Consider the following 50518-nt stretch of genomic DNA (forward strand, 5'->3'; position numbering starts at 1 on the left):
CCACGCTGATCCGCCTGCACCAGATGGGAGTGACTTACCCCTCCGCCCCTGTCTCCAGGCTCTGTCGCCCTCAGCCGCAGGGGCAAAGCAACAAAGGGCTGGTGGTGGTGGTGGTGGTGGGGGGGGGCATTTGAATGTGTAGGTACCGGTCCTCCTCGGGCTCCACGGGCCTTCTACCGCTCGCCAAGGTCACGGAGGTCACGCTCGCACCCTTGGAGGCCTTTTTGTCCCGTTTGTGGTTCCTCCACGCATCACAGTCACACACGTGCAGCGGCAGCAGGGGATAAGGTTGAACCGGAGTTTAGAGCTCGGTCTGCGCCCTGGAACGGCAGCAGAAGTCGTTTCAGCTCCAAGCTTAATAACATTTCAGCTCCTAGAAATCATTTTTCATACGCTCCCTCTATTCTGATAAATATTAACAAATGAATCAGCGTTAATGCTTTAAATTATGCGCGTGAGCCGTCATCATTAATAAGTTCTATGGGGTTCCTCTCTTACAGCTCATTACCGTATTGTTCATAATTTATCACTGTTGACTCCCTAATGGGTTTTTAAAGGACTATTACAGAAAGCCCCAATATTTTTTTTCTGTAATAGCCACAAGTCAATCTGCTTAAGAGGCCGGAGTGTCAGATATAAAATATATCTACAGGTCTACTTGGAATTTAGAGTAAAAAAGATGAAGCACCAGCAGAATTAGCAAACAATGCACAGGCTGTGTATCATGAGGGGAACGTTACTGTTCAGTTGTAAATAAAAGGCGAACGATGTTGTCTGATGCGCCTCCAACCTAAAACAGCGCGTCTTTCGTGTTCTACATTTAGGCTCCACATCTTCGTTGTGTCTTGAGTATAAATTGCAGCGCGGGTTTCACAGGCAGGAGTCAAACAACTGGATGAATATGCAATGAAGTCACTCAATTCAAAGTACGAATGAAACAAAAAACCAGCCGGGGTCGTGTTTTGAAAGAGGAGTCCGACTCATCACGTCGGACGCTTCAAAGAGGGATTAAAAAGAAAGGCCACAACCAGAGCCCAGCATGTCTCGCCTCAGTAAACTCTGTCAACCTGAAAGAAAGCGCCGATCCAGCGGCGAAGGGAAGGTGAATGTTTGTCCTTGCTTTTCCTGCCAGTCAAAGAGGATGCTTCAGATGATGAGAGGGGACAAATGGCTGCGTGGAGCCAACCGCAAATTGAACCAGTGACTGTTCAGTTTGTCTGCAGAGGCTTTTTACCTAATAAAGCCCTGGCTCCATTTGGGGATTGGACACAATCTATTTGAACTACTCGTTCTAGTGACATCTTCACCAGAACTACCACAACTCCTTATTTACAGCGTGTAAAACCCGGTTTCAGTGAACCAGGCTCATCACGAGAACTTTCTAAGCTATTTATTACCTCTGTTACTTGGTTTAGTGGAGAAACAGTGTCATACTCACTGATCCTCCATTTGCTGAATGATCAGATAATGCATCAGCATCTTGAATGTTGTTGAACTACAAACTGAACTATTTTAATATCTTTCAGATGTCCAACCAACACCAATAGTAATCAAATAAACATCAGTAGCATGTTACATTATCTGGTGAGGTCCCAGTTTAGAATCCTTTCAGCAGAAACATGAAATGCTGTTTCACTTTCACGTTTCACATCGTTACTGCAACAAACTGCAACTGCAGTGTTCTACGCGGCCGCAGCGTTACCGCGGCAACGGCGGGAAGCTGCTGCAGCTCCCGGAGCCGGCTGAGCCTGACAGTAACGGATGTTTGTGCAAACGCGCTAGTTTGTCATGAGTGACGTCTTCATTTCGCCGCCAGGTACCTTGAAGAACAGCGGCGCCGTCTTTAAGTGAAGCCTTTCGAGCGCTTCCTGAGGACGCGCTCCCCTGCGACCTCCGTCCTCTTCAGGCCCCGAATTAGAAAACGCCTCCACGAGGCTTCCTCGTGGGAGGGGCACACGCGCAGGCCTGTCTTTGTCTAGAGACTTCCTATCCACGTAATGACTTTACATTATTATTTTCATCCTTCTCGCAGCCAGGAGAGGGACCGTGATTGAATCCAAATCAGTCTGTCAGATGGCAACGCTAGAAAAGCCAATTGCATTTTAGCAACACACAAAGGAGAGCGGCATTCACTCACCAGGCAAATGAGAGCCTTGAGGAGATTATAAATTGGAGAGAGAGCAATCGAGTCTGGAGCAAGATTTCCATTCAATTCCGGTTTAATTAGATCTAGCCTCTAATTGACTTTCTAATTTTTCAATTAGCAATCAACATTAGATTTTTCTTTTTTTTTTCCGGAGACCTCATCACATTCAGACTTACTTATCTGCTTGAATGAGAGAGGAGACAGCAGCGACTGTAATGAGTGGAAGAGGAAAACATTTGAGAGTCCCAGAAATGTTTCAGTGTGTGATCTTTGGGGTAATTACCAGTCACACCAACAGGGCGACATGATTTATTTAATGTACTTTGTGGAGAGCGATGGGCCGTGCAGCGCCAACCAGTCATCCATCCGTCATGGACTCTCCACTGCTGCCTAATGCTTATTGTGCTGTAAACACTGGCTCTCAATTAGCATCTTATACTGTAAGTCATTAACACTTGTTAATTGACTTGTGATTGTGGAACTGAAAAATTTCAATCAACACTGGCTCCGCAAGTACGACTATAAGCGAAGGCATGTTGAAAGCGTGTGCACAGAATCTGTTGGACTTTCCAGCATAAAGTCGCTTTAAGCTGCAGCTCAGGTAAAAAGTTACACCTCAGCTGTAGCAGAGCCTCCACAAGAGCCAGAGGAGCGCCCTCCAGTTAGACCAGCTGAAGCAGGGCACCTCCTATGGGACTGGAGGGCCAATTACAGCGCATAGTAATTCATAGCAAGCCGGTAATGAAGTCCCTGTCCTCATCAGTCCCAATTAGAAAGAATGGATCTGCTGAGGAGCGGAAAAATGAACCGGGGGGTGAAGTGAAACAGAGGGAATGGAAGTGGATAAAGAGTGCAAAGATATTTAGGATGATTGTGGAGAGAATTCGTCTTCCTCTCTCTGGATGCTCATGTGGATTTTCCATTATGGCTCGTAATTGACGATTTCTTTTACAATTAACTGCAAGCGCAGTCGCGACAGCGGTAATACCTAATTTTCCCAGATGATGACAAAAACGGAGCAGGAAACAACAGGAAGGACGACTCACCGCCAGTGATTTTACGCCTGGCTCCCAACAAAAACATTATCTGTGTCAAAACAAAAGTATTTCTCTTATTAGCTGTGGGAAACGCTAGTAGACCAGAGGGTATTGGAGGCGCAGCGTAATATTTCTTCTGATGGGCTTTTGCTGTCTTTTCCCTGGCAAACCACCCACGGTGAGTAATACACGCTCAACAACCCCCTGCATGGCTGATCCGCAGCTTCAGGAGCTCCGAGGGAAGGGCTCTCATGAGCAGAGCTGAGGAATCATTTTAATTGGATTACTCAATAGTGGGACGGGCTCGGTGCTGGAAAAAAAAACACATTTTTTTTACATTTTCCTCGCGTTACATCCAAAGACATTTGAATGCCTCCTGATCTTGCCGTGGACCCAAACTATGCTAATACGGGGCATAAGTGAAGCTGGGACGTGAGAGTCTGAAGGAGGGAAGTAGGTAAATCCCTCATTAGTCTGTTTGCGTTCGGCCGGCCTGTGTTTGGAGAAGGCTTCAGTCCACTGGGGATTAAGACCACGAACAGCATACACAGGTGCTGGGATCTCCTGTGGGAGCAGCCAGCTCTAAAATATCATTTTATATTCTGGTTGGAACCAACGCTTCTCCCAAAGTCGCCACTGGCCAGTCTGAAGAGTCCTCGGGGACAATTTCCATACGCTTACAATAATTAAAAGCAGTTTTATGTACTTAGGCGCATCTTCAGAGGTCAGACATGCGGAATAAGAGCTAATTGTTCAAGAGTGGAACTCAGTCGTGCAAACATTTGGCTGATTTTCTTTTCCGGCTCATCTAACTTATATTTAATTTCTTTGTCCTCCATCCTCCACTTGACCTGGAAATTGATCGTGACCACCAGCGTTAAGGACGTCTCACTTCTCCTAATGCAGTCTGTAAGAGATGCAACTACAACGCACACACACACACACAAGCACGCACGCACGCACGCACGCACGCACGCACGCACACACACACACACACACACACACACACACACACACACACACACACACACACACACACGCTGAGCACAGTGAGGAGAGATGAGGCTGCGGCGTCAAAGCCTAATTTCAATTTAATTTCATTTTTATCTGATTTCAGCGGCGCACTGTGATTTCTGTCAGCCGCACACGCAACACAACACCGTGGCCGGAGCTGGATTGTTGTCACGAAGAACACACGCCGAGCAACTGAATTTACGGGGAGGAAAAATAAAATATAAAAACTCGACCAGTTCATCAAATACTTTCTCAATTTTAAAAGAGTTAGATTTCCTTTAGGGGCCAATTTAGGGCCTGCTTCATTTAGAGAGAGATATTGCGCAGCATTATTCATATACAGTAATTATATTGGAGCGCCATAACATGACAGTAATACGGGAAGGAGTGATGGTGATGTGTCCCAGTCATATCATTCTCTACAAACATATTCCCAGCAGGTCTAGTTAGATGCAGGGAAATTGCCTTGAAATTGTTACCTCATTGCATATAACAGTAATAAGGTGGTGCAGATGAATAACTGCAGTGGCACTAAGAGTTTCAACTGTAAACAAAACCCTATATTATACTAATGTTAATATGTGTGGCCGCCACACAGGCACTGAGGATGCACACGGCGAGGGGATCGAAGGGGGAATTCTGCGCTTGCAGCTCCGCCATTCAACATGTTTTACATTTAGTTCGAGTGAATAAATGCAGTTCAACTATTATTTGCTTCCGAAAGCGTAGGAACAACAGGAGGTGGGTCTGGAAACGCACGAGAGAATGGCGACAGCGTGGATTTGGATGTTAGATGTTAGAGTAAATAGAAGCGCGATGGCGGCCATCTTGGAGGGAAGCCGCACGGTCCGTTTGCTGAATTCACGCTTTCGCTGACTTTCCCTTCTGCTGCCACACGCGTCCCTAATGCCGGTGGGAGCTGAGGTGGTGCGATGTGCGCCTTCACAATGTCAGGCCGCACCTCCTCTAATCTGCCGCTTAATTCCTCTGTCGCCGGTGGAAAGTGCTGACGCGGCGCCTCCCCGTGTGGCGAACCGCAAAATGCCAAAGTGACCAAGAGCTGAAAGCAGGAAAATAATGAAAAATAACCTCTTTTACACAAATGTCACTCCAGTGACTGGACAAAGACGAAGTTATAGTGAGGAGGAAAACAGCAGAAGTCGTAGAAAGACAGTGTCACTGAGGATCGTGGGTCTAAATAAAGAACTGAATAAACGTGTGTACCGATATCGTCCATGTTTCGTCCGCTGACCCATAATCAACCTGCGTCTCGCTCCGCGCTTGAGGCGCGAGTGAATAGGACAGCGGCTGAAGAGAGTCGATTCTCCCCTCAGCAGGAGCCCAGCTGCTCGGCTGGGTTTTATCGCATCTGACATGATTAAAATGTTAGTGTTGGCGTGTTCGCGGCGCCAACGCACCGCGTCCAAACACTTCCCACAGTCCGTCACGACCGCAGGTGACAAGCGAAGCCAGCGAGGACCTCATAGTGGTTAAAGGTTACAGGGGGATGCTGCACTTCCCGCTCACATCTCTGAATAGATCACACCTCGCTCTCAGCTATCTGACCTTTAAATACTCGGGGAAGATTCGGGCGTGCGACAGAGGCGCCAAATTGTCCTTTGTGATCTTTAGAAATATTTGGCGCTTTTTTTTTTTCCCCTTTTCCTTTTCAATCTGCGTGCCGTTGCGAGGGCGTGCCTCTTGTTTGGATGCTAAACAGGAAACATGTGCCCGGAGTCAGGAAGATTCATCTCGCCGTCATTTTCCATCGCGCTCAGCATCCACTCCGGCCCTCCTCCACGCAAAGTGGGAGGGAGGTGGAGAGAGAAAAATTAAAAAACAACAAATATTAATGAGGTGTTACGCCGAGATATAACGATGTGTGCGCTCCCTGATAGCATCTGTACTTCCTTAATGGCATGTGCAATTATGTAGGCCCCCATTAATATCCAGGCTGGAAGTGTCAGCACCGAGGGCCTCGCTTCAATCACTGCTGTGCTGCTACTATAAACACAGGAGAGACGCACGCGTGAACTACATCTATGGTTCCTGCCTGTAAGCGCACGATATTTGCAACGGATCAAACAATGAAATTGTGATTTCAATCAAATATAATGTTCCGACGCAGCATTCGCTAATTTCTGCAAAGATAAAAACACTGCATCTATAAAAACAATCCCACAGCAATGAAGGAAATAAGAGGAAATAAGGAACCATAACTTTTTTTATCACACACTTGTTATTACATATACTGTAAATCTATAGTTAGAATTACTTTGAGTTAATGAGAATGATAGAATCAAGTTAATTTGATGTCTTAATTTATTGCATGTCACTAATTATAGTATTTTGTGACGTAAATTTAATTTTAACCTCAGATATTTTGTTCCATTTGTTCCCTAAACAGCATAATTACACGAACATCTAGTCCATAAAACTGCAAACTGCACATCCTATTAACTGCGAACTGAAGATTAAGAACGCTACTGTCTGTATTAATCACAATTTATTACAGCGCACTTGGATATAAATGATGTTTAAATGTTTCAAAGGAACAAGTGTGACCCGGGAGCAGTGCAGTGTTTGCTAATGGGATTGGGATAAGCTGAGTGAATGAGCTGGAGGGTGTGATAATGCTTGTGATTTATTCAGGTGTCAGCTCCCCGGAGTGACTGTCAGACAGGTTTGAGTCTTTTTTACTTTCACTCGGAGGGAGGAAGCGCTGAGGCAGAGCAGGTTCAGAGACAGAAGCTAATACAGCGGATGCGGGTGGAGGGGCGGCTACAGTGGCATGCACACCTCACTGCGTCTGCAACTGTTTTCTATTAAACAGCTGCTGCTCCGGGTCGGGACTGGGCCACAGAACCGGAACACTGGTGCCACTGGTCATTTAAATTTTAATACTATCTGAATATTTCTCGGGTAGCAATCGGCCCTCTCTACATGTCACTGTGTCATCTAATGAGACCTACAGGAACAGAACAGGCAACATCAGTCCATTATCCCATTTACCCCCCATGTTAAGTGTGTTATTTAAGGCCTGTTTACCTGTGACTCTGATGTCTGAACCCATGACCTCTCTGCCTCCACAGCCTGTTGCCCTACTGCAGCTAGCTTGTGTGACTATCACAGCCCCCCCCACAGAGTCGCTCTGTGGTCCACACTTCACACAACCCATAAAGGGGATGTCTGTCTTCTAAAGGACATCAGTGAAAGCCTCCACGTGCTTTGTTGGCCATGTTGACTTAACTGTTGCAGCCTTCACAGGGAACTGTGCCCCTGGGTTTTCTGGGGCAGCTGTCGCTTCCTGGAGCTGGTTAAAAGCGCAGAGACTCTTTTGTATTTAATTGTGGCTGGATGTATGAAATTCCCCCCGAAGGCTTCAGGAAACACCTCAGGAGGAGCAACCACTCTGCTGTGTAATATTATAATAAGGTTTGTCTCCAGTAAATAAATAAGTATAGCAAATGTATGTGACCAAGCTCGGTAGAAATCAATCAGAGGAATGATATTTATTTTTGCCCTTTAAATAATTCAAAACATGATTTATCCGTAGCGCAGGCGCTCTAAAACACAGGTCCTCACACCAGAGCGAAAATATTTTCCATTCTGTTAAATAATTAATAAAGTTCTAACAGTATCCTGTTTGAATTTGAGTTATTTTGCTCTCACACTGGGGAAGTCATTTTCTGAAGCAGAACAAATATTAACACAGAAATTAATACAATTATTAGCAGAACAAAAACACTTTAAAAGACGGGGATGTTTTTCAATTTCCTACAGTAAGTGTGGTTTTGATGATATCAAACAAAAGCCTCCATCTGTCAAAGACGCTGGAACTAAATTCTGAAAATTGGGAAAGACAGGGTTTCATTGACCACATGAGTGAGATGTGTATCTACCTCAGGGGTGGAGAGTGTCATCAAATGAGCAGAAGACTGAGATCGGTGTGAAAAGACGCGAATCCTCTGTTGGTGTAAAGCAGAATCAGCTGTTAGCTTTGACACTTTATTCAAGCCTATGAATCTGATTGATCTGAAGATGTGGGTGTTTTATTTGAGAAATTGTAACAATGTAATGATTTTCTAAAGCATTCGACAATTATTGGGACTATTTGGCTGCTGTGAGAGTCAACGCCTCGAAGTCTGAGGCTGTGGTTCTCTGCCAGGAAACAGTGGATCGCTCTTTCTGGGCTGGAAATGAGTCCTTGCCTCAAATCAGGCATCTTAGTTGTCTTGGGATGTTGTTGCACAAGTGAGAAGAGATTGACAGACTGATCGGTGCTCAGAACGTTCTGAGCTGAAGTGGTTCACATTCCGAGGATCTGGTTCCGGCGGTTCTGGCATCTTGGCCGGATGCTGGGCAGAACCAGAACACTGATCTGTGTAAACCACAGTCAGTCCAGACTTCAGCGCCATCTCTCTTATGAGGAGCTTGACCGACCCTCCCTCATGATGCTCTTCATTAACTTCTCACCAGATGAATGAGTCTCAGTGACAATGAACAGGACTGATTCTTTTATTTAGCTCATGAAGTTCCAATACAACTCCTTCACGTAAACGGGCCTTTACTCCAACCTCGGCGCCACCGTCTCTGCTTGACCCCCCGCAAATCGAGCCGCTGTTTCGGGCTCGACACACAGCCACATGAGCAGCGTGCGGTGGAGAGGAGGTCCCGTGAAAGCCCTTCTTCACCGGAGCAAACGCCGGAGATGAATCTCGCTGCTACTCAATAAAAGCGCAAATTGCGTGGGCATTTTCTGCTCGGCGAGAGTCGCTCTGCTCGTTTTCCAGTTTGAAACCTGCCTGAAAACGCCACAAACTAACGTCTCCGCTGCCTCCGCCGTGCCGCTGGTCCTGTGTACACAGAACACACCACTGTGCACTAATCAAACCAGCAGTTAGAATGCTTATCAAGGACAACCACAAAGTTTTATATGAACAAATAACTCAGGATATATGAATATGCTAATAAGCCAATCCAAGGATTTTCTGCGGCTGTGATTACACACCCCAGGGGTGTAAACCAAATAGAGAGCTTTTAAAAAATGTCAGCCTCCTCAGTAATTTAATACTCCCCCGATCTGTTCTAGCCTCTCTGTAAGATACGGCAGAAGTAGAGTCGCTGCTGCTCTGTGCGCAGGGACATCAGAGAAATGTGTTATTTTCCTCTACATGGGAAATAGACATGGGCATGATGGAAATTGCCTCCTTCACAGACCCCTGTGAAGAGCATTTTCATATTTTCATGCCTTCATCGTCTCCTTTGAAAAGCGTGGAGAGTGGGTGGGGGTTGCTGGGTGTTCCTGCGTGGCACGCGGCTTTTGATGCATTCACTGCCGCGTGTTAAAACGGATCAATGGAACAAGACAAGAAAGCTGTTGGCAGAGTTGCGCTGTGAACCGGGGGACGACGGTGGGGTCGGCCGGTGGGACGGCAGGCGGGTGGGGGTTAACGGAGAGAAGAGGCCTCCGGTGGGCCTCTTTATCCCCCCCCCCCTTTTTCTTCTTCTGTCTCTTTGATTTCTGTTGACCAAAATCGACTTGGGGACATTTGCTCGCTGATGGATCTTTTTATTCCCACTTTGCTGTAAAGTAACATGTGAGACGTGGCCCCACAGCTATGGATTAGCTTTGATTATGTGACAGAAGCTATCGGTGCACACAGCTGTCTCCAGGCCGGCATATAGGATCCAGACTGTATGTACAGAAAGCGGCTGCGCCTGGCGTGGAATACTAATGTTTTCCAACCCGGGGGAATAAAAGAAGAAAAATCACACGAAGTCATTTGTCAAGGTGCAATATTTGTCTCATCTATGAACGCTTCCTGAGAAAAAGCACTTCCTGGCACCTGCAGGAGGCGCCGAGTGACGAGCGTGGTGTCGGGGCTTCACCCATGACTTCACCAAGTCATGGAAGCTGCAGTGTGATGATGGTTTTCTACATGTATGATGCACGGAAGAATCGACCGCGTTATCGACGCAGAGAGTCGCCCAAGGAATTACCGCGACCTGCACAGCACTGTGTTTGTCCCAATCACAGTGATTTTTGCCTCCACATTGGGTCATTAAATTAAATCAGGAGAGAAATGCGGAAAACAAAGCCACGCGTGGTGATGTCACTTCGCATTACCTCAGGCATGGCCACATGTTATTGCAGGTTTCCATCAAATTTAGTCAAGGATGAACACCTACCCAGACACAATATGCTGTTAAAATTGGATTTGCAGGGTGAAATAAGGGGATTATTGCTACTTCAGCGCTCTGTTTCTGTACACTGCCTCCTGTCACTCTTGTATTTGATCACATAATCAGGCGAGGAACGATGGAGTCACTCACGGACTTAATAACGTGGAGATGCTTCCGCTGGTGGAGGCAGGAGGACAAGTGGAAAGCTCCTTCCTCAGACATGGAAACCCACAGGTTTCCTACGTGAACCTCCTGTAGGTCTTCACTTCCACCTTCAACCTACATGTATTATATCATTGACTATGTTGTGGAGCTGCTGTTTATTGTACACAGCGTGATGAGATTTGCATTGCATTCCACTGAGAAGCACAAAAAACAATGCTGTTATTAAGGGAATGACACTTAACTCTCTACAGTAAAATGCAATAAAATCTATATTTCTCATAGAAGGAGAGGAATACACTTTATAAAATGTTGACTTGGAGCAGTGGAGCAACACCAGTATGAACTTTTGACCCGTGGAATGGGATTGGATTATGTCTAATTGATTTTACAGCTCAGAGGATAATCAAGACAAGATAAGCAATAATGGCTATTGGCATCCTGATAACGTTAACAACCAGTCAATACAGAGATGCTTAATGTTTAAACAATGAGGCCCACCTGCCACACACTGCATGCAAAGCTCATTATTATTATTTTCAATATACAGTAAGTACAGTATGTACAAAGGTTTATCACTGAAGCATGAAAACCCGCTGAAATGCAAATACTTAGATCTTAAACTAATGTTAAATCGTACTAGTAACATAAAGTGACGCACAACTGTGAACTAACAATTCAAACTGCAACAAATTACAAAAGGAGGAAAAGAGACCAACTGCAGAAACAGGAAGCACCGATAAAAGCAGCAAAGTACTTACAGAGCAGGAGGAGGTGGAGGAAAAGGGGAGCAAACAGGAGAAGTAATGAGGGTCAAGGATGACTCACCAGCCAAGCACACGAGGCAGCAGGCGAATGGAGGGATGACAAGAGAGCACCAGAAACACAGGACAAGTCTAGCATTTTCCTTAGAACATCAATTTCAACAACTAAAATTAAAATTGTTTATATATTTTGGGAAACTGGCACTTATTTCATGGGAGAGTTTTGTCTGCAGCTACAGCAGATCGTGTGCAAATAACAACTTCCCTCATGTGATGCTGGAAACTCAAAAACTGCTGATGGTTTTGTTCTTTTCCAAGGCAAAAATCCAGTTTAATGATGTTTAATTAGGCGATAAAGCATCATTAAAAGTATTCAAACAAAATCCCAATAGCTGTAGTTTTGTCACCACTGTTCGAGCGAAGGATCGTCTCTACTGAATGTGACAATTACAAAGCGCATGCCACTAGTTTCACTAGATTCCGTATTCGCTATATCAGCTGCGGCTGCAGGTTGGTGGCGGTGGAGGTGATCAGTCTTCGGCAGGGCGGGTGCGATTGGAGCACAGGAGGCCTAACAAAGACGGATTGGGACCTGCAGGGCATCAGATCCTCACACAATCCAGCTCACGGCTCCTAAACGCCGCCGAGGCCCCATGGGAGGACGCGCACACGGCCAAACAGCCAAACGAGCAGGTACAAGGTTGAAGCGGACGCCGGCGAACGCGCCACGAGGCGGCCGTGTCTGCGTCTGCCGTCGCTTCATCCCTTTTTAAGCCTCAAAATCTCTGTTACACTGCGACAGGGCGATCGCACTCGAAGTTTGTGATTTCAGCAAACGGATCCACGAACGTCTGTCGGCGCTCCCCTTCGCTGGAGGTGAGCTTTGCTTTACGATTCGGAGCGTGTCCTCCTGAAGCAGCCTTTGGACAAGCGCACACATCCCTCCATGAGCTTCTCTTTACCCTATTGACTGAGGATGAGCCTGTCACTGGGCCCGGATTAAAGTCTTAAGACTATCTATAAGAAGGGGGACGGGCCGTGAGGAGGCCCTGTTTGCTGTGGGGGGCTTGTTAGTGCCGGGAGGAGGCATGGCTGCAGAATAGCAAAATCCTTGATTTCTCTTGCTGCTCCAAAGTCACTTCAAGATCAAACCGCTCTAATAATGAGACTCAGCCTCTTAATTAATCATTAGCACCCTGTCATTATATTAATAAGTAAGGAACCTAGAGCCACCAGAGGCTCCGTATCAAATCCATGAATCCCAAGTGTTCGGATGCAGCAGTCCCACAGACGCTCCCTTCATAAAAGTCACCACCAACGTTTGAAAGGGGCGCGGCGGCGCTGTCTGGCAAACACAGCGCGGCCGCAGCAATTTGCTGTGTACACGCGTCCCTCTGATAACGTGTCGGTGTCACATTTGGGCTGATTCAGGCCCCCGAAAAACTTGAAATGTTGAACGGAGTCTCATCAAAAAGGCCGGGACGCCCAGACGTCGCCCGCCGCTCCCTCTAATCTCCTCGCCGAGCAATTAGAAATGACATCTACTCTGTTTGCCCTGATAGGAGATCAAATGCTAGCGCGCGAGCGGAATGCTAATGGACGGCCGCCCCGACGGCTCAACGCCGGGCCCCCGGAACCCACATGCAGATTACCTGCCCATCGACCTGCTCCTAATTATTATTCATGTTTACAAACTTTCATCTCTCGGGACGAGCCGCGCGGCCGGCTGCATGCGAGATGAGCAAACAGAGGCCGCGGCCGCGGCGCACGCGAGTGGACATGAATTTATTCATGCTTTAAAAAATAAATAAATAAAATAAACAAAGCCTCATCCTCCCCAGAGAGCAGACATTTATGAAGACATTCCCTCCAAATCATTATAATAGCGTTGTCATTCCAGGCACCCGCTACCTGCATCACGACAGCATGTGCTGCCGCCTCCACCCGGCCGGACCAGACACCCACCCACCCACGCAGAGCGATCTGGGGGGGGGGGGGCAGAGTCCCGGCGGGCCGCGCAATCTCCCCCTCACACACATTAGCTACACCCATGGGTACAAAGGCAAATGATGCCCGGACACAAACCCGCGCGGTCTAAACCTGCGAAGAGACGAATCTCTTCGCTGCTTTCATGTCGTATTTGGCGTATTTGAATGTGTGTAGCAGACGAACCTGCATAAATGTGAGCTGAATGTAGAACCTAATGCTGGAGAAGAGGAATAGAATTAAAGTACAGTAAAAGACTCGGACGGTCACAGGTGGAGCTTGTCAATAGAAAATCTGGGTCTTGTAGAAAGTGCTGGAGCTCAAACGGAGATTTCTGACCAGCGTACAGTAGGAAATGAGTTTTTGAAACACATGAAAGGGTCAAAAAATGAAGTTCTATTTCTACATTACACTCCACCATTTGACTGCCAGGCAGAAGGTGTTCGTTCAACACGGTTTCCCAATTTACTTACATTCCTAGCAAATCACACAAGAGCAGGCGCCTGCAAAAAGAAAGCCAATCTTTTCTCAAGGAGAGAGGAGAACACTGAACAAGCAGTGTGTGTGTGTGTGTGTGTGTGTGTGTGTGTGTATGTGTGTGTGTGTGTGTGTGTGTGTGTGTGTGTGTGGCCAAGACAACAGCCTCGAAGCCTCAGGACTCGAACCACCAGTGGTGAAGCAGGAGAGATGTCACATGAAGTTATTTACATTATCCTAACTGGTCTTCTTCACTGGTTTCCAGTGCCTTTATTGTCCTCTGCCGCGGTTTTGTTCCATCCATGGAGGTGTCTCGGAATCGGCTCACCAATCATCGACATGTGGACGCCGTCAGAGGCTCCATCACGGCCGACGGCGGCTGAATGTGCTGTCAGCTCCGTGTCAGTCAGCTCGATCAAAACACGGCGTTCGGCCCGCAATTACGGCCCGCTGTCAGCGCGTGATGAGCCATTAAGACAACAGGACAAGTTGTCAGGCGGAAGCTGGCGCCGCGCAGATATTGTATACATGACATGAAATACAGCACGCGACGCCCACCTTTTGTTCCCCGGCGCCGGCCGCACACGACGACGGAGGAGGAGGAGGCATCGGAGAGGACGCGTCTGATTGACAGGCCAATCAAGAAGTAAAGCTTCCCCTGTAAAACAGACGTGGCAAGAATACGGATAAAAAAATAGAAATGATCATTTTCATTCCAAGTAATGAGGTACTGGACATTAGACTTCAACAATCTCTATGATCTGTTTATAAAAACCTACAATGATGTCATGATGTTTCATGTGTTTACTTAAAATCAACAAATCTACCTTCAATCATCTTTCTTTGTTGCTTGCTAAAAAGTCAAATGTCTCTTCTTTCTTGTGTTTCAGCGTCGTTTGTGGCCATTTCACATGCATGGTGTTGTGTCGTTTTGTCTCTGTAGTCTGCTGGTAATCCTTCACCGCGAGTCCAACCTGTGCGGAGCCTCTCCAGGTGCCCTTCACTGAAGGATGGAGGAAAATAGCTTCTCTCCTCCTCTTGCTGATAAGCACAGCCAGGCGCGGGAAGGCCTCCTGAGACAACGCTGCTTTTCTGCACAACACATGAGCGGCACTCTGCCCTGCAGAAGGTCAATGAGGGAGAGAGCGAGCGAGAGCGGGCGAGAGAGAGAGAGAGAGAGAGAGAGCGCTGCCTGGGGATCAGGATGTGGAGAGGACTCAATGACCCGACGCCACAGTCCGCTGCGCTGCACCAGTCCAGCGACTTAAAGAAGTAAATTATGTATGAGTCAGTTTGCAGACGGCAAATTTATCCTTGTTTGGCTTCACACACTCGAGAACATGAGGTGCGTAGCGAAAGGACAGTGGTCTTGTTAAGTCAAACATATGGCGAGAGAAATTGAAGTAAAACTGCACATTGCCCCAGGAGCGTGCGGCGACCACGACTTGCCGCCACATTTCGCGAGTCAATATTTGCCCGATGTATTGGCTCCAGTAAACAGTGCAGTGGCTGCAGCATGCACCGGTCCCTCCAGCAGAGCCTGGGAATCCAGATCCCAACCAGCTGTACAGTATGAAAGGCGTCCCGGCAATGACACCACACAAAGCCAGGTAGGTGGTAATAAAGATGCTGGAAGGATGCCTCACACCCTCACTCTCCCTCAACCTTAATTTATTCCCTGAGGTGCGATGAGTGATTTTGTCTGTTCTTTCCCTTATATTAAACATCGCGCACTATTAGCTCTCAATAATCATTTGCTGCAGCCCAGGACACAGTGATTTCCCATGACACATAAAACTGCAATAACGTCAACTCGGTTTCAGAAATAATATTGCCGGCGTTCTTTTTTATGTGTCTCCCCCGGCTGCAGAAGATTCCTCTGCATGCGCTCGAACAGAGAAGAACACCACCGCACAAACAAGAATCTACTTTCTGTACATTTCGTCACACACACACACATCTGAGTTCTAAAAGCAAAAAAAAAAAAAGAGAAAAAGCGGTCACACACGCTGATGTAAATGAGTCTCCTCCATGATGTGGTGTCACTTTACAGACTTTATTTTGGTTTGAAGACTGTGCTCCACATGCTCTCGCCTGCTCTGCTTCAGCCTTTAGTTATTTTCTTGCTTTGGTGTGGACCTTGTCGTTTCTGCACAATTATGCATGAACTCCATGAAATAAGCTGTTATATTCTGACCTGTCATATTATCTATGACTATTTAAAATAAATACATTTGCATGAAACATAAGTGTGAAGGAATGGGGGAAATGCTAGTAAAAAAGGTATTTTAATACGTACTGTAGAAAATATGTGGACAAATTCAGATTTTCTGGGTTTAAGTGTAGGTGAACACAGCTTTTGAAATATTTATTCCTCATATTCTCACTTGTATGGACATGACGTGATGCGTTCTGTGGCTTACGCAGTCATCATTACCTGAAGCAGGTTTTCCCAACTTTACTTCAGACCTCTCACACACATTCTGCCTTTGGTTCAGTAGATGGCGCACACGTGCACTTACACTTACAGCTCAACAAGGCAGCAGCAAAACCAAATGATCCTCCTGCAAGTCATCAGTTCACCGCCGTTATCCGTTTCCAGGAGGACACACTGCGAAACTCCCGGACGTGAGTTCACTAAATATTCTTCGCATTAAAAAACGATGTCTAATTCACAGATCAGTCTTTATCTTCCACCATCCAAGCAGGTAATGGTCAAGCACTGCTGCCATTAAAGCTTAACTACTTCACCAAAATGAGGTTTCAAATTGTAACCCATTATCAGCAAGGAAGATCCCATTAGCTGAGATGTGTTGCACTGATGCATTCTGATGCGACTCCCACCTAATAGTGAGCGTGAAGAACGGCTGCCTTCCACTGAGGTGTTACCTTCCCATTTCAAACAAAGTCCCCCCACTGGATCAGGTTTCTCCGACGGGCAGGGGGCGAAAATGAAGGAATTCTCCCCTCAAATTCCTGCAGCAGCCTCACTGAGTGAAGGATGGAGGTGGAGGAGGAGGCGAACATTTCTGAGTCATCCTGAAGCTACGTCTCGGTGAGATCTGGGTGCTACATCTTGTCTCATTGTTTGACGTTGGCATGACGTGAAGCATGTGTCAGCCGGAGGAAGGGCTCTCCCGCCTGCACTTCAATAGAAATTGCAACGATCAAGGCTCTCAGGCAAATTGGTTCCCAGAAATTCCAAAAGGAATCAATTCCAGGACGTTCCGAGCTCGTGCCCGCGGCCCGTTGCTCTGCGCTACTGTGTGCGTGGGCTGGTTTGTGCAGACACTCTGACTTATGGAGCAGGCAGTGGGAGAACCAGAGGCGTGCTCCGTCCTGTCAGCATTCCAACGTCGTGCAGAGACACTTTTGGAAAATTCCCGCCTGAAAAATGACGACAGAATATGAGGGGGAGGAGCCACCGTGTTCCTCGTGTGCCAGTCTGAGCGGACGTACAGTATGAGTCAACAGCAGGTTCATCAGAACGGCTCACGCTGACCTGGTGAAGCTTCCACACACAGTGAAGAGCCATTCAAAATGAGCCAATGTGCAGCAGATCTTGGAGCCGACCACCTCCAGTCACTTTCATCATGACTCCCACAACAATTGGATATAAATGGCCACGGGATGAATATTTATCAAAGATTAGAGAGCAGAGCTTTGAGTCGAAGCCCAAACTCAGACCACCGCTCTGATCCTCATGTAAAGTAGGAAGTATTTATTCTAGCTTCACACACTTCAGCAGGATAAATACGCACTTATTGAGCTGCACCGCCGCCATCCCCGCTGCTCTCTCCACTAGTTGCTGTGAAGAGGAATCAACATTAGATGTTGGTACATAATTTACTTTTCCAGCCGCGTTATCCAACCTTTGCTACCAAATAAATATGTAAAGCCGGCGGCTGTGGCTGTTATTTTCGCAAGTCAGACGCTCATTCTGCCCCTCGTGTTCCATTCAGATAAGCAGCGGCCAGAAAATAACCACTGCCAGATTACGAACTCTCCATTTGGAGCCGACGACTTCTAGAAACTGAATGATGTAGGAATTGTCTGTGGGCCAAATATCAGCCACCCACTGTGGGTTTGTAACGCAGGACAGCGCCGGTGCAACAAGCTGAATTGCGCAGTTGTTGTTTTGTTTCATCTTGTTAGATGGAAAAAGTCAAAGTTGACCGGGATCTTTATCCATTGGATTCATGAACCTTGCGTAAAAATGCTACTCTAATAAAAATCTCACCTTCTTTAATTAAGTTGGCTGATACAGTTCAAAATGTGAAACATACCGTGCACATACCCACGCCCCCGCCCCCCCCGCTCCTCCCACGCGCCCACGAACGGGAAGTGATTTTGAATGCAGCCCTCCCGTCACACGCCTCACCACAGCTCGCGCCTCGTGGGAACCGAACGTTAGGCCTGTTAGTCACGGGAACAAACGTGTTATTATCACCTGATCGGTTCCCATCGCTTTTACCTCACTTTTGTGGTGCGGCGGCGGGCGAGTGGCAGAATGACGAAGAAGTCGCTCTCACTTTCCGTCCAACGTGAAAAGGTGTCGGCGTTTGACCTCTGGATCCCAAACCAACGCCATCTCATCACTTTCTCCTCAAATCTAAGCGTTTGCACATTTTCCTTCTATGAGTTTTCATTCATAAGAACCCAAAGCTCCACCTTCCAAAGCCATAATAGAGCATTTAGTCAACATTCCATTCAAACAGTTTGACAGACTGAAGCTGATGTGGCGACAATGTTACTGTAGCAGACACACAGTATTATCATTACACACAGTCATTGTCATGTTAGCCTTGTTTTGGTCTCCACACACGTCTGAAGGACGGAGGAACAGTGGCTGCTTTGAAATGCATTCAAATGTAAAGATGTCATAGTCAACCCTTTTACTGAGCTCTACTGCACTGTAACGATATAAAAGCAAGCATTGCCGGTCTTCAGTGCATTCTCATCGTCTGTCTACTTGGTGAAAATTATCGCAAGCCGAGCGAACGCTGCTGTAGCGTCTGACGCACCCGTGCCTGCACAATCAGCCCACGGTCACACTTCGCTTTAAATACCTCCAGGTGAGATCGTACCACGAGCCTGAGAAGCGCCGGGCGCGTGTCACTGCCTCTGCTTCGGCTTCACTCAGTTGTGAGCTCAGCTAAATGGTTGTTTTGTATCATTTTACAATCACACCTCCCACCCGTTTCACGGAAACAGTGTGTGTTGATTTAATTAAGAAATTAATGGCTACCGCTGCATCTAGGATTTCTCCCGTTGTTACTTTAAACCTAATGACGACTGGTGCGACGTTGTTCCTGTTGCAGAATTCAACCAAATAAGATGGAAGATGAGAGGAAGCCTGTCACACCTTGCTCACTTTTTCCACAGCTTGTCTGGATTAACTCTGGATTTCAGAGGCTGTATTGGCTCTCAGTGACCCCTCTTAGGCCCCTGAGACAACGCTCCAACACCCAAAGGTTAGCAAGAAGATGAATCCATCAGCCTCAAAAGAAGGGTGAAGGTGAATTTTAGATATGTTATTTATATTAGCCTGACACCTAATCAAAGGATGTTGGTCATGTTTGTCTCACCTTTGTCGACAGATAGGTGACCTTTCAACTCCACCTGCCTGTCCCCTGACTGTCACTGAAAACAAACCGGGGCTAATCAGCACCTCCAGGCAGCTGGAATGTCCCCAGTTTCTATAGAAGAAGAGACTTAGTGAAAAACCAGACCGGTCTTTTGAACCGAAAACAAGCCCAGACTCATTCAGACGAGGCTGCGCTGCAACATTACGAAAACAAGGAGTGTTTTACAAGCTTTTGTATTGAAGGAAAACGCATTTATCTGACATGAAGTTGGAAGTTTTCTTCTCAAATCTCCACGACAACGCAGGCGACTGCCCGTCTGATCGGTGTGGACGTCAGAATGAGCAGATGTGATGTCTGCGGCGTGCGCTGCGCTGCGCGGAGCGGCCCTTTACGCGCCGCTAATATTCAAATACAGCACAGCTTTTCCAGCTTTTCCAGCGTGTCCCGCTGCGATGCCATCCCTCCACCGTTATTACCGTACATTCCATTACAGCATGTCAGCGAGAGAAGTACATAAACACAGGGTACCGACAGAACCCCTGTCTCACACGTGAATGGGGAAATTATTCAGCGCGAACACGTTGCTCTATTTAAACCACGCTAGGTTTAGCTCGGGTCACTTTGTTTCCACCCCCAAAACTGCTCAGTCAGTCCTTCTCGGCTGAGGTTACCTGGAATGTGTGTGTGTGTGTGTGTGTGTGTGTGTGTGTGTGTGTGTGTGTGTGTGTGTGTGTGTGTGTGTGTGTGTGTGTGTGTGTGTGTGTGTGTGTGCGTGCGCGCACACCGTACAGAGAAACGTGATGTCACTCGTCGGTTTCCTTTTGCAGCTGCCTGCAGCCGAGGACAGATTAATGAGACGCATACGTCAGGCTCAAAGATAAAACTGCTGCAATGACAAATGGGCAGAAACGCTTTCTGGCTCCCAGGTTTGCCTCTGCACACACGCAACAGGGCGTCGCGTGCTGACCCGACCCATCTGCTTCACCTCGGCCCAGGAAATTGTTATTTGTCAGCATTTTTTCCCACTTGGTAAAATAATAGTGACCTCGTTAAATGACGAGGAGCGTTCCCAGGCATATTTAAAGGTAATACTGTTTCCTGTGAGTTCATTTGATATCGTTAAATATATAAATATTAGCACAATGACTAACTTACCCCCCCTGGACACAATTCCTTAATGCAAAGCTAACAACCAAACCCAAACACTCTCATTCACCAAAGCACACGCAGCAGAAACACAAAACCCAGAGTACAAAACATCTATGAACTGAGACAGGACAACACAAACACGCCTCAGCACCACTCGACTACACTGAACGTGTCCCGACCTGACCTTTCATACTCCACTTGCATGGACTTCAGCTTAACTTCATAGCTATGCTTAATATGCTACAAGAGCAAATGGCTGCATGAACACAAGGCTAACGCAGGTGTGCAGCCCTGCACGGTGACATTTTGAGACTAGCAAACAGGCAGTGCATGAGATGAGGCCTGTGAACCAGAGGTACCGGTGAGCTGATGAGAGGGGGAGATGGGGGGGTTCATCACAATAAACTCACATTAGTAAGTAACATCAGAAAGGTCTCCACCCTTCAAGCTCATTTCAAAGTAGATTTAATAATTAAGACTGGAATGAATATTAATAGAGTTATTTAAAAACCTCCATAACTGTGATCCGTTCAAATAATTGTATTTTCAAGCTTCTGCCAATAGTTCAAATGCTTGAATATGATTATGACTCAGACTTTATTGTTTATTATGTTGTTTTTGTACAGTGGCAGTGATTCTCAATAAGCCCTAATCACATTGCACCATATTTGTCTCAGGCTCACAAAGCGTATTCTCACCAGGGGCCGCCGTTGTTTTCCATGGGAGCGACAGCCCATTTGTATTCTGTGTGGGACATCTCAGATCTGCATCCAAATGGGGAATGAAATATTTATACTGCAAAAATGACGGCGCTCTCATTGTCAATTTGCTTGAACAGAAAAGTGCATTAGTGAAGGTAGGCGCATTCCTGTCCAGGCAAGTCAGGAACAGGATCAGCCAATGAGGCGTCAGCGAGGGAGAAATGGAGGACGATGAGGGGAGTGGAGAGTCCTGGGGCTGTGGAGCCTCCAGACGAGGCCGACCCCCGGGATCCTCACACCTTCAAACTGACACACTTACCAAAAGAGCTTCTGTTGTTCAAAGCCAGGGTTATTATGTACATATTACGTCCTTTCGGGTTCTCATTTTGCTTCATCGCAGCCGAAATCGCAGAATAAAGTGATTCATTATGCTCCGCGTTCCAGCTAAACAGCGAGCGACCGTGACACGTGGGATCCGTTTGACATTTGAGCGTTTAATTTGAACAATTCACCGTATTTGTGTCGGGATGCGACGTGAAATTTGCATTTTAATGTAGATGCAAATTCGGCACGTTTCACCATCACTTTAAGAGCACAATTACAATTCTAATTTTAATGTAGGTATCTCGTTTACAGGTTGACTCTTAACAGGAGAGTTCTAATTATTTGATCTTAACCACACGCTTTCAAACTGTTTCACTTCCTGCTAAATACTGTGCAGGATTATTTCCTAGATGTTTTGTGGTTTGTACTTTGTACAATTTAGGGAAATGTTCTTTTTACTATTACAGTCCTAAAGTAAGACCGCATCTGAGCCCTCGGTGGAATTGAACCCAAAACTAACTTGTCTCAGCGGCTTCTACAGGTTTGAACTCCATGTTAGACTTTGCATTCTTCTCTGTGACGTGTCCTAACGAAGCCTTCGCTGTGCCTTCAGGGAACGTGGCTGTGAAACACAGCACCTCCTCATCAGGCAGATCTACAGTATCTGTCCCAGGATCAGCGCTCCCAATGACTGGGATTCTTTGGGCGGCTTTTATGGCTGCTGGTGCATTTCTGCATGTTCTTTTAGCAATAATAATAAAGAATATTGTAAACAAAGCTTTGCATCTGATGCATCCAAAAAAAAGGGTCAGATGAGATGTTTGATGCATGATGCTGATATTAAACTAACATCCACCTGACAGACAGTCCTGTAGACAGAGGTCTCGCAGCGAGAGGAATTACGAAAATGGAGTCTGTCTCTCTGTGGTTAGTGAGGCAGACGCTGGGCTGCCTTCGAGCTCGCTGTTTATAGGGGCTCGTTTTTCAGCTGTCACCTTCCAGTGGTCCACGAGATTACCCCGAACAAGTCACACACTGTCCACCACTATCTGGCCCACACAGAACACAGCGGTAAGGCACGGCGCGTCTCCTGAGAACAACAGCTCATAACTCAAAGATATTGGTGTCCTTGTCAATAAAATCACACATAAGGAAGATTGGGCTCAAACGAATGTGCTCCCCGGAGAAATATCTTGTCAGGTGGGGCTCTGCGACCTCAGGAATGTGTCGGCGCAGGTTCCCCTCACCAACCCCCACCCCCCCGGCCGCGCCATTGTGAGGGGAAGGAATGTGGTTCCAAAAGCCCTCCTTTCAAGAGGAGAAGCCGGGTGTCGGCCTGGTTTCTCGTCGGCGGCTGAAACGCACACGTGTGCACGCAGCAAGAGAAGACCTGCGTTTGGGGACCAATGCACGTGCATGTGTTCCAGCAACTGCAAAGGCCACTCTTACTCTGGCTTGTAAACGAGGTAAAGGGGCTCCTGAAGTGGTTCCGACCCGCTTCAGCCTTAGTACATTTTTCGGGAGAAGGACACAATAATGAGAAAGTTGTATCTAATAATAAACTGGAGGGGCGGTGAGTTGGATATTACACGACCCTCCCTCTAAAGTTCATGCCTTTCCTAGAGCCCTCTTTGAATAAGACGCTGTGTGTTTGTGTTATTATGAGATTAAAAAATAATAACTGTAACAACGTTGTGTGATCACAGCAGTTTTAGAACTTCACAGAGATTCTTAGAAGGAGGAAAGCAACAAAAAAAGGTCCTAGTCTAGGGTGTGGCGTCTTTTAATGACTCAAGCAGGGGCGGTCCCGCTCAGGTGCTCGCACCTCATTGGTCGACAGAGGCTTCTAAAAACACCAGCACCTGTGGCAGGTAGAGAAATAGTCAGAGAGGAGACCGGGGTCATCGGGTGAAGAAGCATTTTTGTAGCAAAGTCCCAGAGTGGCCGGGAAACGAAAGGTCCAGAGGAGGTGAGTAATGCAATTTAGCCCAGAGGCAGAGAGGCTGCAGCTCTGATCCAGGAAATGTTTGTCTAGAAAGTGTGGAGTGAGTTTATTATAAGGATTGGATCTAGAGAAGCAGCTGGTGTCTGCGAGGGGAGGGAGGGGTTCTGCTAGCGGTCAGACTCAGGTGTGAGGACCGGGCTCAGGGTCGGTGTCGCTAGCACGGAGGAGCGCGGCGTCTGGTGGCGGAGACGGAGGCGGAGGCGGAGGCGGAGGCGGACTCCGACTAAACGCTCGTGGAGCTCAGGCTTGTGACAACGTGCCAGAGTCCGGGATTTCAACAGGAGCCTGAAGGCCCGGGGCGACGGCGCGGGGCAGGCCCGGTCTCGCTCAGACTCGGCACAGGCACGGGTTTAGCTCGGGAAAAGGGAGAGGTCGGCCTCACAGCTTTGAGCCGCCCGTCGACCCGCGGGCCTTCCCATAAATCACACAGGCCCAACTGTCTGCTCGGCACCGGGCGCCAGGCTCGGCCTCCGTCCTGGAGCTAAACCTTGAAAGTGAAGTTTAACGAGTTCCAGCCACTGCTCTTTCAAAAAAGTGTGTTCAAATGTGTTCACTTTTTTTTTTTTTTTTTTTTTTTTAAATGTAGGTTTTTCCCCTTTCATTACAGATGCTTTCTGCAAGAATATGCCATGTGTTCTATCCTTCATTCCACCGGAGTCTGTATGAGGACTTAACCAGATTTCAGTGGTGTGAAGTGTAAGAGGCATGGGAACGCAGCTTCACAGAGTCCCATTCAACGCGGCGCTTTCCTGCTGTTCTCTACTTCAGATTGCATTTTTGCGTGGCGGATGTCGTGTTAAGTCGTTTCACAGGATCCTGCAGTTTATGTGCCAAGTGGTAATGTACTGTGTTTTTCCTGTGGACATGTGGAGCAAAACATGCTGCATGCGATTCCATCAATACCATACAGTGCTGAATGACTCAGTGATGTGAATAAATCTCCTGACCTTGTGCCCAGTGTTTTCTTTTTTTTTTTTTTTTTTTTTGCATGTGCAACATCTCGAATCATTACAGCGCCATTATACCACCCACACCCGAGTTTCTGTGGATCTCAGCCCCAAAGCATCATTTTTTTTCATTAGCCAACATGGAGAATTTGAGACTCGGGCCCACACAAACAACCTTTACTGTTTGGCAAATGAAGCTTATTAACAATTTAAAACATGCCCTTGCTGTAGCCCACACAATGATGTCATTAAACCCGCTTCTCCCTGCTGGAGAGACACACGTCAGCGCTGGCAGAGCCGCCCTAGTCTACGATGATGCACACAATGCAATCAACGTCTCGGAGGCTGAAGCTGCTGTTCCCTGTCGCACCCGGTCCGGGAAAAAGCTCTGGGGCTCCACAGAACTTTATATGGACCTTCACTGCTGGTTCCTGATGCTTGATGTCCACTGTTAAAGAAATAATACCAATTAAAATCAACACAACGACAGGCATCTTAGCCAGAAATACTGAACCCATGAACCCATGTATGATGTGTGGTCTCCAACCCGGCAACACGTCACACTAACATACATGTGGTGATTTCATCTAACATTCATTTTATATTCATGCATATTATCTTTATATATTCAAAACTATAGAGAAAGCTGTACCCAGAAAGCAGTTGGTTCCTTTTTTCAGTTATTAATGAGGATGAATAATATTTCCCACAGGCACAGTTCTTATTACATCAGAGGAGGAAGAAATCAGACCAGAGGTTGATTTTTATTAGCACCGTATCTATAGAAACATTGTGGGTTCACGTCAAGCGTCTTCAGACTAAAAGCTTTACCTTCAACAACCTTATTTGCATTCATTTCATCTGTGATTGGCTGTTTCGAAAGCAAACAGCTGTTTAGGAACCGTAAATCGCCAGGAGGTTTTGAAAATAAACAGCAGGATGAACGGAGGCCCTGCTGGTTCACTCAGTTCAGTTAACATGGAGGCCTGCAGACGGTGCGTTCACTGCGCCCTCGTCGCGTCTCTGCTCCTGGGTTCGTCGCTCCAGCAGGACACGGGTGAGAGCAGATGTTTGTAAGGCGGAGTCTGGGCTGTTTCTATTCTCTGCAGCTGAGGAGGGAAGTGTGACGGTTTCACCCGTCGTGTTCCCGCAGCCGTGGTTTGAAGGAGTCCGAACCGCACGCTTAATTAGCCCGTGTCCCGTGTGTTTAGTGGCAGCGGACGTCAGCGGCCGCCAGCTGGAGCGCCTGGTCGAGCTGCTGACGTCTAAGGAGTGCGAGGACCTCCTGTTCGCCCTGTCTCACCCGGAGGAGGACGTCTTCCAGCAGCTCGAGCGCCTCTCGGCCCAGCAGAACCCGCTCGGCCTCGCGGCCCGGTCCAAGAGGGACGCCGCGTCCGCCGAGGGTGGGTGCACGTCACGCGAGGCGTGTGTATGTGTGTGTGTGTGTGTGTGTGTGTGTGTGTGTGTGTGTGTGTGTGTGTGTGTGTGTGTAAACACGTATGTTTTGTGTTTACCAGATAGCGGCGCTCGGTGCCGCGCGGCCCTGACGGACTGGCTGCTGGAGAACGGCGCGCGGACCTACTACGACCGGCTCGCCCGCGCCCTGCAGCGCGTCGGCAGGACCGACGTCGCCATCGGTGAGAGGCGGCGCGAGCCGGGACGGAGCCAGGCGAGACCCCCCGCGGGGCGGAATCGGAATCGTTTCGCGCGGCCGCCAGCGATGCAGGGATTCAAATTAATATTTGTGTGCTCAGAACAATGTTGTTGGCGGAAGCAAATCTCGTGAGCCGACATCGCAGCGTGTCCCCCGATAAAGAGAAATTAGAACAAAGCCTCATTTGGGTACATGGTGATGTATTTTGAAAATTGCTTTATTTCGGTCAAGGAGGCCTCCTCGAGACTTTAACAACAGCGCGTAATTGCTTCATTACTTTGAGATCCCTTTTAATTGGAGCTTCAGATGTGGCATATTTTGCACGCTGCCAGTCTCTGGCATGTGTTGAAGTCCGGCGCGCGCGCACGACTCCGCAGACGAGCGGCGTCGGATGGAAGGAGGTGTAAATGATCTGACAGAGGACTCGGCGGAGCTGACACCAGCCACAGAACAAACCATCTGCTCCTTTCATTAGGAGCTGAGGAGGGAGAAAAGAGAGGCAGGAAGACACGAGTTGCACGGCAGAATGCAGCAATTATCATACGGTTGAGATTCACAGACGCGCGAAAGCTTCACGGGTTCTCTCTGTTGTCCTTTCGTTCTGTTTGGAAAAGGACAACAGTTGTTCTCCTGCCAGAAATAATTATGTTAAGAGCCAGAAAACTATGAGGAAACTCAAATTTACTATGTTTGGGAAGATAAAATATATAGACTTGAAGAGACAGAGGCTATTTTTAGGCTTGACGCATGTGTGTGTGTGTGTGTGTGTGTGTGTGTGTGTGTGTGTGTGTGTGTGTGTGTGTGTGTGTGTGTGTGTGTGTGTGTGTGTGTGTGTGTGTGTGTGTGTGTGTGTGTTTATTTACAGAAGTCGGGAAGAACATCAACCAGGACATGGCCTTAAACATAAAACACTACGTTGAAGATTATCACAAATTCGTGAGCTCTTTGAACGTCCCATCAGTCGAGTCAGACGCCAACGACCACCAGCAACGAGACCCGAGGGTCAGAAGGAGAAGAGGTAGGCTCCCATGTAAAGACACGCGCGATGTATAGAACAAACAGTGGAGAAGCTGGTCTTAATATGCGCGGCTCCCTCTGAGCCTGAATATCTCAGGCTTTTGATGTCAAGAGGAGATTTTTGGGTTATGCCTCTGGAGGCCGTCTGAGTGACATATGATATGATGTTTCACTGAACCCTGAATCTAATAAGTGTTTAGATGAGATGCCGGATTAGATTTGGTGGCCGTGGGCATGCGTTCGGCTCATTACTTCACGGCATCAACACTCTCGCTATATGTCACATATTTCCCAAGACGCATGGAAATTCAAAAATGTAATTATCACCTGTCCATTTTTCTTTTGTTTTTTTTTTCTCTCCCAGGTGATTCATTCACGTTAGAGCTTGACAGAAATGCTCCCATGGTGTTTTGTGAGGTTAAGTGTGTGTGTGTGTGTGTGTGTATGTGTGTGTGTGTGTGTGTGTGTGTGTGTGTGTGTGTGTGTGTGTGTGTGTGTGTGTGTGTGTGTGTGTGTGTGTGTGTGTAGTAAGGGACCTGACCTGGCGGGACCTGGACCTGATTGTGGAGCGGGCCCCCGTGCCCCCGTACCAGAAGGGGCCCATGGACGTGGTTCTGCCGCTGCTGCACGGCCTCCTGCTGGGCTTCGGAGGCACCTTCCTCGCGAGCGTCTCCATCCTCCTCATCCTCGCCCACGTGTCCCGCAGAGGGACGCGTGGACCCCCCGGGGTCACCGCCGGCTCCGGCTGCGAGCGGATGGTTGGAGATGCGGGCGACGGGGCGGCTCACGCGCCCTCGCACGCGCCTGTGTAAATAAAGACGGCTCATTTGCATCTCACGTCACTCTGGGTTTTTTTTGCAGATACATCTGTTTTGTGACAGATGTGAAATCTCCCCGTCTCCGTCCACAGGAGCAGAACCAACGCGGTAGCGAGGCGGAAACCAGACCATAACTAATTGTGACAAACCTGAGCACAATCCAGCCATTTTCCACGCGCTTGTGTCCACGCCTCTGCTGTAAAGCGGGACCGACTGTTTCTGGTCCGTCGGTGCCTCGTCGCGCGACAGATGCGCTGGAATCGGGCCCTCGCGCCAAAGGTTGTTGTGGTGTTACAGTGATAGCGATGCCCCCCCCCCCCCCCCTCCTCCTCCTCCTCTAAGTGACGGCACCGTGCCCGCCTGGCATCGAACAACAGCTAATTATCCAGGACTAATAACCACGAGGCCGCTAGCAGACAATGGAGCGCCCGGTCGCCACGGTAACAGACGACGCGTACGAAGTCTGGAGGACGCCGCTGAAACCGCCCGATACCTGATGAAGAGGGGCCGTGCAAATAAATAAAAATGTCCACGTCAGAAGACAGTTAACTGCGTTGACGCGTGCTTTAATTAAAAATAACACATTTGCTCAGCACCAAACTCTGCGGAGACAAAGAGCCTCGTGACAGAGAGACAGGAAAGTGCTTCTCCTTCTAACTCCGCTTCTACTTCCTTCATTGGGATTGAAGTAATTACTTCATTATACAAATCTGGCCTAATGTGCTTCAGGAGACAGACAGCTTGGATTAACAGTGGCACTAAGCGGCAATTACACACAATTAGTTCATAAATCAACATTTAAACAAATTATAGTGCCAAGCGGATCTGCGTGAACAAACAAGATGCGCGGAGTGGAGCGTGGACGAGTGATGGGCAGATAACAATGGATGAAGCGGTGAAGTGGTGAAGCTCCGTGTTTCTTCCCGTTCGTGCCCAGAAGAAGTCTGAGGCTTCAGACAAACACAGGCACAGCGACGTCTGGTGGCAGGTTCTTCAACACAGTGAAGGTGTGTGGTGTTGTCACATACTGTGAGTGATGAAAGTATGACTGTTGATAAATATATAATAAAAGATCCTCAGAGCCTCAGATTACTTTTGCTCATCCTTGGTATTTCTGTCTCTTATCGATGCTCAGGTTCGGTGCCGACGCGTTGCACATGAGTCATGTGCTGTGACTGGAGAGTGCTATTCATTAAACTGCCCTTTTATCAAGTGGAAGCGTTCTCATGCGTTGATTATGAGCCGATGGCACGGCTTCGCTGGAGAACTTCCGAGGCCTCCGACCTTCTGAACAACGTGCGTCTGTAGCGGCGCTGACGCTCGGGGCTTCGGACGTCATCGGCAGTTCAAGGCTTCGAGGCGTTGCACAGAGGTCTTTATTTGAAACGACAGACGCCATTAGAGCTGAACTCTTTCTAACGACACTGTGTCTCTCAACACGCGTCCTTCAGCTGAGTTCCTGCAGGCGCTGGTTCACCTGCCGCCGCCTCACCTGGAATCAGCGGAGGGGAAAGAGTCCCGCACGCCCAGACGAGGCCCAGCCACGGCGCGGCGCCGCCCGGGACCGGCGCCGTGGCTGCGGCGCTCCCACCAGGAAGCCTCCCACAGTGGGCGGAGGCGCCCGGTTTCACCCTCCATGACGTCCGGTGGCGCGGTTGCCTGTTACCCGTGTGTCGGAACGCTCATTTCCAGCCATTCTCATGCAAAGCGATGAAGCAATCACGGACGTCACGGACGAGCAGAGACCGAACCTGACATGAAATTGACATTTCCAGCTAAGGCGAAGCTCCGTTTCCCGGGGATCCATTCTCATACAAATGAGGGGTTCTTCTTCTTCTTCTTCTCCTATCATATATTTAGCAGCTCTCGGTGCGGCGGCTTATCGGAGCGGATCCTCTGAGGAGGGCACATCTGTCTGCTGTCACCGGCTCATCTCAGCATAAAGAGTCAAGTGTTTGTCTGGATGAAAATGTGGACGCACGCAGATGCCAAGGGGATGCTGGGGCGGAGGGGCCGCGTCCTTGATGTGCTGAGGCCGAGCGTTCTGCACCGCAGCCTCTGGGGTGTGCTTAGTATCACTAAAGGCCTTAGCCCCCCCCCCCCCCCCACCGCCCCCCATTTGCATCTTCATTCATCTGCGGGGCCACTGAGGTGCTGCAGTCCCCGCTCAGCCATCACTCTCCGTTTGCTCAATATATATGGATCACAGGAAACAAGATCACAACACCAGCTCTTTTAAAGTCATACGTTTTTTTTTAATCGCCTCAGCGCCGGCTCTCACAACTTTGTCTTTCATGGGTTCCTTGGGGGAATCTGAGACTTCTTCAAAGTTTTTAGTGCTGATCAGACAGGACCCACTTACAGATAAAGCCACAGTGTCCTCACGTGGCCATTACAGGTCATTGCAACGGATGGAGACTAGAAGGAGAGAATTTGCTCTTTGAAGAGTTTTCATCTTTTAAATGACAATAATAAATACTTTTTTTTACTCACGATTACAGTTCAGAGGATGACGCTTCTACTGCAGGTGAACTGATCTCCGGGCGTCCGATCAACCGCAGGCACTCAAAGCATAATGGGTGTCACGTTTACCAATAACCAAAATACCTCCAGGTAATATGTTTCATCTCAACCCCCAAGCGACCGATGGAGAGATTGAGTTCAGTCATGATTGAGGGGTAAACAAAGGCGGCGCAGGGCTGCGGGTGACGGCTGCCTCTGCGGCTGTTTGTTGGGATAAAATGCGGATTTCTCCCGTGAGCTTCAGACAGGTGTGTCTCCTGCCCACCCGCTCCCGTGGGACGCCCAGCCACGGAGGCAGCACACCAGAGTGGAACCAACAACCCCTCCCTGCCTTTGCTTTTGCCCCACGTCTTCCGTCTGCGCGCGTGGAGGTTAATGAGTATAATTCAGAGGCCCGCGTGCAATGCGCTCAGTGAAGCTCATTGGCAAACGTTTGTCTTAATGGTTCAGATGCAACACGCGGTCGGAGCGGGGATCGGTGTGAGAGAGGGGGGAGATGCATGGATGACAGACAGACAGACTTATTGCACGTGAGCTATGAAATGACGTCCGTGCATTAACACAGAAGCGCGTCACGCCGCCGCCTCGCGTGCCGTGGGGCTCTAATGAGTTCCCTCCGTGTTGCGCCACACCGCGTTGTTTTGTTTTGCATTGTCTGGTCTAATTTCCCCGCAGATAGCGAACGGCTCAGCGAGGAGCTGCTGTCCGCAGTTTTTATCTAACAAGAAGACGGGAGAGCAAACGGTGCCTTCTAATGAGCTGCACCGACCACTCTCCCTCTCGTCCAATAGGATGGGCGCAAATCTGCCTCTGTCTTGGGTCCGATTTTCAAAACATCGCTAATAAACTTAAAAAAAAAATTAAATCGTTGTTCTTTCCACCAAAACATGTTTTTTTATAACCCTCTGTTTAATGCTCTCTTGTTTGTAGTTGCTATTTTTCACAAAGGTCGGTGACTTTAGAAACAATTTACGGTGATTATTAATAATGCCGCACCGTGAAATGAAAGAACGCATTAGATGCGTAAGTCGCTTAAGAGAAACAGAAACGTCAGGTTGAGCGGCTTTTCCCGTCAAACACGAGGCTGTGGCTTAACTCGACTCTAAATAACGAATCCTCCAGTCAGACACGCAGACTCAATAATGTTACGCCTTAATTAATCAGCAGAGAACGTGCCCATTGTTGGTGCATTTAATTGCTGTCGAATGACTGGAGCGATACAATGCGCAACATTAATTAATACCAGCTATCAGTGGTCAGATTTGCCCCGGGCTGCTCTGTAAACAAACCCTGCACAAAGAGAATTTGCTGACGCTGCACGATCAAGATTTATGATTCCCCGGCTGCAAAGTGGTTTGTTAATGAAGTGGAATGGATCCCCAAACAGAGGTCTATCAAATGCATATGCAGTGCACCAACTGCTGTCGCTTGATCAATGTCATTATTTAAATTTACAGAAGTGGCTTCGGTGGCTCTATCATCCTCATCCCCTCAGACGACTCGTAAAAGCCCCGCAGCCTATTAAAGCAACAGTCTTTTAATAAGATTTGGCTCCTTGGCTCTTTATTAAAATGCTCCGAATTTAAATCTTGATTCGCAAAGGTCAGAGCTGGATATTTTCCTCAGGGGCGGCGCTTCATAAAAGGCAGAGAGCGCTAAATGACAAGGCCTCATGACTCAACGAGGAGATACCCCCTGACGCCACGCAATTAGTCTCAATAGCGTGAAACCGCCGGGCGTGTAAACAAATTTAATATAGAAATCTAGCCTTCGAAAACGTTCCAAAAGGAACCGTGTTAATTAAACCATCATGATCAATGGGTGTGCAGGAGGTGTAAAATGAATTTTTATGTGAACTTGCAATTACAGGGTTTGAGAAGCTGGTCCATTATAACGGGATCTTATTTGCGAAGGGATTTAATAATTTGATTTAATAATTCAGAGCAATCATCCCGCGGCCTCCAGGAAGATTGTGGTTGTCCCTCTACCTGTAGCTTCACTGATAAGAGGTAATTGTTTGGCCCAGAATCAAGAAGGCCAAATTAAAAAGCCAAATAGAATAGAGCATATAAAGCCCACACTGATGTCAAAGGAATATGAGCATCCACACATTATTTGGATCTGTTAGGTACGTGATACGTATCCATGGCAACACATTTCTTCATCACCTGTTTTTTTCAATGTAAACAAACGTTATATTCAAAATCTGCCGCTACTATGTAAGAAAAGCTTTTAGATATAATATACAAAAATACATTCAAGACCGATATATTTATAAATATCATCCAAACTTTCTATCATGTTTCCCTGATTCAAATGAAGCAAAGAGCTTCTACAGACCTGAAAAGGGTGAATAAGAAAGGTTGATAGTCAACACAAACACACACATGATGTTGATGAGAGACTTTCTCTGCAGTGGTTTCAAGCGGTTTCTATATACTTTAGACTGGATGACGGACTACATCACAATAACAAGCAGTAATAAGATACGTTAATTTATTTATTGTAACTGATTTCTGCCTCATTCCTAAATTCAGAATAATTGTTGCTAACATTTTGCATTCCACCTTCCATGACCCGAGTTCCTTTAGTGTCCTGCCTCCACTGGGACTCAGCTGGCTGCACCTCACAGCTGTGCCCGTGCACACACTCCCTTAATTACAGCCGAGCTTCTGCACGAGTGCACAGTCAGCAGGTTCACCTCTGGGTTACTGTGAGTAGTGGGGTAACTGTCCTTATTATCTGCTCAGCATTCGCTTGTTGTCGGGGCCCCGTGCACCGACCTGCACTTTATTTAGATAATTGACACTCAGCAAAAAATGGGCACAGAAAGAGTTTTAGCAACAAAAGCCTCCATAAATGACGCCGACGTTGAAGATGAGCGCGTTCCCTCTCCTCATTTTCACTGCAGCAATGAGCGCTCAGAACATTTCCTGTAAAAAGTAAAATAAGCCTTAGATGTAGGAACAGGTAGAAGACCCGGCGTGTGGTATAAGCTGTAACAGTACCTGCTCCAGGTCCAGCTCCTCGTCAATGTTAAAGGTAAGTTCCTGTCTCGCTGTCGGCGTCTGCAGCCAGCAGAATGAAAACACATGGTATAATAAATATAGAGTTTCACTTAAAGAGCCTGTTGCATACAGAATAACACTAACAATGTGATTAATGAAATCTTAATATCTTTCTGTTTGGCTGAGCGTAGGATGCGACGGGACCGGGCCTCTGAGACCTACCTCCAGGCAGATTCGCCGCCCGCCAGCGTTGTGCTGAGCAGACAGCATGGCATCGTGGACGCTGAGGAAGAGATTGCTGCGCGAAATAGCGCCGTCTTCAAAGGCTCCCCCGGCCTCCAGCTCCTCATAGACCTGGGCTGCAGGGGGCAGGATAACACACATCACGCAGGATGAGGGCGGTGGCACAGAAGTGCCCCGCAGCTTCTAGAAAGCATGTGCGGGTGTGAATATATGTTCCGAGGAGAACGTGGAATCACTGATGATCCATTGATCCAAAAGGAAAGACCACGAGCATCCCAGGACATTGAATGTCTGACGTTCCATTGTACTACAGGCTTTAAAGAAGCAGTGGCAAATGAAGTCTCCGTTGCCATGCCAACTGCTCATCAGAGCCAGAGAGTGTGAATGCAAACCTTGATTTACCTTGAACGTTGGCCAGGTACAGATTAATGCCGAGCTTTGCGTAACTTGAGTTCATCTATGGGAAAATCAAAAACAGATGGGTCGATTCTTCACAGTCGACTAATCTTCTACAGCAGTTGTGATTCCAAATCAAGAATATGAAAATGTGACTCTATTGGTCAGGTTCTCACCTTCGTCAGCACCTTGACGCCCATCAGGTCGATGAAGCAGACCCCCCCCAGGTCCAGGATCAGCGTGTGGAAGGGCGTGGGCTGCGGCTCCAGGGCGGCGGCGGGAGGAGCGCGCGGCTCCTGCTCCTGCTTTTGCTCGCTCAGCTCGGCGTCAATGGAGCGGATGTTGATATAGCTGGTAGGAGGCTCGGGTTTGTCGGCACCGCTGTTATTATCATCAAAGTCATTCTGCAGCTCGAGCCGAGATAAGGTCTAGGTGAAAAGGAAACAAAAAACAAAAGTGGCATACGTGTGTGTGTGTGTGTGTGTGTGTGTGTGTGTGTGTGTGTGTGTATCATATGTTGGACGTCATCACACCTGAGCCTTCATGTTGACCAGGCAGCTGGGTTTCCTCCTCCGCGTGTCCTTCTCCTTCTTCTCCTCTTTCACCTTCTCCCGCTGCTCCTTCTCTAAAAACTTGCGTCTGGCCAGAATGAGTTTGCCCGGATCCAACTGGGTCTAGACACACGCAGGCTTGTGTAAACAGCCACACACCGGGCGACGGCAAAGGAGGTTAATTGTTAACTGTACCTTTCTGACGACCCTCTGGCGAAAGATTTCAGCGTTGGCAAAATACAGCGGCGAGCAGTAGTTCACGATTTTCACACCCGTTATGGACTTGACCTGTGGAGTTTTTAATGGGAGAATGAGGTGATCTGCAGGTTTTTCTCAACAACAAAACAACAATAACTGGTTTCGTACCTTACTGTATACTTTGGGGTTTTTGTACAGATCTGTGTCCACAATCTGAAGCACTGCTGAACCATTACGACTACAAGGAATAGAATATTAATACCAGCAATGCACTTCACATTTTCCATTTAAAACCTAAATTGCATTGTCTACTTACAACTGTGTTTTGAATATGACCACCAGGATGGAAAAGCTCACTCCGATAGCAACTCCGTAAGGCAAGCTAAGAAAGAACGTGGCCAAGAATGACACGACCCAAACACACTGAAACAGATGCACAAACACAGTGAAAACCAGGAATTCTACGGCACTACTACATCTAAGACATGAATTTGTCCTACACAGTCTAATTTGCTCTTTTTCCACAGGAAGTAGGGATCAGCGAGCTGCAGGAGAGTGTTTTTCAGGTTGACCGCGATCAAGGCTCCAAGCACCGACTGGGAGAATGAGAGGAACCAGGTTGGCCCATTAGGATTCTCTGTTTACATTTATGACATACATCACTGTGCGTGCAGCTACCTTTGGAAGTGGCTTCAGGTAGGCTCCCAGTGCGAGCATGGTAACCATCACCACCAGCATCACGCACAGGCTGGCGAACTGTGGGCGCACACCAGCACAGGTTCAGCTGAGCAGAGCGGCGCGAGGGGCAGCGGTGAAACGACATACTCGCCTGGGACGTTCCCCCAGCGCTGTCCACGGCCAGGGTCACCGACAGCGCGCAGCAGATCACGTGGATCTTAAAGAAGGAGCCCAGGAAGTTGCTGCAGCCGAGAGCCAGCATTTCCTGCAGGAATGGGTAATTACTGAAAGGGAATAAGAGCCACATTTGGAGCCAGGATTCTACCTGGGTGTAGGTTCCTACCTGGTTGGGATCCACATCGTAGCCGTGCTTGGCTGCCAGCGTCCTGCCCATAGCCAAGTTAATGACATACCCCACGATGGCCAGGGAGAAGGCCGTGCTCAGCATGTCCTCCCACTGGCTCACTGTTGGCAGGATGGGAGCTGGGAAGCTGCAACACAGCGGGGACGGGGGGTATATAATAAATGCATATAAGCATATAATAAATGCATATAATAAATGCATTACCCCAAAGGGATTTCCCCCACGATGTCCATGTGGTACTTTTCAGGCAGGTGCAGAGGGCCTGAGACAGCTGTGGCCACCACCACCTGTGGAGAGCATCCATACGAGTCAATCACGATCACGCTCGTCGCAGTCTGAGGTGTCACGCTAGCTCTCCTTCTACTCACAATGATGATCTCCATGGGGACGGGGAAGGGCAGTTTGTGGCGGTAGTGTGCACTCAGCTCCTTCACCACAATCAAAACCACGCTGCTGACCAGAGCGAACACCAGCGAAGCTATGTTGGTGTCTGGAAGTCCACAAATAATATCCACAAGAGTCTGTGGCAAAGAATCAAAACACATTTCTGCTTAATGAACTCAATTACTTATGTTTTTTGGTTATGGGCCTCTAAAATGAGCCAGACTCACATATATAACAGCCAGTGGGCCACTGTACGGGGGAACTTTGATATCGAAGATGTACTTGAGCACTGAGATCAGGATCTGCAGCCCTGCAGCAGTCATGAAGCCTCTGACAAAGGACTCAGACAGATAGATGGCTACGAAGCCGAACTGCATGAAGCCGAGGCCGATCTGCAGGTGAATTAGTGTTTCCCATGAATCACGTTTCATTGTAATTTTGAATTGCATTTGACTTTAAAAGCACCAAGCTTGTTTCCAGTACTTGTATGATGGCGGTGAGGCAGGCTAAGGTTCCAGAGATTCCCAAGCGAACGTCGTTCATCCTGGCCGTGTCCACTACTGTAGCATTAATGGTGGCGTTGAAATGGCTGAAGTCCGACTCTGGGGCCAAGCGGAGGCACACGATCCCCACCATGATGCTGAGGACGGCGAAGGTACCTGCACGGAGATCAGGCGTTTCTCCAAGCTCCAGAACCCAGTTCCTGCCGTCGTGTGAAATCACTGCACATGCATCGCTGTGATTTACCTGGGACCATCTGGTGAGCAGTGCCCATGAAGAAATATGGGATGAGGGGGAAGAAGGAGGAGTAGAGGCCGTTGACAGGAGGAAGGTTCGCCAGCAGAGCGAAAGCCATGCCTGCAAAAAAGAAGCGTCAAATAAGTCACTAGGCGTGCGAAGAGCAGCATCAGAAACAGAACCGGACCGACCGACCGACCTTGGGGGACCTGAATGGTGCCGGCGCTGACCCCGCTGATGACGTCACACAGCAGGTTGTCTTTGGCCTTGTACTTGGGGAGCCAGCTCAGCACAGGCAGGTGTCTGAGCAGCACGCTCCTCAGTCGAGGCACGGAGCATCTGCCGAAACAAAACAAGAGAGGCTCTGAAAAAGTCCGTAAGACGCGGCTAAGGTTTGTACTGACTCATAGAAGAGCTACAGGGATCTCAGCTGCTTGATCACAGCACGAAGCTTGTCAGAAGTAGAGATCTGTGCGATAGGAAGATGCGGAGTCGTGTTGACTGTGCAACCAGATCGTAATCCTGTACCTGAAGTGTTTCTTTACTTTCTCCCCGACGGGGAACTGTCGGCTCTTCTTGTCAAATTCCGCGTCAAAGTCTTGGAGGTTATATGCCGGCCTGTCAATCACGTAACGTGGGCGGTCCTGCTGCATGGCTACGGCACCGGAGGACTTTTAGGCTCAGATGATGTCACCTGGAGGAGTCAGAGCAGCCATCACTAGAGCTAAAAGCTTTTCATCCTTATTTACAGCAGAAGGAAAACTGAAGAAAACTTAATTCAAAGCAGAAACTGAATTTATGAGTTATGTATGTGTATCAGCACACGTTAGGCCCAATTTACACTACTTTATATTGAATCTTGAGGACTGTACCTGTGTTTTTTTTACATTTGGATTAAACTCGTCTCGTGCAAAACCCTAATCTAACCTTGAAGGATCAGGTCATTGCGCTGCTAAAATATTTGATCAGCCCCAGATAAATACTAGCACACGCAGGTCCTTAACAATCACAGTCTTTAGCCAGAATACAGGGACAATATTTTCCAAAGTCTAAATTAAATTTGTCATTTGTAGTGAAATACAGCAGTTGGTGAGTTTATTCCTACAAACTGATACAAACCACACCAATTACGTTAAACATAAATTGTAAATAAAAAGCAAAAATTCATTCTATTGATTTCAATCATCTGTAGAGAAACAAAGTAGAGAAAACAGTAGAATCAACTGTTCTGTACCTCAGTGAAGCACGACATCCGCAGGAATGTGGCACATGCATGCGTGTGTGTGTGTGTCGCTCGCGTGTTTGATGTCTTATCAAAGACCCTCCACGTCTGTGGGAGGAGCTTCAAACTGAAAACTCAGAAAACCTCAGCACAACAACACACGATCATTTCAATGTACTTAACCATAAATGCATCTTTAATGGGTTGAGTTTTTTTCTCTATACACATAAAGCATCATCACATTCATTCATCAAAAAGAACTATTTTACATGTCTTCTAGAGAAAGACACACATAGGATAGAGCTGAACTGAACAAAGCCTAGTTTAACTTGACTTACTACATAAATCATAGTGTAAACTAAATGATACATATAAATAGTGTATTTCAACAATAAAAAGGGTGAAACAGAGATGACAATGTGTAAAACATGATTTTGTTCCATTGTTTTAGGCTTTGTGTGCAAAACGATGGCATATCACGACTAAAGTGCAATTATTTCTCCAATTCATTTGTGTTTTCTCTAAAGAGGAATGTCACCATTTTCAAGTGGAGCCTCCACAGATACAGCGAGTCTCCCCCTGGTGGAACTAATGATGAAAAGCACAAGTTCCACAGAGATGCTTCTCTTTGGGCACGACAAAAATACTAAACATTCTCAGGCGAAAAACCTTCTGAGTGAAAGATAATGTGCACCTCACACGACTTTTCTAAAAGAAGGTGACGATAAAGGTTATTACACCACTGAGGCTTTCGCCGACTGCTCCAGTTGTGATAAATGCAGTTAAAAGATTAAATATGCACACGCGATGACGGTGAACGTGAATAGTGTGTGCGGTTTAGAACTGCAGCCAGGAAAAAGGTCTCTTCAAGCACCCGAACGTACACAGTCAGCCGAGTATTAGCAGTTGCTTCAGGTGGTAGTTTCGGTTTAGAACAGCCTCTGTGCCGCTTGCTTCCACAGCCACGTGTGACTGACTGAACGCAGCCGATCTGAGTGATCACCTTGGGTGAGGCAGGGAGAGGTGGAAGGCAGGCAGGAGGGGGGCTCCCAGGGACCAGGCTTAGCCACCAGCTTTTGATTTATGTCTAACAACTACTCATTGAATTAGTGGCTGTTTCATTTCATATATCTGCGGTTTACACAATATTACGATAAAACCTCTTTGAAAATCCACCAACATTTCACATCTTTGATCCCTACCAGCTCCAGCCTCGGCTTTAGACTTACGACAGTTTAGGGGAATATATGTGGGTCACGGAAAGCAGGAGAACAAGTTACAATACAAATACAGAGCTTGTTAAGCAAGTTCAACGCTTGTAAGTCCACGTGATATGAATCAGATGACTTTCTAAACTAGTCATGTCTTTTTCCTCCTTTGTTACAAAAGCTCTTGGACCAGTTTCCACTGGCAACCCACCAACCTTCAAAGTCCACCACAGTCTATAAAGTCAGTGCTATTAGAAGTCGCTGAGGATGCTGATGTCTGCAAACTCCTGCCGGTATCTGTACGAATACAAGGCCAAGAGTAAGGACCATTTGAGAGTCAGGAAGCTCCACACGCAGGAGAGGAAGAGGCTCCTCGGGTCCGAAAGAGCTGTGGCACAGAAAAAAAACACAGTGATGATAACTGCTATTAAAAAATACGTTTTGCCACCGTTTTAAGTCTTTCTTACTATATTTACTCGTTTTACAACACCAACAATAAAAGAGATGAGTTACATTGTTTGTTTGTGATGGCGAGAGTTAGGAAGGTGATGAAGGCCGTCACTGCGAAGGTTGAGAAGAGCAGACCGACGCAGATGAAGAAGCGGAGCCCTTTGAGCCAGGTGCGCCAGTAGTCCTGCAGGTACATGATGTGTGTAACCAAAGTCCAGAACGCTAGGACTCCTGTTAAAAGATACAAATGCGCTTAGTTACAAAAAAAAAAAAAAAAAACGCTCTCCATAACTGCCTCACTTACTAAAATTAGGTCTTCCGCTTTACAGATCCATAAAAACAAAAAGCCTAAAATATTCAGTTGGCCATTTCATTTAACATAGAAACAGGAAATATATGTTGAAAACATATATTACAACATTCATACATAAAAAGCTAAAGACAAGAACTGATTCTTCATTTATTTTATGTTGATTAATCCATATACCAGTGAATACTGTCAATCACATCTGCGTGCTGCAGACTTTCATATTTAGAGATATAAAGAAACAGCTTTTGGGGCCGTCATTGATGGCTTTATTCCTCAAATACGTGATGACATTGTTATCATATCAATATCATGTGTATCATACAATCAATAAAACAATCATATGAGCCTGTGTATCTTTTGATGTGCCGGAACAGGCCCTGGGTACAGCACGTACAGTATTAGCATCACCGCATCTGGTTTAAGGCTCTAATGTGAACAGGTGCGCGTGAGGAATGGTGACAACATGTAGTGGGTCTGATGCCGCAGGTGGACGCGTACCTGAGAGGCCTCCCATGGCCGCGGTCCACGGCTGTTGATAGGCGATGGTCCAGACCAGAAACGCCGAGAGTCCGACCAGGGTGCCGAAGATAGCATAGCCTATGCTAACGTAGATCCTGCTGATGCCCATCGTGGAGTACCGCTACCCACTGCTCGCGTTTGCGACGGGATCGAGAGACGACAACGTTGTCTTGGCTGTAAACAGAAGTGGCGACGGGCGACAGCAACTGCTTAGCGCCACATTATGTAATATCCTGCACGCCAGCGACAGGAAAAGCGAGCTGAAATCCCCGTCGGCGAAACAGCCTCGGCCCGCAGAGCTAGCGTCAGGAAATCGACGGATCGGTCGCTAGATCGAGTATGTGCACAAAAAGCAAACACCGGGGATCGAAAATCCGTTTTTGAGCCCCGGAAAGCAGTAGGAAGAAAAAAGATCGAGCGCAAAGACGAGTGTTTATCTGATACACACTTCAAAGATGGCCGGCTGCGAGCGAGAGAACTTCATCACCACCGTCAGCGCGTCTTCAGCCGCTCACAAACCACAAAGACAGAGTTTAACTGGCAGTAATTACATCTAAGCGAAATTCGAAATGTATACGGTTACTATACTGTCATTAAACGCCTGACATACAAGTTCCTGACTGCTACTGTGGAGGGGAAACAGCACACTTTTTCTGCCTTACAGTTGTCTATCACTTACACTTCAAATATCTTTGCAGAGCAGAAACGAGTAAACCCTCCACTAGATGAAACAGCGCCCCTGGCGGACAAAATGTGAACAGCTGGAACTCTTCTTCTCTTCTTTTTGTTTTTTTATGGCAGCTTGCATAGTACAGGGCAGTACCGCCACCTACTGTATCTACACGTCAACTCTCTTTTCTAATAAAACTTATACTATAAACGCCCAGTTTTAAGTGATCTAACATTCCATTATTTGCTTATCCAGCCCTGTCTTCTCAAAAAACCTAAAAAGAGCTCTATATCCCATATCACCTGCTTTAATAATATTATATTTAATTCCAACTTTGTTTTATTTACTCTTAAGCACTTTATCACCCTTTCCTTTGAATCTTATACTTTGGGCAATAGATTATTACATTCTCTACTGTTTCTTCTGCTCCCCATTCACACTTTCCTGTCTCATGCTTTTTAAGTATCTTCTTTGTGCTATTAGACCTGTATGTCCAAACCCCATTCTGCTAATCAGATCATCCCTCCTCCTATTCCTACTACATCCTATTAGTGTTCCCACTTTCCCTTGTATGTTGTAGCTTCCTTTGCTTCCTCCATCCTAGTCTTCCTGCCAATTCATTTTTATTCTTTCTTTATTTCTTCTTTACTATACTTTATTTCAATATCCACATCTTCTGTTCCCGCTGCTTTCTTGGCCTGTTTGTCTGCTAGTTCATTTCCCTCTATTCCTATATGTGCTGGTATCCATACAAACTGCACTACCACCCCTGTCCTCCTTATTCTATGCACTGTGTTCAAGATCTCCAGCACCACATCTTGTCTAGCTTCTGATTCCATTTTTTATACTTATCAATGAGCTACTTGAGTCTGAACCTGTTACCACCCTTTGTGGCCTACATACCTCTACCCACATACAATATTGCCACTAATTCCCCTGTAAACACTGATAACCCATTACTAATTCTCCGTCCTTGCTCTACCTCAATCTCTGGTGCCACAAACACCATCACTACTTGCACATCCATTGTTCTGGATGCATCTGTGTATATTTTTACATAGCCTCTATACTTACTACTTAATGTATTCTTCCACCTCATCTACTCTAATGCCCTCCTCTCCTCTTCTTCCTAGCAGAGTCAGATCCACCTCTATATCTTCTACCACCCATGGTGAAACCACTGACACTAACCTCCTTGTTTCCTACTTCCATTCTGTTCACCATTTCTCCTATTACCCACCCAAAACTCCAGATTTTCCCTATTCTGGTCTTCTCCTGACATTGTCTCAACACTGCCTTTGTTGGATAACTTTCTACATGTCCTTTTAAATTGGCCCTGTAATTGATTGCCAACTGCCGTCTCCACTCTCCCAATGGCATTTCATTCATTTCAACCTGTAATGCTGATACTGGTGTGGCCTTAACTGCTCCACAGCATGACCTTAGAGCCTGATATTGTATTCTATCCAGTTCCTTAAGCATAGTCCATATCCCTAGACACTTAAAACTATTTACCTGTTCCAATATCTCCCCACATATCTTGAGATTGATCTGATTACCTCTGCTTTTTTGGGGAAAAAAACATGACTTTTGTTTTCCCTACAGAAAATCTAAAACCCCATTTCAATGCCCATTTCTCCACTTCATTTATCGCCTCTTTCAGCTTCCTGTTAATGTACTCCTCATTTCTCTCAATCTTCCACATCACCCCATCATCTGCAAATAATGCCACTCCCACTGATTTGTCTACTTTCTCAAATATATTATTTATCATGATTGAAAAGAGTACTGGGCCAATGATACTCCCCTGTGGTGTCCCATTATCCACTGAACATCCCTCCCTACCTTTACCACTATTTTCCTTGATCCACCTGCACACCCTGCCTCGTAACCCACACTGATATACTTTCATCACCGGCCCCTAAAGCTGGAGCTCCTACACACAATAAATTGATGAGTTGATCATCAGTGAGGCGATGTGCAAACCTTTTAGCGTAAACTTATTTTATGAACAGTTCAAATAAATCTTGTGCAGCCACATTAGGTTTTCAAATCTCATTAGCTGTGCATTATATTGAAAGCAGATGTTTTTGCAGTAGAGTGTATGGCGTGTTCAGTAAAAAGTTTCTTGTCTTTTATTATAAAACAGTAAAATATAATTGCTTTTGTGCTTTTGCTTTAAATTAGTTTATTGCTGCATATGTTTATTTGATCAAAAGCATTGACATGAAAGCATTTTTCCTGAACAGATGAACACAAATGAAGACAAAAAACAACTTCCTGCAAAAAACATTAAATATAAATATATTTATTTTGAAACATGTTTTACAATGTTAGGCCAAAAAACAAACACAATATAATGAAATGTCGTCTCTACTCTAAAGCAGAGCTATAAAGTTTTCATGTGGTTTCTCGTGCAGCTGCAGTAAAATATGTCACAGAAGAAAACCACAGGTGAAAGCAAAGTAAAACAAAGTCTGTGAAGGCCCATCGTAGTGTAGTGACTACTGTCTGTTCACACGCTGCTGTGTCTCACTGCTGCAGTCAGCACATGCCCCCGGGCCGCTGCATTCATGGCCAATCACAGAGATACAGGAAACTATGTCTAGCTGCACTCCCCACAACTCACAGAAAGTTCACTGACTGAGGAATCACCCTCAGACCCGTGAAAGGAGCAGAGCAAACCTACAGTAAAACACGCGAAGGAGACTGGATTTACAGGAGGAGACACTGGTGAGTCAGTGATCAATTAACAAAGATAGTGTAAAGATTATTTATTACATAATTACATATATTTGTAATGAGAATGCTGTTTTCAGTTGAAAGTTGAGCTTTACATGATCATCTAGACGTGGGATTGCCTGACTCTTTGTCTGTATATATGATGGGGGAGTTTATGAGCAAGATCAAGACAAGGAAATTATTTTTGAAATAATATTCTGAATATTAGTTACTGTTTGGAACGTATGCTAAATGCATTTGGCAAAGATCGCCATGTGACTGAACAGCATGAGGCAGATCTTAGATCAGTGCTGACAGCGATGATGCGTCGTTGGGTTCAGAGCTGCCGTCTCCTTTAAGGCTTCGCTTTCTGCATCTGGGCTCGCACAGATGCAGAAAGCGACTTCATTCACCTGTCACTGCTGACTGGTCAGGAGAGAGGAAGGAAGAGGGGTGTGTGTGTGTGTGTGTGTGTGTGTGTGTGTGTGTGTGTGTGTGTGTGTGTGTGTGTGTGTGTGTGTGTGTGCGTGCGTGCGTGCGTGCGTGCGTGCGTGCGTGCGTGCGTGCGTGTGTGTGTGGACAGACACCACAGAGACAGTTGGCAAAGTGCACATTCCATGGGCGTAAATGTGATGCAGGAAATCCCACTCCCATTCCCAGGAGATGGGAATAGAAACACAGATAAGTAGAGTAGAATAGAGAACGAGACACAAAGTGCATAATCATCATAATCTTCCATCTCTAAAACAGTGACACTAGTGTAGGCTGTACTTGCACAGTGTCTTTTTGTGTCTTGTATACAGACAGCAATGTTATTAAACATTTTTCAAATTCTCCAATAGATTTTTATCTCACATTTTAGCGCAATGTCAATGACATTGTTGTGAAAGCGCTTCGGCCGATCAACATTGCAGTACACGCGGGTCCCCAGTAGGGGGCGGCATTTTGCTTTTAGCAGGACAACGGCAGCATTTTGTGTTTACCGGGACAACGTGTGGGGCCTTGTGTAATGCAAAGTGACCTGGGACGTGTGTCACCAAGGAGCTGAGCGCGCTGGAAGCCGACGTGTATTGTCTCAGCTGTGCAGTGACACAGCATCTGAACAAGGTCACCAAACAATGCAGCAGTGTTAATGAGCTTCTCCTTTAATCCCGCGGCCACAAAGCTTTTAACATCATTCAATATTCCGGCTTTATTCACACATCAACCTTCAGATTATCCCCATATGGTTCAGGCTAAACTTCTACAAAGCAGTTTGTTTTCTTCTTCACCTTCATGACAGTCACTCCGATGTCGTAATGTTCTCTTCCTTATCGGCTAATTGACCGTGTTTATGCCTAAAAGAAGCAAAACTAGATTCCTACATTCCAACCGCGGTTGATCGCAGGGTCACACGGTTCTGTCTGTTTGATTGGTTTGTTATAACTCCGGCCTGTGGGATGACTGTGACGGGATCCTCGTGAATCCACGCGGGGTGAAGTTGTTGTTGTTGTGGTTCAAAGGCTGCGGTGGATGCGTTGCATCGGCCTCGAACGCGAGGTGAGGTGTTCAGATTGTGGCGGCGTCGTCGCGTCCCAGCAGCTGCAGGACGGAGCAAACAGAGACGCCCTCTGGATGCTGGAGCTCTCTGGTTGAGGCGCTGAGGTCAGTGCAGGAAGGCGGCCTGCTCCCAAACAATAGCTGGGGTTTAAACAAGTCTTATGTAACGCTTCACACAGGACACAGTGGACCACGATTCAGCTACAACTTAAACAGAGGCGCCACTTCTCTGCTTTGACTCATGGATGTTAAAGGAACTCATTTTACCCTGTTTGTCCGTGCAGATATCGCCTCACCTCTATGGAGAACTTGGTCACGTCCATCTGTTCTCCTTCAAGACGCTCCGCTGAGAACGGGGAAGTAAGTCAAGTAAACAAATGATTGCACCTGTTTTACAAATGCAACAAACGGCCCCAAACGGCCCTTGGTAAAGTTTATCTGCGTCGGTGCAGACGGACGCGGTGCAGGCCTGATAAGTGTGTGTGCTGAGTTCTGCGGCTCTGACCCGCTGCACTGAACAAACCAGACCAGAATCTGCCGGCGCGGACGCCCCTGACCCGGGCTTGGCTCAAGGGCACTTAGTGGTCTGAGGTGCAAGGCCGAGCCCAACTGAGGTTGCCAGTTGTGTGTCACGGAGTTAACCCAAGCAGAACCACGTAGATGAGTAACAACTACAGTGACGACATGTTTTTAAAATGCTGAGCTGTGTTGTGCTCATTCTGACAATATGTCACTTCACCGAACTTCAGCGCCAACTGTGAAAAAGGCCGGTCACTCATTTATTTGGACCGTCTGAACGTTTCTGCGAGGAAAGACTACCTGCGCGTCTGTGTCGGGCTCGAGCCTATTCATTAGCGTCTCCAACCAAGGGAGGAGGTCTCCCTAATGACCGCGCGCACTTCCTTGCCAAAAACAAAAAACACGCACGCACCCACGCGAGCGCGCGCAGCGCACCGGAGTGCGCCTGTGCCGAGGGATGGCCGAACGTTACACAGCCCGTCACCCCTCATGACGCTGGCACGTCTGCCGGACCGGCACGCGGAAACCTGCGCGGAGGAAGGGACCGAGCCAGCGGGACGGAATAATGCGCTCTCGGCCCGGGAGCGACGCAGCGATCCCGCGGCGCCGTGGATAATGCGCGGAGGTGCCGAGCCCGTGGGCACGTCGTCCGTCTGACCGGGGAAAGTTGCTCGTCGGCCGTTCCGATCTGAGACAAGATGCATCTGTTCCGGAGTCACAACTACCAAGTGTTCCCGGACCGCTACTCGGGGGAGACCCCGGCCATTCGGGGCATCAGCTGGGTATGACGCTGCCACACCACGCGTCTGCGTGAAACACGCAGTATTCGGCCGGCATTAACCTCGTGCATCTGTTCTCTGGCGTTTTCATGGAGCGCGACACTGTAGAAACCAGTTTAGTGTCACGTGCCTTAGCCTCTAAAAGACTAATTTGATTGTGATTTGATTTAATTGCCGTGAAGGCGTCCGGAGCGCGCGACGGCTTAATAACCTAAAAGCCCGGAGTTGCTGTTAGAGACAGGAGGACATTCCACGGTCGGAACGTGTGTGTCATGGGTGAGGTGCACCTCGTGTACTGTACGCACCCCCAGCCCCCCCCCCCCCCCCCTCACCCACCACCCACCCCCCAAACGTTCGTTCGTGGGGAATGTTTCCATCTGCGCGATGAAGGAGATTCCTCCATTGTTTAAGCGGCCTGGGTGTGGGGGCACAGGAAGGTAACGAAAGCCGACGTCTTTATTACAACCTCGGGTTATAAATAGAGTATTGTTCATTGTTCACCTTCGTCAAAACACCCCCGTCCCATTCGCTAAAGAGGAGGGGGTTGTTTCCAGGTCACAGGAAGACCCCGGCGGCTCGGACCTGGCTCTGAAGCCTCCTTTTGGGTCCGGGCCCGGTAGAATCCACGTCCCGAACCTGCTGCTCGGTGTCAGGGCGACGCGTAACGCTTGGAATCATTAAATGACACCTGGCGGCCACGGCTTAATGATCACTGACTGGGACGCAGTCAGGAGACCAGTTCAGCTCGTTATGAGCCGCACCAGTCTGTTTGTTCAGGGCTGAGTTAAATATACCGGCGAAGCGGCGCTTGACCTGCGTTTGGACGCAGCCGGCGTGAAGGTTCGGCCACAGTCGTTTTCAAGCAGGTTTAGAACAGGTTTAGGTCTCCAGTTGTGCAGATGTTGTGCAGTGATGATGTTATTATGGACGAGATTTGTTTTATAACTATATATAAGTAAATATATATTTATAACTATGACTATTAACTGGTGCTGCTGAAGCGCTGAGCTCAGTCAGGGCTTTCTGTTCATTGTCTGATACCAACACTGGGCCCAATTAAAGTGGATCTGGGCTGATTTCTACAGTCAGAGCAAAGCGGGCTCCCGTCGCTGCCATCATTAGGAGATGCTACAGCATTGTTCCTCCTGGCCTCGCACCAGTGCCAAGACATGGAGCCAAAAGCGGACTGGAGCGCTCCCCGGCCTCCTCGGCGCGAGCGAGGACGCCGGGTTTTCAGGAGACGCTTCGTGGACGCGTGTCGGCGACGCGGGCGCTGATCCATACGTTTGGCTGCCGCCTCCTCCGCATACTTCACATTTCTCCATTCGCCGCTCGTATCACAGCGATTGGGTGTGTTGTTTGCTCCTGAGCCCCGGAGAGATATGCGATCTTAACAGTTGCTTTTTAAAAAAAAAAAAAAAAAAAAGGCCCTTCGTACGTCAGCGTATTATATTCGCTCGGAGCCGCTGCCTCGGGAATTAAAGCACACAGTGGGACCATAAACACATAAAACCCCCGCGACAAAGAGGAAGCTCGGCCCAAGAACGGGCACGGCCTCCTCCCAGTGCATGTTGTTGGAAGTAAATACGGCTCCGCTCAAACCCACCTTCGGATGCGAGCTGCTTTTGAGCCTCTGAGTCTGAGCTCCTGACGCCTCGCGCCAACGGGCCGGTTCTCCCTCGCTGGTGTCTGCGTTTGTGCCTCCCACGTGGCCACACGGACCCGACGCCCACCCACGCCAGCGGGAGGCGGCGGCAGCAGCTTGAGAGAATGCGCCGAGGAAAGGAAAAAAGTTCTCCTGTAGCAGGGTTCTGATCGGCCCAAACAGCTGCTTTCTGATCTGTTGTACATGTAGTAACTCCTCTCTGTCTGTCTTTGTCAGACTCCTTTGCCAGAGGCCCTGGATTCAAAGGACACTATGAAGCAGGTGTGTATGAGGTATCATTATGTTTAATCAGCCCATCGCAGGTCGAGCTGTCATCATCATTAACCCGCTTCACTTTGACTTCTACCCTCAGCCGTCGAGCCGCTGAGCCCGTCCTTCTCTGTGCATTACTACTCAAGCGAGTCTTTAAAAATACAAAACACATTCCTACGGGGGCGAGGAGTCCAAAGGCCACTTCAGAGCCCACTTAATTGAGCCTCCCTGCCTGCGTGGGCCTCGCCTCACCCGTCCCGGGCCCCTCACGCCGCTCTATCTCAGCTTCTTCACCGGGGTCTTTAAAACACTGATAACCCCCCCCCCCCCTCGCAGACAGGGGGAGGGGGGGGGGCTCTCAACCCCACGGAGCCTGTCCTCCTGCAGCTCCGTGCGGTCGCCCTGTTAAAGCCCTGTCCCTCGAAAATAAAAGCCGACGAGCGTCACGCATTCCGGTTCGGACCGTGCCGTTTTTCTTTTTTCGGGATAAACACAGTGGCACATTCCAGGCAGCCGCCGCACGGCGCTGTAAAGTGGTTGTGTAAAACCTCGCTTCACTCCCCTTTGGCGTTGGCGCGCACACGGGCTGGAGGCGGCGCACGCTGTGGTTTTGCATCGCGCCTCGGAGCTGCAGTGTCTCCTTCACCGTTCGACTGAATCAAAACAATGCAGACGCTTCCAGGTTGTTCTCACACCTGTCGATCATCCACCTGAACCGCAGCGTTAGCATTAGCGTTAGCGCCCCAGCAGTGTGTGCGTGTGACACACTCAGGCGCACCTGAGGGCAAAGTGTTTGCTCTGTAATTTGACTCATCTGGAAAAGTTAGCGGCGGCGCGGCGTTTCCTAGATAACGCCGGGTGACCTACATGGTGGACAGCAAACACGCATCGCAGCCAGCGCCGGCGCTGCTGACGTGATCAGACGCAGTACACGAGGGTTTTCCATGTTGTTCTTATGAGGCCTAGATTAGTTAATGGAAACCTTCCCCCTCAAAGGCTACTTTTCAGCGTTGACATGCCTGAGAACGTGACTTTCTGGGAGTCCCACGAGGGAACTGGGCCCATGGGAATACTGCTGACCTCTGACCTCTAGACAGCGTAGCTCCAGTGGGGCACAGAAGGCGCCTTGGGCGCATTCATTCTGTGGATGGCAGCTCTGGGATCAGGCCAGTGTGGGGATGATGGGACGTTGTACTGTACTAGTCTGCTATGGCTGTACAGTACAATTATCAGGCCTGTGTGAAGCTGTGCTGGAGGAACAGCCATGTGTGACGGCTCCCGATGCAGGTGAAGGAGCAGCCGCTGCGGAAAGTCTAGTTCTACTGTATGCGTCGCAGGGAAATGCATGTACAGACCACCACCTTCCACAAACAACAATGGCCGATAGTAAATCTGAAGAACAAACAGCCGAGCGTCTGAGTCACTCGTGAAATCACAAGACAGGGAGCAGTAGGCGCTCGAGAGCGGAGTCGGCAGAGAGCAGCACACTGTCCACGTTGGCCAGTCAAGTAAAGGCTGGAGTTGCAGTTTGGTTTTTTATAAGGACAACAAAAGAATAAAGCGTGAAAAGGTCTGAAATAAGATGCTGCAACAAACAAAGCACAC

The 50518-nt window shown here is 47.8% G+C and overlaps 4 protein-coding genes and 2 long non-coding RNA genes across 8 annotated transcripts in view; 2 read left to right on the forward strand and 4 right to left on the reverse strand.

Moving 5' to 3' along the window:
* Nucleotides 1-10684: 10684 nt before the first annotated feature.
* LOC129604382 (uncharacterized) lies at nucleotides 10685-17539 on the reverse strand. Its single transcript, XR_008695201.1, has 3 exons — nucleotides 14600-17539; nucleotides 14331-14430; nucleotides 10685-14222 (listed from the first exon to the last, which is right to left on the reverse strand). It is a non-coding gene; the product is annotated as an uncharacterized LOC129604382 (long non-coding RNA).
* A 7696-nt stretch (nucleotides 17540-25235) lies between these two features.
* On the forward strand, nucleotides 25236-29064 carry LOC114859347 (transmembrane and death domain protein 1-like). Of its 2 annotated transcripts, none has more exons than XM_055510369.1 (6): nucleotides 25236-25543; nucleotides 25698-25889; nucleotides 26004-26123; nucleotides 27009-27158; nucleotides 27686-27965; nucleotides 28068-29064. In XM_055510369.1, exons 1-6 carry the CDS (start codon nucleotides 25426-25428, stop codon nucleotides 28111-28113), a joined length of 906 nt encoding a protein of 301 aa, XP_055366344.1. In that variant the 5' UTR covers nucleotides 25236-25425; the 3' UTR covers nucleotides 28114-29064. The 2 variants fall into 2 exon arrangements, with proteins under 2 accessions (XP_055366344.1, XP_029013248.1); XM_029157415.3 differs by having other exon boundaries at nucleotides 25347-25543; nucleotides 27006-27158.
* Nucleotides 29065-33250: 4186 nt separating this feature from the next.
* Nucleotides 33251-38431, reverse strand: LOC114859141 (solute carrier family 26 member 9-like). Of its 2 annotated transcripts, none has more exons than XM_055510366.1 (21): nucleotides 38293-38431; nucleotides 37587-37752; nucleotides 37258-37397; nucleotides 37068-37178; nucleotides 36804-36979; nucleotides 36548-36712; nucleotides 36305-36457; nucleotides 36141-36223; nucleotides 35916-36063; nucleotides 35724-35837; nucleotides 35573-35650; nucleotides 35395-35490; nucleotides 35211-35317; nucleotides 35063-35132; nucleotides 34892-34984; nucleotides 34679-34819; nucleotides 34322-34573; nucleotides 34152-34206; nucleotides 33729-33865; nucleotides 33507-33566; nucleotides 33251-33431 (listed from the first exon to the last, which is right to left on the reverse strand). In XM_055510366.1, exons 2-21 carry the CDS (start codon nucleotides 37709-37711, stop codon nucleotides 33420-33422), a joined length of 2316 nt encoding a protein of 771 aa, XP_055366341.1. In that variant the 5' UTR covers nucleotides 37712-37752; nucleotides 38293-38431; the 3' UTR covers nucleotides 33251-33419. The 2 variants fall into 2 exon arrangements, with proteins under 2 accessions (XP_055366341.1, XP_055366342.1); XM_055510367.1 differs by having other exon boundaries at nucleotides 33507-33572; nucleotides 33728-33865.
* Nucleotides 38432-38455: 24 nt separating this feature from the next.
* Nucleotides 38456-41483, reverse strand: slc48a1a (solute carrier family 48 member 1a). Its single transcript, XM_029157072.3, has 3 exons — nucleotides 40747-41483; nucleotides 40002-40169; nucleotides 38456-39876 (listed from the first exon to the last, which is right to left on the reverse strand). Exons 1-3 carry the CDS (start codon nucleotides 40874-40876, stop codon nucleotides 39740-39742), a joined length of 435 nt encoding a protein of 144 aa, XP_029012905.1. The 5' UTR covers nucleotides 40877-41483; the 3' UTR covers nucleotides 38456-39739.
* A 3799-nt stretch (nucleotides 41484-45282) lies between these two features.
* On the reverse strand, nucleotides 45283-46417 carry LOC121202340 (uncharacterized). The gene is made up of 2 exons (XR_005897876.2): nucleotides 45994-46417; nucleotides 45283-45821 (listed from the first exon to the last, which is right to left on the reverse strand). It is a non-coding gene; the product is annotated as an uncharacterized LOC121202340 (long non-coding RNA).
* Nucleotides 46418-46772: 355 nt separating this feature from the next.
* rapgef3 (Rap guanine nucleotide exchange factor (GEF) 3) overlaps nucleotides 46773-50518 on the forward strand; it is an 11563-nt gene continuing 7817 nt past the window's right edge. Inside the window, exons 1-2 of the mRNA XM_029155787.3 lie at nucleotides 46773-46998; nucleotides 48878-48922. Of these exons, the coding sequence (XP_029011620.1) occupies nucleotides 46915-46998; nucleotides 48878-48922 (129 nt within the window). The 5' untranslated portion in view covers nucleotides 46773-46914. The remainder of the gene's footprint in view (nucleotides 46999-48877; nucleotides 48923-50518) is intronic.

This window comes from Betta splendens, chromosome 7, assembly GCF_900634795.4.
Source record: "Betta splendens chromosome 7, fBetSpl5.4, whole genome shotgun sequence".
NCBI classification, from domain to species: Eukaryota; Metazoa; Chordata; class Actinopteri; order Anabantiformes; family Osphronemidae; genus Betta; species Betta splendens.

Bases quoted from the DNA above. Each gene is read 5' to 3' on its own strand.
- slc48a1a (XM_029157072.3), bottom strand. From the start codon at position 40,876: ATGGGCATCAGCAGGATCTACGTTAGCATAGGCTATGCTATCTTCGGC. The intron at 40,170-40,746 runs GTACGCGTCCAC...ATCTTTTAACAG, and splicing joins GGCCATGGGAGGCCTCTCAG to GAGTCCTAGCGTTCTGGACT. The intron at 39,877-40,001 runs GTAACTCATCTC...TCTGTGCCACAG, and splicing joins CGCCATCACAAACAAACAAT to CTCTTTCGGACCCGAGGAGC.
- LOC114859141 (XM_055510366.1), bottom strand. From the start codon at position 37,711: ATGCAGCAGGACCGCCCACGTTACGTGATTGACAGGCCGGCATATAAC. The intron at 36,458-36,547 runs GTGAGTCTGGCT...TCTTTGCCACAG, and splicing joins GCCCACTGGCTGTTATATAT to ACTCTTGTGGATATTATTTG. The intron at 35,318-35,394 runs GTAGGACAAATT...CATCTGTTTCAG, and splicing joins AAAAGAGCAAATTAGACTGT to TGTGTTTGGGTCGTGTCATT.
- LOC114859347 (XM_029157415.3), top strand. From the start codon at position 25,426: ATGAACGGAGGCCCTGCTGGTTCACTCAGTTCAGTTAACATGGAGGCC. The intron at 25,890-26,003 runs GTGGGTGCACGT...TGTGTTTACCAG, and splicing joins GGACGCCGCGTCCGCCGAGG to ATAGCGGCGCTCGGTGCCGC. The intron at 26,124-27,005 runs GTGAGAGGCGGC...GTTTATTTACAG, and splicing joins CAGGACCGACGTCGCCATCG to AAGTCGGGAAGAACATCAAC.